Consider the following 72,089-nt stretch of genomic DNA (forward strand, 5'->3'; position numbering starts at 1 on the left):
TAATTTATAATGGAAGATCAACATAAACTAACTTATCATCATTTATTGAAAGAAAACTACACCAACAAACATATCTCTTAGAATTGGACCCACATAAATAACAAAACAAACCATACTTCCCACTAGTTAAACTACAAAATACCAACTACAAACATGAACCATCTATCTAAGTCAAACCTAAACTTTGACTTGCTCTAACTTCTTCATACGAGCTCAGATTCAAGTGTCGTTTACACCATTGGAATCATAATGACGAGCTCTTCGATCTGAAGCCAAGTTTATCAAGATTTTGACACTTTGAGTTTTGAGCCTAATTTTGAGAACATGATGAGGGATTGATCATAACCATTACATTTTTCTTCTTGATATGTCCTTTTAATTTTAATGTCTGGGGCTGTGATATACCTGTCATAATCAATAATGATACTTGCAGAATGCTCTCGTCATCTAGTTCTGGAGAGAATTCTAGGGAATATTCGACTTCTTCTATGTCTGATTCATCACTGTCTGAATCATTAGATGCTTCGCATTTATACAAGTTTTTGGTCTCTTTTCCTTTAGTACACCTATGTTTAGGGTCCTATTTTTTGCCACAACATTTGCATTTTCCCTCTTTCATCCTTTGCATTTTCGCGTTCATTTTTCTCCTTCACGAAGATGTGGTGGAACATATTTTGTGTTATCCATGTTCGTCGACTAGGGAAATCTTCGTCTCGAATATACTCTTCCAGCCTTTGACCCCAACATCTTTTCAAATTTCTTTTCAACAACTTTTACTTTTTGTCTTATTACTTCTATCGACGTAATGCCATGAAGCTCAAGTTCTGCTTGTAGATGGGGTTTAAGTCCCGAGGTGTATGATTGAATGAGACGAGTTTCCGATAATCCTGGTACTCTTGTTGCTAAAGTCTCCCATTCTCAAATGTATTCCTCCACATCTCCTTTTTGTTGCAATCTGGTGAGTGTTGAGAAGAACTCTTCTTCCTTGATACCTTGGAACCTTTTAAAGAACAGGTCCTTAAATTTCTTCCAAGTGATAGCAAGTGTCACCTTCTTCCACAACATATACCAATTATATGCTTTGCCTTTCATTTTCATGGAAGCATGCATGATCTTTTCGTCATCATTGTCAATATAGTAAATCTCGAAATATTCTTCTGCTTTATTGAGCCAAGCAACGCTGCATTTTTCGTTACAGTCAAATTTGGATAGCTCGATTTTTTCTCTTCGTTGATATGTTGCTATCGATAGAGCGAAGAAGGGGTATTGAATTGAAAACGACATATTGGTGTATGCATTCTAGAGTTGCCTATTTTCAAAATTCATGTTACTATTTCCTTGATTAGGTGTGGAAGATGTCTTTGGGGACTAGGGTTTATCACGTGTGTCTAATGATTTTGACGAATCTGGAGAATGGGTATGTTGAGTAGCTTCATTATTCTAGAGTATTTGATCAAGTGTAATCTTCAGGCTAGTACAAATACAACCCAATATCACCATAGCTTGATCCATCTTAATTGAAAGGTTTGCCTTATCTTTTTTGAATTCATTCTTGTTCTCCTCGAGCTGACTTTTTATTCCCTTTGTTGTGTTCTGGAGCTCTTCGATTTTATCGCCTTGCCCGGTCACCTTAGTCTCAAGGTCTACTACTGTTTTATTGAAATTGACCATCGACATTGATGAATGCATTTTTTTTAAAATAATGTATATATATATATATATATATATATAGAGAGAGAGAGAGAGAGAGAGAGAGAGAGATGATAATAATAACAACAACAAGAATAATAATAATAATAATAATTATTATTATTATTATTATTTTAGCTAATTAAATATATATATTTTAATTAATTAATTAATTAATTTTAATTATAAGGTTTTTATACTATATAGTTATAACCTTTTATGATAAACTTAAAAGGCACGAGGGGAAAGACTATGGAAAAAATTATGGTCGAGGGAAACGAAGGGTGTGGTGTGGTGTCGTGTTGACAATAGATAAAATGGTGTTGATACAACGAGCTAACGACGATGTGGACACAGCGGGCCAACAACGACGTTGATCGGATAGGACAGAGAACAGAGTTGGTTATATGGTGGGGAAGGTAGCGATTTCACAGTGGGAATGGATAGCGTGAGGTGTACGGACAATGGATGGAAAGGAATTAGGCTGACGCACGAAGACAAGGATTCTGACAGTGTGAAAGAACGACATCATAATCTAAAGATGGTAGAGGATGAGGTCTGGACACAATTTCTTGCAACAGATGATAGCCAAGGATCGACTGCTCTAATACCAAATGGAGCATGAAAAATCAGCTTAAATAGAAATCCATATTTATATATATATTTAATTAATCACTGAATGATGAACTACAGAGTGAGAAGCCCTAGCTTAAATACAACCTTGGGTGTCTCTTGGTGAATGGGCATGATCTTTGATCATGTCCTTTTCCTATTAATCTAATAATTACAACTAACTAACTTCTATATAACAATCGTGGCCAACGCCCCTTCTTAATTACGTTGGGAGTTGGTGGGGTGGAAAGTGCCCCTCGTGACCTCCTTTTCCAAGTGTCTATGCACCTCGGTCAAAGAATATGATGATGTAAACATTACACATGTTTAACATGTAATTTTTTTAAAGGAAAACATAAATCTTCATTATGGAGCATGATAATTCTTGTTTATAATATTACAGAATACATAGGTATTTAAGCATAGAGGTACGATGAATCATGGATATGTCATACTATGGGCACTAGAACACCAACATCACTCTACAATTGGAATCAACATATCACACTAACAATATAACTCATCCAACACATGGGATTTAAAAAAGAAAAAAGAAAATTAGTTTGAAATTGTAACAAGATATATCCTCAAATCTTCATTTTGAGTGATATGGTTTAAATTGAACTTTTACGCTTGGATTTTTTATTTTTTATTTTTTTCAATTTTCATAGTGGAAAAACTTGTCATAATTAAGTTGTCAAACCAATAGTGGGGACAACCATCATTGACTGTTATCCATTGATGTAGGCTAAGTCATCAACATTATTCAAGGAAAACCATGCCACTTGGAATTACCAGTTGGTGGTTTATAAGGGGGTATGCTTTCCCTCTTGCTAGATGCCTTTGGGTCTTGGGCCATTAACCTGTTTCCTTACGTCTAAGGATGACGACCTCTTAGCCAAGTAGAAATAGTTATAGGGCATACCCTAAGCCTAATTTTATGCTTAGATTTATCTTGTGAAACAATTTATTAAATTATGTTTTCTCACATTATTTAAGTTGTTATAAATTTTATGTTTGTCTTTTTATTTTTGCCCCACCTACCTCATTTTAAGGTGGTAAAACTATTATATCTCACTTGTTAATTTATAATGGAAGATCAACATAAACTAACTTATCATCATTTATTGAAAGAAAACTACACCAACAAACATATCTCTTAGAATTGGACCCACATAAATAACAAAACAAACCATACTTCCCACTAGTTAAACTACAAAATACCAACTACAAACATGAACCATCTATCTAAGTCAAACCTGAACTTTGACTTGCTCTAACTTCTTCATACAAGCTCAGATTCAAGTGTCGTTTACACCATTGGAATCATAATGACGAGCTCTTCGATCTGAAGCTAAGTTTATCAAGATTTTGACACTTTGAGTTTTGAGCCTAATTTTGAGAACGTGATGAGGGATTGATCATAACCATTACATTTTTCTTCTTGATATGTCCTTTTAATTTTAATGTCTGGGGCTGTGATATACCTGTCATAATCGATAATGATACTTGCAGAATGCTCTCGTCATCTAGTTCTGGAGAGAATTCTAGGGAATATTCGACTTCTTCTACGTCTGATTCATCACTGTCTGAATCATTAGATTCTTCGCATTTATACAAGTTTTTGGTCTCTTTTCCTTTAGTACACCTATGTTTAGGGTCCTATTTTTTGCCACAACATTTGCATTTTCCCTCTTTCATCCTTTGCATTTTCGCGTTCATTTTTCTCCTTCACGAAGATGTGGTGGAACATATTTTGTGTTATCCATGTTCGTCGACTAGGGAAATCTTCGTCTCGAATATACTCTTTCAGCCTTTGACCCCAACATCTTTTCAAATTTCTTTTCAACAACTTTTGCTTTTTGTCTTATTACTTCTATCGACGTAATGCCATGAAGCTCAAGTTCTGCTTGTAGATGGGGTTTAAGTCCCGAGGTGTATGATTGAATGAGACGAGTTTCCGATAATCCTGGTACTCTTGTTGCTAAAGTCTCCCATTCTCAAATGTATTCCTCCACATCTCCTTTTTGTTGCAATCTGGTGAGTGTTGAGAAGAACTCTTCTTCCTTGATACCTTGGAACCTTTTAAAGAACACGTCCTTAAATTTCTTCCAAGTGATAGCAAGTGTCACCTTCTTCCACGACATATACCAATTATATGCTTTGCCTTTCATTTTCATGGAAGCATGCATGATCTTTTCGTCATCATTGTCAATATAGTAAATCTCGAAATATTCTTCTGCTTTATTGAGCCAAGCAACGCTGCATTTTTCGTTACAGTCAAATTTGGATAGCTCGATTTTTTCTCTTCGTTGATATGTTGTTATCAATAGAGCGAAGAAGGGGTATTGAATTGAAAACGACATATTGGTGTATGGATTCTAGAGTTGCCTATTTTCAAAATTCATGTTACTATTTCCTTGATTAGGTGTGGAAGATGTCTTTGGGGACTAGGGTTTATCATGTGTGTCTAATGATTTTGACGAATCTGGAGAATTGGTATGTTGAGTAGCTTCATTATTCTAGAATTTTTGATCAAGTGTAATCTTCAGGCTAGTACAAATACAACCCAATATCACCATAGCTTGATCCATCTTAATTGAAAGGTTTGCCTTATCTTTTTTGAATTCATTCTTGTTCTCCTCGAGCTGACTTTTTATTCCCTTTGTTGTGTTCTGGAGCTCTTCGATTTTATCGCCTTGCCTGGTCACCTTAGTCTCAAGGTCTACTACTGTTTTATTGAAATTGACCATCGACATTGATGAATGCATTTTTTTTAAAATAATGTGTATATATATATATAGAGAGAGAGAGAGAGAGAGAGATGATAATAATAACAACAACAAGAATAACAATAATAATAATAATTATTATTATTATTATTATTATAGCTAATTAAATATATATATTTTAATTAATTAATTAATTTATTTTAATTATAAGGTTTTTATACTATATAGTATAACTATATAGTTATAACCTTTTATGATAAACTTAAAAGGCACGAGGGGAAAGACTATGGAAAAAATTATGGTCTAGGGAAACGAAGGGTGTGGTGTGGTGTCGTGTTGACAATAGATAAAATGGTGTTGATACAACGAGCTAACGACGATGTGGACACAGCGGGCCAACAACGACGTTGATCGGATAGGGCAGAGAACAGAGTTGGTTATATGGTGGGGAAGGTAGCGATTTCACAGTGGGAATGGATAGCGTGAGGTGTACGGACAATGGATGGAAAGGAATTAGGCTGACGCACGAAGACAAGGATTCCGACAGTGTGAAAGAACGACATCATAATCTAAAGATGGTAGAGGATGAGGTCTGGACACAATTTCTTGCAGCAGATGATAGCCAAGGATCGACTGCTCTGATACCAAATGGAGCATGAAAAATCAGCTTAAATAGAAATCCATATTTATATATATATTTAATTAATCACTGAATGATGAACTACAGAGTGAGAAGCCCTAGCTTAAATACAACCTTGGGTGTCTCTTGGTGAATGGGCATGATCTTTGATCATGTCCTTTTCCTATTAATCTAATAATTACAACTAACTAACTTCTATATAACAATCGTGGCCAACGCCCCTTCTTAATTACGTTGGGAGTTGGTGGGGTGGAAAGTGCCCCTCGTGACCTCCTTTTCCAAGTGTCTATGCACCTCGATCAAAGAATATGATGATGTAAACATTACACATGTTTAACATGTAATTTTTTTAAAGGAAAACATAAATCTTCATTATGGAGCATGATAATTCTTGTTTATAATATTACAGAATACATAGGTATTTAAGCATAGAGGTACGATGAATCATGGATATGTCATACTATGCGCACTAGAACACCAACATCACTCTACAATTGGAATCAACATATCACACTAACAATATAACTCATCCAACACATGGGATTTAAAAAAGAAAAAAGAAAAATAGTTTGAAATTGTAACAAGATATATCCTCAAATCTTCATTTTGAGTGATATAGTTTAAATTGAACTTTTACGCTTGGATTTTTTATTTTTTATTTTTTTCAATTTTCATAGTGGAAAAACATGTCATAATTAAGTTGTCAAACCAATAGTGGGGACAACCATCATTGACTGCTATCCACTAATGTAGGCTAAGTCATCAACATTATTCAAGGAAAAGCATGCCACTTAGAATTACCAGTTGGTGGTTTATAAGGGGGTATGCTTTCACTCTTGCTAGATGCCTTTGGGTCTTGGGCCATTACCCTGTTTCCTTACGTCTAAGGATGGCGACCTCTTAGCCAATTAGAAATAGTTATAGGGCATACCCTAAGCCCAATTTTATGCTTAGATTTATCTTGTGAAACAATTTATTAAATTATGTTTTCTCACATTATTTAAGTTGTTATAAATTTTATGTTTGTCTTTTTATTTTTTCCCCACCTACCTCATTTTAGGGTGGTAAAACTATTATATCTCACTTGTTAATTTATAATGGAAGATCAACATAAACTAACTTATCATCATTTATTGAAAGAAAACTACACCAACAAACATATCTCTTAGAATTGAACCCACATAAATAACAAAACAAACCATACTTCCCACTAGTTAAACTACAAAATACCAACTACAAACCTGAACCATCTATCTAAGTCAAACCTGAACTTTGACTTGCTCTAACTTCTTCATACGAGCTCAGATTCAAGTGTCGTTTACACCATTGGAATCATAATGACGAGCTCTTCGATCTGAAGCTAAGTTTATCAAGATTTTGACACTTTGAGTTTTGAGCCTAATTTTGAGCACCTGATTAGGGATCGATCATAACCATTACATTGTTCTTCTTGATATGTCCTTTTAATTTTAATGTCTGGGGTTGTGATATACCTGTCATAATCGATAATGATACTTGCGGAATGCTCTCGTCATCTAGTTCTGGAGAGAATTCTTGGGAATATTCGACTTCTTCTACGTCTGATTCATCACTATCTGAATCATTAGATGCTTCGCATTTATACAAGTTTTTGGTCTCTTTTCCTTTAGTACACCTATGTTTAGGGTCCTATTTTTTGCCACAACATTTGCATTTTCCCTCTTTCATCCTTTGCATTTTCACGTTCTTTTCTCATTCACGAAGATGTGGTGGAACATATTTTGTGTTATCCGTGTTTGTCGACTGGGGAAATCTTCCTCTCGAATATACTCTTTCAGCCTTTGACCCCAACATCTTTTCAAATTTCTTTTCAAAAACTTTTGCTTTTTGTCTTATTACTTCTATCGACGTAGTGCCATGAAGCTCAAGTTCTGCTTGTAGATGGGGTTTAAGTCCCGAGGTGTACAATTGAATGAGATGAGTTTCTGATAATCCTGGTACTCTTGTTGCTAAAGTCTCCCATTCTCAAATGTATTCCTCCACATCTCCTTTTTGTTGCGATCTGGTGAGTGTTGAGAAGAACTCTTCTTCCTTGATACCTTGGAACCTTTTAAAGAACACGTCCTTAAATTTCTTCCAACTGATAGCAAGTGTCACCTTCTTCCACGACATATACTAATTATATGCTTTGCCTTCCATTTTCATGGAAGCATGCATGATCTTTTCGTCATCATTGTCAATATAGTAAATCTCGAAATATTCTTCTGCTTTATTGAGCCAAGCAACGCTGCATTTTTCGTTGCCGTCAAATTTGGATAGCTCGATTTTTTCTCTTCGTTGATATGTTGCTATCGATAGAGCGAAGAAGGGGTATTGAATTGAAACGACATATTGGTGTATGGATTCTAGAGTTGCCTATTTTCAAAATTCATGTTACCATTTCCTTGATTAGGTGTGGAAGATGTCTTTGGGGACTAGGGTTTATCATGCGTGTCTGATGATTTTGACGAATCTGGAGAATCGGTATGTTGAGTAGCTTCATTATTCTAGAGTATTTGATCAAGTGTAATCTTCAGGCTAGTACAAATACAACCCAACATCACCATAGCTTGATCCATCTTAACTGAAAGGTTTGCCTTATCCTTTTTGAATTCATTCTTGTTCTCCTCGAGCTGACTTTTTATTCCCTTTGTTGTGTTCTGGAGCTCTTCGATTTTATCGCCTTGCCCAGTCACCTTAGTCTCAAGGTCTACTACTGTTTTATTGAAATTGACCATCGACATTGATGAATGCATTTTTTTTTAAATAATATATATATATATATATATATATATATAGAGAGAGAGAGAGAGAGAGAGAGAGAGAGAGAGAGAGAGAGATGATAATGACAACAACAATAATAATAATAATAATTATTATTATTATTATTTTAGCTAATTAAATATATATATTTTAATTAATTAATTTTAATTATAAGGTTTTTATACTATATAGTATAACTATATAGCTATAACCTTTTATGATAAACTTAAAAGGCACGAGGGGAAAGACTATGGAAAAAATTATGGTCGAGGGAAACGAAGGGTGTGGTGTGGTGTCGTGTTGACAATAGATAAAATGGTGTTGATACAACGAGCTAACAATGATGTGGACATAGCGGGCCAACAACGACGTTGATCGGATAGGGCAGAGAACAGAGTTGGTTATATTGTGGGGAAGGTAGCGATTTCACAGTTGGAATGGATAGCGTGAGGTGTATAGAGAATGGATGGAAAGGAATTAGGCTGACGCACGAAGACAAGGATTCCGACAATGTGAAAGAACGACATCATAATCTAAAGATGGTAGAGGATGAGGTCTGAACACGATTTCTTGCAGCAGATGACAGCCAAGGATCGACTGCTTTGATACCAAATGGAGCATGAAAAATCAGCTTAAATAGAAATCCATATTTATATATATACTTAATTAATCACTGAATGATGAACTACAAATTGAGAAGCCCTAGCTTAAATACAACCTTGGGTGTCTCTTGGTGAATGGGCATGATCTTTGATCATGTCCTTTTCCTATTAAGCTAATAATTACAACTAACTTACTTTTATATAACAATCGTGGCCAACGCCCCTTCTTAATTACCTTGGGAGTTGGTGGGGTGGAAAGTGCCCCTCGTGACCTCCTTTTCCAAGTGTCTATGCACCTCGGTCAAAGAATATGATGATGTAAACATTACACATGTTTAACATGTAATTTTTTTAAAGGAAAACATAAATCTTCATTATGGAGCATGATAATTCTTGTTTATAATATTACAGAATACATAGGTATTTAAGCATAGAGGTACGATGAATCATGGATATGTCATACTATGTGCACTAGAATACCAACATCACTCTACAATTGGAATCAACATATCACACTAACAATATAACTCATCCAACACATGGGATTTAAAAAAGAAAAAAGAAAATTAGTTTGAAATTGTAACAAGATATATCCTCAAATCTTCATTTTGAGTGAGATGGTTTAAATTGAACTTTTACGCTTGGATTTTTTATTTTTTATTTTTTTTCAATTTTCACATTGGAAAAACTTGTCATAATTAAGTTGTGAAACCAATAGTAGGGACAACCATCATTGACTGTTGTCCACTAATGTAGGCTAAGTCATCAACATTATTCAAGGAAAACCATGCCACCTGGAATTACCAGTTGGTGGTTTATAAGGGGGTATGCTTTCACTCTTGCTAGATGCCTTTGGGTCTTGGGCCATTAACCTGTTTCCTTACGTCTAAGGATGGCAACCTCTTAGCCAAGTAGAAATAGTTATAGGGAATACCCTAAGCCCAATTTTATGCTTAGATTTATCTTGTGAAACAATTTATTAAATTATGTTTTCTCACATTATTTAAGTTGTTATAAATTTTATGTTTGTCTTTTTATTTTTTCCCCACCTACCTCATTTTAAGGTGGTAAAACTATTATATCTCACTTGTTAATTTATAATGGAAGATCAACATAAACTAACTTATCATCATTTATTGAAAGACAACTACACCAACAAACATATCTCTTAGAATTGAACCCACATAAATAACAAAACAAACCATACTTCCCACTAGTTAAACTACAAAATACCAACTACAAACCTGAACCATCTATCTAAGTCAAACAAGAACTTTGACTTACTCTAACTTCTTCATACGAGCTGAGATTCAAGTGTCGTTTACACCATTGGAATCATAATGATGATCTCTTCGATCTGAAGCTAAGTTTATCAAGATTTTGACACTTTGAGTTTTGAGCCTAATTTTGAGCACCTGATCAGGGATCGATCATAACCATTATATTGTTCTTCTTGATATGTCCTTTTAATTTTAATGTCTGGGGCTGTGATATACCTGTCATAATTGATAATGATATTTGCGGAATGCTCTCGTCATCTAGTTCTGGAGAGAATTTTGGGGAATATTCAACTTCTTCTACGTCTGATTCATCACTGTCTGAATCATTAGATGCTTCGCATTTATACAAGTTTTTGGTCTCTTTTCCTTTAGTACACCTATGTTTAGGGTCCTATTTTTTGCCACAACATTTGCATTTTCCCTCTTTCATCCTTTGCATTTTCACGTTCATTTTTCTCCTTCACGAAGATGTGGTGGAACATATTTTGTGTTATCCGTGTTCGTCGATTGGGGAAATCTTCGTCTCGAATATACTCTTTCAGCCTTTTTTTTTCTAAGCAACACTACCTACTTTGTATTAATATTTACAGCTGAAACTTTACATTCGAGATTTCTTGCTGCCCATGTCCGTGAGTGGCTCCATGGGCAGCTGTGACATAGTCCCAAAACCCATTACATCTCTGTAAAACCCACCAACAAAAAGAGCCTAAACATCTCTGTAAAAACCACCAACAGAAAGTCTCTAAACATCTCTGTGAAACCCACGCAGGGGCAGAGTTTGCCAAATGGATACCGGGCATGTGGTTATGGCCCAAACCAAAAAAACTACTATCCGTAACGGAGGAGAAAACAAGTGACAGCGGTAGACACATAAAACCCGGAAACATCATTGAACAGAAAACACTAGATAGACACAAGACAACAGGAGAGATAACAGAACCGACCACGATCCCACACGCGTCCAGGCAGAATGCGGGAGAGCCACCTGGGCCTAGTCCTCGGTCGCGTCTTCCTCCGGCTCGTCCTCTGGCTCAGCCTCACGAATCCAAGCCCAACCATGTCCTTCTGGTAAGCCGTCCATGAAGGCTGGCAATTCAGGTTCGCGCGAATGGCTGGATGGGTGGTCGTGCTCCCGTGGTGCAGCACCCCTTGAGCTTGAAGCCTCACCCATTGGCCTCTTACCTTTGTCAACAACCCGACAATCTTCCGCCAGAGCTTGAGGCAATCTTCCTTCTTGCTCCAGGGGAATTCCCCCTTCGTTATCCAAGGGATTTTCCATTGCAGGTGGCCGAGGCAAGCCATCCTCATTCTCCTCCGGGATCCTGGTGAATAACACAGATATGTGGGCATTGATACCCACATTTTCTCTGGAATTGCCCAGTGAGAAGATGACAGAGCCAAACGCAGGTAGCCTTGGCTCGCCATTGTTGGACCCTCCAGCTTCCACAAATTGGCTAGCCTGCACCTGAGGAGCGCCCACACGTCGATGGCAGTAAACACAGCAGCAGTGGTGATGTAAGTCAGCTGCAGGCCCGCGAGAGGATCTGGCTCGCCCTGAGCCTCGGCCTCTACGACATGGCATTCTCTCCCGCACCATTCTTCCAGTAACCTCTTCCTCAGGCGGAGTTCCTTCCCAATTCGGCTCAGGGTAGCAAACAAATGAATGCAGGCATGAACCAGGGAGGACCAGCAGTCGGCCAGCCTCCCCCAATTCCACAATAACCCCGGAATTCTCAGAATGCAGAGCATGAACACCATAGCTTTGGGTATCGACTGCCCCCAAATCGCATATCTTATCGTCCCCTTCATTCCTTCGAATTGCTCCCGCATTGAATGCGGCCATCAACCTCAGCTATGGTCCCTGCGCCTTCATAAAGGCTGGTGTGCTGCATTGCTTGGCGATGGGAGGTGGCGGCGAGGAGCCTTAAAGAACTCCATCCGTCGCGTGTCCTATCGGCCGTGGCAAGTGGCCCTTCCTGGCTATGCGAGGTGGCACCCGCATCCGGGGTACTCTTTCAGCCTTTGACCCCAACATCTTTTCAAATTTCTTTTCAACAACTTTTGCTTTTTGTCTTATTACTTCTATCGACGTAATGCCATGAAGCTCAAGTTCTGCTTGTAGATGGGGTTTAAGTCCCGAGGTGTACAATTGAATGAGACGAGTTTCTGATAATCCTGGTACTCTTGTTGCTAAAGTCTCCCATTCTCAAATGTATTCCTCCACATCTCCTTTTTGTTGCAATCTGGTGAGTGTTGAGAAAAACTCTTCTTCCTTGATACCTTGGAACCTTTTAAAGAACACGTCCTTAAATTTCTTCCAACTAATAGCAAGTGTCACCTTCTTCCACGACATATACCAATTATATGCTTTACCTTCCATTTTCATGGAAGCATGCATGATCTTTTCGTCATCATTGTCAATATCGTAAATCTCGAAATATTCTTCTGCTTTATTGAGCCAAGCAACGCTGCATTTTTCGTTACCGTCAAATTTGGATAGCTCGATTTTTTCTCTTTGTTGATATGTTGCTATCGATAGAGCGAAGAAGGGGTATTGAATTGAAAACGACATATTGGTGTATGGATTCTAGAGTTGCCTATTTTCAAAATTCATGTTACTATTTCCTTGATTAGGTGTGGAAGATGTCTTTGGGGACTAGGGTTTATCATGTGTGTCTTGAGTAGCTTCATTATTCTAGAGTATTTGATCAAGTGTAATCTTCAGGCTAGTACAAATACAACCCAACATCACCATAGCTTGATCCATCTTAACTGAAAGGTTTGCCTTATCTTCTTTGAATTCATTCTTGTTCTCCTCGAGCTGACTTTTTATTCCCTTTGTTGTGTTCTGGAGCTCTTCGATTTTATCGCCTTGCCCGGTCACCTTAGTCTCAAGGTCTACTACTGTTTTATTGAAATTGACCATCGACATTGATGAATGCATATTTTTAAAAATAATATATATATATAGATATAGATATATATATATATATAGATATAGAGAGAGAGAGAGAGAGAGAGAGAGAGAGAGAGAGAGAGAGAGAGAGAGAGAGAGAGAGAGAGGTTTTTATACTATATAGTAGAACTATATAGTTATAACCTTTTATGATAAACTTAAAAGGCACGAGGGGAAAGACTATGGAAAAAATTATGGTCTAGGGAAATGAAGGGTGTGGTGTGGTGTCGTGTTGACAATAGATAAAATGGTGTTAATACAACGAGCTAACGACGATGTGGACACAACGGGCCAACAACGACGTTGATCGGATAGGGCAGAGAACAGAGTTGGTTATATGGTGGGGAAGGTAGCGATTTCACAGTGGGAATGGATAGCGTGAGGTGTACAGACAATGGATGGAAAGGAATTAGGCTGACGCACGAAGACAAGGATTCCGACAGTGTGAAAGAACGACATCATAATCTAAAGATGGTAGAGGATGAGGTCTGGACACGATTTCTTGCAGCAGATGATAGCCAAGGATCGACTGCTCTGATACCAAATGGAGCATGAAAAATCAGCTTAAATAGAGATCCATATTTATATATATATTTATTAATCAGTGAATGATGAACTACATAGTGAGAAGCCCTAGCTTAAATACAACCTTGGGTGTCTCTTGGTGAATGGGCATGATCTTTGATCATGTCCTTTTCCTATTAAGCTAATAATTACAATTAATTAACTTTTATATAACAATCGTGGCCAACGCCCCTTCTTAGTTACCTTGGGAGTTTGTGGGGTGGAAAGTGCCCCTCGTGACCTCCTTTTCCAAGTGTCTATGCACCTCGGTCAAAGAATATGATGATGTAAACATTACACATGTTTAACATGTAATTTTTTTAAAGGAAAACATAAATCTTCATTATCGAGCATGATAATTCTTGTTTATAATATTACAGAATACATAGGTATTAAGCATAGAGGTACGATGAATCATGGATATGTCATACTATGGGCACTAGAACACCAACATCACTCTACAATTGGAATCAACATATCACACTAACAATATAACTCATCCAACACATGGGATTTAAAAAAGAAAAAAGAAAATTAGTTGGAAATTGTAACAAGATATATCCTCAAATCTTCATTTTGAGTGATATGGTTTAAATTGAACTTTTAGGCTTGGATTTTTTATTTTTTATTTTTTTTCAATTTTCACAGTGGAAAAACTTGTCATAATTGAGTTGTCAAACCAATAGTGGGGACAACCACCATTGACTGTTATCCACTAATGTAGGCTAACTCATCACCATTATTCAAGGAAAACCATGCCACCTGGAATTACGAGTTGGTGGTTTATAAGGGGGTATGCTTTCACTCTTGCTAGATGCCTTTGGGTCTTGGGCCATTAACCTATTTCCTTACGTGATGGCGACCTCTTAGCCAAGTAGAAATAGTTTTAGGGCATACCCTAAGCCCAATTTTATGCTTAGATTTATCTTGTGAAACAATTTATTAAATTATGTTTTTCTCACATTATTTAAGTTGTTATATATTTAATGTTTGTCTTTTTATTTTTTCCCCACCTACCTCCTTTTAAGGTAGTAAAACTATTATATCTCACTTATTAATTTATAATAGAAAATCAACATAAACTGACTTATCATCATTTATGGAAAGAAAACTACACCAACAAATATATATCTCTTAGAATTTAACCCACAATTAAAAAACAAACCATACTTCCCACTAATTAAACTACAAAATACCAACTACAAAGCATCAACTTCCCACACAAAAATCAACCTCCTTTATAATTATTACCAAAACTACCTCCACTCTAAATTAGTACTCTTTACTAACATTCAACCTTTCAATCTTAATTTGTTATATGAATTACAATTTAACCTTCTACCCAAAAAAAAAAAAAAAAACTCACAACTCAACTTCAACATAAAACACGATTAAATTATAAAATCTTTCACTAATAAACTTCACAATCCCCTCTTCACATAGCACCATCAACAATGAAACCAGACCACGCCACCTTCTCAAAATTTCAACTCTAAATAATTTCCACAGGTTTTTACACGTCGAACATGCAGATGCCTTCATATGGAATCCAATCTTCCCCAAACACAAATGCCAATTGGCACAAATCTATTCTGTTTTGTGTTTCATTTGGTTGGCGATCTTTTCTTTGCGTGCTCACTCTGTTTTCTGTTTTGTTTTGGGTTTTACCAAGAGCCTACGCAGACGAGAAGGGCGGGTATCGTCCGCCTACCGAAAAAAGAAGTTATAGAAAAGGGCTTCAGTAGGTGCTATTTAACTGGTTTGAAGGCTTTTCCATTTCATGACTTGCTTGGCTATTTCTGTTATTTGACGTTCAATCTTGGCTTTCCTTCTAAAGTGTTAATGGAGATATTTGGGCGAATTTAGATGGGGAATTGGAATATGTTCGTGGGTGTTGAACGGTTGGTTGCGGGCTGCTCTCTTTTGTCTCTCTGATTGATAAATAATTTCGTCTCTGTAGCCGCATTTTATTAGGGTTTGGTTTTGTCAGGTGGAGTTAGATTGAAATAGCGATTTTCAAGAGCGGTCCGAAGGCTTCCGTTCCGTGTTAAAAAAGGGTTGTAGAGAATAGCGAGGAGGCTTGAGGAGGGGCTATTTAATTGGGTTGAAGGATTTTCCATTTCATGGCTTGCTTGGCTTTTGCTGTTCTTTGAGGGTTCAATCTTGTGTTTCTTTTTAAAGTGTTAATGGAGATTTTTGCGCGAATTTAGATGGGGAATGGGAATATGGTCGTGGGTGTTGAACGGTTGGTTGTGGGCTGCTCTCTTTTGTTTCTTCTCTGATTGAGAAATTATTTTGTTTCTGCAGCCGGATTTTATTAGGGTTTGGTTTTGTCAGGCCGAGTGATTTCTTAAGAATATTCGATTGAAATGGCGATTTTCAAGAGCGTTTCGAAGGCTTCCAGGAATAGCAGCCAGTCTCAGACACAGTCGAGTTCATCCACTAATGATGAGCTTCGGAACCGTCCATATCAAGAGGATTCTGGGGTAGAATCTGACACTACAGATGACTCAGATGTTGCAGAAGTTGGGGCTGAATTATGTATGGTAGGAGATCAGACATGTTCAGTTCCCTATGAACTCTTTGACTTGCCAGACTTGATGCAGATTTTGTCTTTGGACACATGGAATTCTTGTTTGACAGAGGAAGATAGGTACAATCTTACAGCATACCTTCCTGACATGGACCAGCAATCATTTAACCTGATTCTCAAGCAACTTCTTGGAGGAGAAACGTTGAATTTTATCAGTCCCATGGCCGAACTCTTCGATAGACTGAAAGGTGGGTTATGCCCCCCCAAAGTGTCTCGTTATATGGAAGGATTGCTGTATTTGCAGAGGAAGGTGCATTATCACTCATTGAGGAGTTATCACAATAATATGGTGAATACCTTCATGGAGATGCAGAAGATGTGGAAGAATATGTTACAAGCTGAACATCAGGATGTCCTTCCATATTCAAAGCATGGATTGGAACCCTCAAGAAAGAGTATGTCTCGGAGACTGCTCTCACAACCAAGCAAAAAGGCTACACCCATTAAATATCAAGGTATGACTGATATCGCATACCTTCCTTATCAGGAAAATAATCTAGCTACTTCAAAATCTGATGTCAAAGGTGTTCTGAAACTAAAGGCACCTACTAAGGGTCCTTCTCCCTCTGAAATCGGCAGTGGAAAGCTGGAATCCAAGGAAATCCTGAAAATAGAAAAGCGAACTCCCAGAGGAGTTTTGAAACAGTTCCCAAAGGGTCTTGTAAGGCATGAACAACCGCAAATGAAGCAAGAAAATATTCCTTCGAGGGAAATTCAAGGCTATGAAACAAAATCTAGGACGTCAGTTTACCCTCAAGTTATGGGTGGACGGGAAGGGGACAGTTTTGTTGGAGAAGCTTCAGTTGCCCAACCTAGGAGCAAAGATAGGAGGACAAAAAACATTTCTGAAACACCAGACAGTGCTGTACTGCAACAAGGATTTGAATACTCTTACAATAATGCCCCAGGGAAAATCATTTCAGGATATGACAAGAAGATGAAAAAAGCAAAGGGCCAACAGATGCTTAACAACATGGGTGTGCACATGGATCCACGGTTTGGGCAAGATGGTCGAAATTTCGAGGAGGATGACAATCTTATAGGAGAAAAGAGATATCTAAAAGATTTGCCTGGTAATCGGAGATATGCACAACACAGAGGCATGTTTTCTGAAGATGCTTCATACACAGAGAAAAAATGGAGGCACTTTGATAAACAAAGCAGAGAATATCAGAGGAGCTCGAACGAGCGTTATGCTGATGGAGGAGATTGGCAGATTCAAAATTTTCATCAACCTTTGTCGTATGATCGACAAATAAATCACAACAGAGAGCTGGATTTGGAAGGGTCAGGAAAAGTTCCTGTAGAGCAAAATAATTTTCCGAAAAGTTTTCAACGATCTAAAAAGAAGCGCATGGAGGTGAATCAATCATCAGATGATCCATACAGACTCCGCAATGCGCAAAATATCGTAACTGAAGAGTATGGGGAAAAGCAGGACTTCCTAGAAGAGCGGTTAAATTTCACAGGGAGCAGAAGACGTCCACTAGAGGCTACTAGGTTCTTGGATGATACTAAGTGGTCTGATCAAGGAAAACTTTTGAATGAACAAAAACGAAGGAAGCAGAATCAAATTGTTGATGCCGCTCCTGATATAGAAAGAAGTTTTCAAGAAGAACCAATGGCTTTCAAAGGTCCCCAAAACACAAAAAGGAATAAAAAGAAGAAGGACCATGCAAAATTTGAAGCAGTGGAGTTTGTCCCACCCCAGCCAATAAGATCTGAATATGATGCGAAAGTGCTTGATGGATCTGATAAGCAGAAGACAATGAAGATCAAGATTAAGAAATTGTCTGCTAAGATTCCGGATGGGCTGACAGACTCAAATGGGCCCCAAGATTATACCCAGTCTAGTTAACATGGCAGATGACAGGTTCGTTTGAAAGAAGAGTTTAAAAAGTGCAGAATGCAAAAAAATAAGTGTTGTCTGCCCAGACACCTCTTACAAATGCTGCCCTGTCAAATTGCAGCTTGATAGGTCTTAGCAGGGTGCTGGTGGAAACGAAGATTCTGGGTACTTAGTTGAGCAGATATCCTTATAACAGGTGCACTAAGCAACAAAATTATGGCTGATAACTCAGTTGTCTACAGAATGCATTTAATTTTAATTTTGTGCAGAAAACTAGAACCGATATGATAGACTTCTGGAATCTTTACGTCTACTTCTCACGCCTAATGTTCAGCTAATTTTCTCTCCTCTGCTGGCAATATTGGTCTTAATATTCTTCACTCTAGCTCTGTTGCAATCGAACTCTTGTATTTCATGGCTATTTGGAAACCTGTTAGGAACAGTACGCTTTGCTGATATTTATATTGGTTGGGGCTCATATAGTTTCTGAGTCTTTTCGTTTCTTTTCATATTGGACATTATTGACCCGAGGACACATTATTATCACAGAATCATATTTTGTACTGTTTTTGTGTTGGTTGTAGTAATGAAATTTGCATTTTTTTATTGGAGATACTAGAATAATGAGATAAAGGTTCCTTAAGATAACCCTGGATCTGGTTATAGATGAGTATAATATTTGTAAAACCGTTTATGGCTTTTATTTTGTTGAACCACTACTCTTTTTAATCACTTGTCCAGGAAAGCTAGAAACATTTGCGTGAATCCCTGGAAATTGGAATTGATACCATGCGCTTGTACTCCTTGTTTCCAGCTATTTTCCTTTGCAGCAAATCAACATATTTCCCTAAATATTCGTTTACTGGGTTCTCTTGCAATCAAATTCTTGTTTTTTATACTACTATGCATGTTGAGAGTTGCTCCAAAATATTGGAATCCAATATCCTGTAAGTCGCACAAGGAAAACAATAAAGTTCAATTACAATACCATATTCACATGTTTTCGTTCTTTGCATGCATATGGCTTTGATAGTTTTATCATTCAATTGATATTGACAGCTGGGCTTGAATTTTTATTTTAAGGGTGGTTCACGGACAGTGGGTGGCTACATCCACGGGAAAATCTAGGCAGATCAGCTCGAAGGGATCTACTTGTTAGCCAAACAAGCAGGGCCTAACCCCAAGGGCATCGAGGAGATTTGATCCCATGACCTCCCAAATTGGTGAGATACTTAGCAATGGGAACTCGACCAACTGAGCTAACCCCTGGGGCTTAGTTGGGTTTGAATATATATATATATATAACTTGAAGTTCTTCTAAAAACATGCCATTTGGGTGGGCCAGACCACAACAAGAAGGGATCCTTGGTGGATAGCTCAATTTTCCGCCAGTCTTACCAATTAACCAAGGCCCTGCTGGTCTTTGTCTTTTTTTTTTTGTCTATAAAAAAACTTTCATTAATTCATCAAGGATATATAACTTACATTCCAAAGGCCTATTGCTCTCCTGGGTTCACTCCAACCAGATTTGTTAGCAAGGAGAGCAAAACAAAAACAAAGAAGATGTTCCAGTTCTTACATTAATCCCAAAAGAGGCACAACCATATAACCCAAAATACAAGCAAAACCAAGAGACAACCAATACATTTCATATCCAGGAGGAGGGTTCGGGGTGTGAGTGCCACTTGGGGCCACAAGAGGGCCATGCCCTTCGTGAACATGATAGTCAATATGTGCTAGTAGTGCCTCAATCTTGTCCAGCTGCTCGCTATTGCGGTGCTGGCTATGTCTCATTGAAGCAAGGTGCCCCATAATTTCTCCTTGGCTATATTGAACGTCATTGATATAAGAAACAATCTCATTCTGGTCATCATACCTTTGTTGATAGATGACATCTAGGTTTGCCATGATATCTCGCAACTGATCAGCTATCGAAGCTAGTGCCGGACGCTGCTTCGCTTAGCTCGGAGGCGGAATTCGGGCATGAGCCATCTGACCTTCCACGTTTGCCCATTCCTCCACTTCTGCATTTAGCACTTTTGCCCGGTTGGCCTGCTCCCCTAGCTGGCCACGAGGGCCAACACCTCGTCTAGCCCGCCCGCGTTGACGTATCATGTCCCACCATCGACAATAGATAAACCGGACACCAAATATTCCAAGTGAGGAAAGTACACCACCTGTTCTGCCAAGCCCAATTATTTTCGCCCTGGTGGAATAACATCGCCATCCGACCTATGCAGAGACATCAAACTGTTTCAACACACCACCAGTGGACCCAACTGACTCAAAATCTTAAAGGCATATCCTTTATAGAGCCTGCAAAGAAAGAATGACACCCAAAGTTGCCTCCCTAGAGCCCCAGAACAAGGATGATCTTCAAAACAACACTCTCTGTAGAGAGGAAATAAGCCTAGAAAATTGTATACTGACGAAATTCACAGAAAACATTACAAATGAACCAGAATGGAGGTCTCCCACTCACCAAGTTACCTTCACATTGGACAACAAACCTTCCAATTCGAGCATGCACTGAAAACCTTGTAAAAGGTAGGAAAAGCATAATTACCTTAAAAACGACTTTACCCTTATCTCTTATAGCCACAACGTCACTAAGCTTGGACCTCGAGGTGAGCCTATTGCTATTTAAGTCGAATCCACGAGCCAGACTACCTAGATGACCCAACACCCAGACTTGAGCCGACCAGGGTCACATACTTTAGATTGAGTTATTGTTGCATGCAAAGCGACTTCATATTGCCAGACTACCTTTGCAACCACTCTCCACCAGTTGAGACCTCAACTTGGCTCACTAGAGAAGCCCCCCCCATATGCACCAAGTAGGTAATGCTGTTCAAAATCCCAATTCTCATTTCTTGGTTGTAGCAGCTACACACAAGAGCCATCACCAATATGATAATAACTTGGTGTGCTTAGAGAACATTCCCCTACAGGCCACCAGGCCCTTTGTACCCACTACCCACCACGTACCTCCTTCATTATTGCTATGTGGGAGGGCAATTAATGCCCTGCGCCGTCGAGCTTGCCAATTCTGTCACTGCCAGCAGGGAAGAGTTATCATTATCCACCATTCTTTATAGTGTTTCCAGGTCCTATGGAGTCGAGTTTGGAGGCTAGCGCGAGGTGAAATCATGATTGGTTTCTATAAGTTCCCAGTTGGCCAACCAGTTTGCCATTGAGTTCCCTTTTTGCTTGGTTTGAGAAGTTATTGCATATGGAAATGAGATCATGAGCTCTCTTATTCGATTTGGCTAGGTCTCTAGGCGCCAACTTTTGATTAATTTGGAAGAGGGGGTGCCATTCAACATTTTTTGGGCTGCCTGAACCACCGTTAAAGAATCCCCTGTGATTTGGACCTTTTAGACTCCCAGTTTATGAGCTTTTAGGGTTGTGAATTTGGCGTTGTTGAGCTGCAATAATCTGCGTAGAGACCTAGAGGCTTGCCTGTCAAATCCCTAATTATCCCTCCATAGCCTGTAGGACTCAGATTGCCTTTTGAGGCTCTGTCAAAATTGATTTTCACAAAGCCTTTTGGAGGGGCAACAAAAGTGGAGGGGGAGTCGACATGAGCTCTTGGGCCAGAATGCATCGGAGGCCCCGACATCGATGGAGCAAGGCATAGGTGAACAATAATCTCAACTTCCTCCTTGTTTGCCTTCTAGTCGTCTTCTGTCTAGTTCTCTGCCAGTATTGATTCCGTTATGTTGTCTTTCATAGTGCTCCAAATTACCTATGATAGAATTCTTCGATCCTTGAAGATAATCTTATTATGACCTTTCCAACTGTTCCAAAGGAGAAAGCCGAGGACCAACACCCAGGCACGATTGACAATGGTATTTTTAAAAAGGGCCACTCTCCACTGCTCGATTGTTTCAATCAGGCTGTTCCTCAATCTGTTTAGGTACCTGAAGGTACTTTCTACACACCTCCACAGAGCTTCTGCGTTCGAGCAAGAGTTCAACAAGTGTTCCAAAGACTCCTCTTGTATCTGACATACTGGGCATTTGGAAGGACTGATATATCTTTTTTGCAGAAGGTGATCCCAAGTTAGAATACATCTTGGCCCCACGAGCCAAAGAAATTGAACTACCTTTTGCCATAAGTTAGAAGTCCATATTTTGCGCCATAGGGGATATTGAGGAAGATTTCAATAGCTTGCAACTAAGGTATATGCTTCTTTGGTCAAAAACATACCTTTAGACTTGTATCCCCATCTTAAGTTGTTTGCCCCTCCCAAGATTGGGATTCTGTCGCTTGCCAATCTGCCTTTGACTTCCAGCTTCTTCACTCCTTTTGTGGATTTGGATTTTTCCAATACTCTGTCATCGTCCGGGCATTTTGAGTTCACAAATAGGCTTTGATTTTATTTAGTTCAGCTTTCCCTTCTAATTTCGGGAGTTGTTGCCTTGGCTTTTCCCAAAACCACGCTGTAGTCCCATTGCGAATCTCACAGTAGAAGTGATCTTTGATAAGGTTGCCATTTCTCTTTGCTAGGTTTCATAGGGCTGACCCTAAGGGGAAGTCCTTGGATCTGATCTTTTCCACTTGTGTTCGATCTTGGCCATATTTCTTGTCCCAAATTCTTTTCCAAAGTTTTGAGCCACCTTGGGCAAGAGCCACTACAATTTGGCTCCCATCACATTATTGAGGATTTCTAGGTTGTGTAGCCCAAGTCCTCCACAAAGTTTGGGTAAGCAGAGCTTATCCCACGATACTATAGTCCATTTCTTATTGGGACCCATTCCTTGCAAAGGAATTTTTGTAATGTTGCCACAATTTCAGAGTATATTCTTTTTGGAGTTGGGAGAACTGACAATTGATAAATTGGGATTTTGCTTGAAGGACTGCTTTTAGCAAAGTTGCCCGTCCAGCCAGATTTAAGGTCTGGAAAGTCCAATTGGAGAGTCTCTTTGTGATCTTGTTACATACTTCCAACACGAGATCCTTAGGGGGTTGGCCATGAGTGGGACCCCTAGGTACTTGGTTGGTAAGGAATCAATTTGGAAGTCCATCAAACAGGCCAAATGCTTTTGGATCAATACCAGAGTGTTAAAAAAATATAAATGAGACTTTTCTTTATTGACCAACATACTTGATGGCCGATGCCTCTTGAAAATCTTCCAGGATTGAGATAATAGCTTTGGATTCTCGCACAAATGGCTCACTGAAGAGCAGATTGTCATCTACAAACTGTTCATGCGTTGTTTATAAATCTGAGTTAGGAACCTTCAGGCCTCTGATCTGCCCTGATTGAGCCGCTGCTTGTATAGATTTCCCCAAACCTTCTGTCGCTCTAATGAACAAGAAGGGTGATAATGGATCGCCTTGATGCAAGCCCCTAGAGGCTCTAAAAGTGTTCTTTGGAGGCCCATTGAGAAGGATAGAAAAGAATGGAGTGGAAATCAACGATTTAATCCATTTGATCCAAGTTTTAGAGAACCCGAACGCCGTTAGTGTTCGGGTCAGGAAGTCCCAATTTAATTTGTCATAGGCTTTGGATAGATCCAACTTCACCAGCATACCCGACATTTTCTTGCTCTTCAAAGAGTGGATGATCTCATGTGCTGCAAGGGTTTTAACCTGCAAACTATGATTATAGAAATAATCTTATAGATCACGTTGCATAGCGCGATAGGTTTGTATCCACTAGGATCGCTCGCGATGTTCGACTTCGGGATCAATGCGGTGAAGGTGGCGTTAAGCTCGGACCATATCCGCTGCATCGTCCGTGATTCCTCTACTAGCGCTACAATATCCCTGCCAAGGAAATGCCAACAAGCCTTAAATAATTCAAAAGTAAATTTTTTCGCCTCAGGAGATTTGTTATTTGGCATTTCTTTGACCACTGTTTTGACTTCTTCATAGGAGATCTCCCTTAGCAAGGCCTCATTTTGCTCTGCTGAGATCAAATGCGGGATCTGCTCTGTCACCCAGTCGATGGTGTCAGACCGATCTTGATCCCTTTTTGATAAAAGACCCTAGAAGAAAGAGATCAACTCATCCTCCATTTCCTTAGGATTCACCAACCAGTCTCCATTCTGAGAAGTGAGGGAGAAGATTCAATTGTGTTGTTTGTGATTAATCATGGATCTACGAAAGAAGCGGGAGTTCCTTTCCCCCTCTCTCAACCATTGAATGCAAGACTTTTGTCTCTAGAGGACTTCCTCTTGTTTGTGCCTCTCCTCTAGCTCCTGGATGAGCTTTCCTTTCTCTTGCATAAGTGCTTCCAATCTCCCTTCCAATATAATTTGGCCTTGAATCGCTTCCATTTTTTTCTTCCAGTCTTCTTTTTTCCTTAAGAATATCTTCGAATTCCTGCTTATTCCAGGTTTTAATTTTGAGCTTCAGTTCCTTCAATTTTCTTTGGAAAATCTGCATTCGGCTATCGCTGGATGCTGTTATCTCCTACGACCAATGTTCTAGCTTCTCGATAAAATTTGGGTGTCGGAGCCAGAAGCTCTCGAAGCGAAAGGGTCTATTCCTGGGAGTTGATTTCATATCTATTTCCAAATGAAGAGGCCAATGGTCAGACCCTTAAGCTTGGAAGAATCTTGGCCTCAATAAAAGCATCCTTGACCAAAACCTCCTTTGAGATGAGAAATTGATCCAACTCACATGTAATTTGGTGTCAGACCCACCTTCGGTTGTTCCATGTGTGGTTACCATTTCGGGTTTCTATATCAGCAAGCCAACTCTTGGATAGTGTCATTGAATAAGGCCGACAAAGGATCCAATCTTCTCAGCCCCCCTCGCTTCTCCTCTAGATTGCATATCATATTAAAATCCCCCTCTATTATCCAACATGCATCTTGTAGGGATTCCTTTGTCTTTCTCAGATCTTTTAGGAATTTATCTTTTTGGCTTTGGGTGGGGGAGCCGTAATTGCTATCAAGCTCATCCACTCCTCAGATTCCAAACAATGAAATCTACCTGTCAAACTATGGGCTATCGCCACCTAGTCTTGGAAGAGCACCAAATTTGGGTCCAAGAGAATTGCAAGTCCACTCGCTGTACCGCGAGTGTTAATTGCCATTGCCTCACTTTCCCTCCAACATTTTCGGAATATGCCTTCTAGCTTATCACCAGGCACTTTTGTCTCTTGTAATAGAATGATCTCTAGTTTTTCCTTGTTAATCTATGACTTTAGATAGCACAACTTACCTTGACTGTTTAAGCCCCGTATATTCCATGAGACGGTTTTTATTTAGTAAGCTGTAGGGTTTGGGGATAATACTTCGTGAGCTAGCTCATTTGAGCAGAGTTCAACAAAAAATCCCCTGCTTCCTTTAGCGCTTCCTTGTACGTTTTTTGCCCCTTCTTTCCTTTGTCGGCTAGTGGAGGATCCACTTGGGAGAGGCTCAACTAACCACCCTCTTCACTTTGGTTTGATGCTCCTTCATTCCCTGTTTGACTTAGCCAACATTGCACACCATTGACCTAACAAGTTGCGGAAGTGCACAAGCTGATTTGAGGGAATGTCCTTGACGTCAACTTTGACCTAGACATGGAAGAATTTCAACATGGTTTTCTCATCAACACTCAATCTATTCTGTTTCTCCTCTACTTCAAGTATTTTGCTGGTGTGGAGTAAGATCTCCTTGAGCTTTCGATCTTCCTCTAGATCCTTAGGTGATTTTCTTTTGGGATTTACTCGCTCCACACCCTTGCTTCTCTGTTGGTTCACCTACATTTTTTGGATTTCCATTTGTTTTGCTTTGCTCTCATTCTCTCCAAGTTTATCCATTTGCTCTAGAACTGTGAAGGGGTTATTATCCATTACCTTCTATGGCTTTGATTGAACCGCATTTTGCTTGGTTGGAGCCGTCATCGCTGGGGCCAATTGAGTACCTTGTTGAGCCTCTTGATTTCCTGCAGTGTTGCCACTTCATGGGCCTGCCGGTTGGAAACCCCCCTCATCCTTTGTCTCCCGAAGCTTTTGCTCCTCAACTATAGTGAGTGTGGACAGTCCTAGAATAAATGGCTGTATTCATGGTATCGACAACATTTGAACGACACATGCTCACAGTCTAGCGGCTAGGTCCAAATTGTGCCGTGGTATTCCAAATCAATTGACTCTGGCAGAGGCTAGGAGATGTTCATGTGGACACAAATCCGGGGATAAGCTGCATGTTGCCTCCTCTTGGTGATTTCCGAGATCTTTACAAATTCACTTATGGAGTTACCAATACCCTCTAGGATATCAGGTTCCTAGAAGTCATCCAGTAAGGAGAAGAGCCGCACCCACATCGGAGCCGCCAGGAATTGCTCCTTCTCCGAGTTATAACATTCTTCCCAAAAATGTATGAATAACTTTGCATTATTCATGAAATACGACCCATTCTCGAAAACCCTTTTGCGATTTGTTAGATCTGCAAAATAACTGTAAAAAAACCTTTAGCTCACAACCTCGAGCTCAACTAGCCCTTTAGGGTTCCATTTCCCCTGGATCCATTGGACAATTTCTTGTTCCTTTGGCTAGACCTTGAACTTGCAAATTAGGGCATGATCCTTCATGTATTGACAAGTCTTCTCCAAGCTATTATTAGGAATCACGAATTCGGGGTTTTGAGTAGCTTTCGGAAGGCAACGCCCATGTGATTTGGCCTGCCATTGAGCCCCCATCATGGGCGATTCCTCAGCCTCCTTTTCACCGGCTGCCATGCTGGAGCTTCCTTCCGCGACCCTATGAGATCGTTGACTGCACTTCAATAGGAGCCCCCCCTCATGGGGCCGCTCATGGGTTGACCAGAATGAGTACCGACAGCTCTTGTCATGGCTCAATGGCCTGGATCTGACAAAAACGCTGCCACTGCCTACAAACTTCTGAAGCACTCACAAAACTCTAGCAGAAGAGGGCGCTCCTATGATTTTAGACTTAACAATATATCTATTTTCCTGGTCTTTGTCTTTTATTTGTGTGTAAATATTCATTATTTTCTCTCTTTGGAGCTTTTGGGGCCTCGTTTAAACTGTTATGCTATCAGCTGAGCTGAAAAAATATATTTGAATAAATATTAATCTTCTTTTCTTCCTTTCAGAGCTTTTTGGGGCTGGTTTTATATTTTTATGTGATCAGATTACTTGGAAAAAGATTTATGGATTAAACCATGATTAAAATTACTACTTGATGTGAATTCTTATTTTCTTTCACTGTATGATAATTGTACAATGTGTATGATTTTCGTTTTATTGTTTTGTTCGATATATTATTCCAGATGAGGTTATAAATTTTAACAGTGCTTTAAATTCAAATTTTCTTCCTTTTTCTTGTAATTGAATAAAATTTCAATTTTTGGTCTGTTTAGAGGTTTTGGGCATTTCGTATTTTCTTTCACTGTATGATAATTGTATATCTATTTTCTTTCTGCCATTCTGAATTTCTAGAACTTGGTTTATTCTTTTGTTCAAGATATATATTCCCCATGAGGTTATAAAATTTAAACGGTGTTTTAGATCGAGAATGTTCTTCCTTTTCCTTATAATTGGTTTTTTTTGTTTACTGCTTTTGGTGCCTGTTAACTTTTTATGATATTAGGTTATTTGCAAAAATAGATTCTTGGGTTAATTTTTGATTGAAAATGCATATTTGATGTGGATTGTTCTTTTCTTCCAGTTTATGATAATTATATAACTTTTTTCCTTCCAGTCAGAGTTTTCGGGACTAGTTTATGTTCACTTCTTCTAAACATGGGTGTAAAATTTAAGCACTGTCTTTAGAACCAGATTTTTTTCCCATTTTTTTTATTTGGATAAGTTTTGATCTTCTTTTCTTCCTTCAGAGTTTTTGGGGCTTGCTTTTTAAATTGTAATGTTACAAGGATACTTGCCAAAAAGGATGTGCAGGCTAAAATTTGTTTCAAAATGTATATTTGATATAGATTCTTATTCACTTCCACAGTATGATAATCATAAATATTTTTTCTTTTGGGTCAGTCATTCATAGTTTTTGGGCTTGTTCTGTTCAAAGCACATTCTACCAGATGTAGGTTTAAAATTTAAACAACGATTATTGTCAATAAGATCAACTGTTTTATCAGATCTTAACAGTGCATGCTATTATTTTTATAGCTGGGATCTTGACAATAGAGAATGCTTTTGCATTAGCAACATGGTTAATCTCTTTGCCTGCAAGGTGAATGATCAATTTGTTTTTAAAACTATAAGATAAAGATTAACTTCTTTATTGTGTAGAGTTTCTATAAGAGTAAATATTCTGGAATTTTGAAACCTTAGATGTAGTAAATATTTATGCCTGTGCCCTCTCTCCCCTCCCGGTTGCCATGACAAGGTGACCATAGCTTGCAAGTTTAAAGAGTTTTCTTGGTGATTATTCTGTAGGTTGTATAGCTTCCAACCATGATGTTTCATTGATATGAGGGTTGTAAATTTTAGAATACAACGAAATACTAGAGAATCTTTGAATAATTTAGGATTTTTTAATCAATGTGATACATTTCCACGTATTTTCAAGATCAACGATCAATTTGTCCTTAACATTACAAGATAAAGTCTTTATTGTGTAGATTTTCCTATAAGAGCAAATATTCTATGGAATTTTGAAACACTATAAGATATAGTAAATATTTTTGTGCCATTTTACCCACCCTCTTCTCCAGGCTGGCATGATACAGTGACCATAGTTTGTATGTGTCAGAGAGTTTTCTTGGTGATTATTCTGTGGTTTGAACTTTGTATAGCTTTCAACCATGAAACTGCAATGATTTGAAGAGTTACAAATTTAGAAGATAACAAAATAGTAGAGAATCTTTAATTCATTTAGTTCTAATCAATGAGATAAGTTTATATGTATTTTAAATTCAAATTGTTCACAGTTCAGTGGAGTTTTTTGTTACAACCTTTGTAAATGATCATCCTTTTTTCTCTTTTCTTTTTATTCATCGTGCCATGGTTTTATGATTAATTTGATAATTTCTATGGTTGAAAACATTTTAACAGTTGTTTAGTTGTGTTATCATTCACCACAAAGAAGAGACCCACTTTTGTGTTGAAATTCGAGTGCAAACTAGAATTTCTGAACTTGATAATTACTTGTGACTGATTTATAAGTTTCCTTTGAGCATTTACTTCATTTAATTATGCCATCAAACAATTATACATTCAATTATGCAAGAAAGTGGAGATCATGGTACATGAGACACAAGAAATTAGGCTAGCGGCCAGGGCAAAACTGTTGGAGAATGTGACTAGTTTTGGTCTTCATAATTTGTACCGTTAAGTATTTTATGTAAAAAAACAAAAGAAAAGAAAAAGAAAAACTATTGTTATTGTTTTAGACAAGCATGTTCTTCATTCTTCTAGCATTTTGAGTCAAAGCCTTATTTGGACCTAATGTAAAAGAAAAAGAAAAAGAACTATTAAATATGTAATTTTGGGTCAGAAACCCCTCTAGGTGCCAAATCGGCCTACATGGCAAGTTGGCCCTGCCCCAATGGATGTGTTTATCCGCACCCCCTCTGAACTGTATAAATAGGGGGAAGATGGAGCTCATTTGGACACACACACTTGATGATTTGTGGTCTGAAATATCACAGAAAGGACATAGAAGAAGTGGAGCGCCGAAGTCTCAATGAAAGAAGTTCTTCTTGAGCTAGGGTTTGTGGAAGATCTGCATTTGTACATCTCTTGTTGTTGGTCTTTTGCTGATGGATCTGCTGGAAATAAAGAAGGCTTGACTTAGCATCTAGAGTTGGAAGTTTTTCTGTGGTTATGGGTCTTGGATATCTCATTTGATATGATTCTATATGAAGAGAATTTTCTGGGTTTTTTTCCCTTGGAGGGGTTTTGCTTTGGCTTGGAGCCTATATCTTGTGTTCTTTTGTTTTTGTGGTCTTCATGTTCATGTTATGGTATTTGTTTGATGAAAAAACCGTCATAAAGATTAATTAAAGAAGCTAATGGATTTCACAAGCAATTACTATGAAAGAAAAATCTAAATTAAATTACAGGCCTCCTGTTAAACAAACACATGGAGAAGACAACAGGTAAGATAAACGTTCATTGCATTTATTATTCACAATAATGTACATTGATACATTTTCTTGTGACCCTTGGTCTTCACATACCAAGTGGTCTCTTGGACTCCCTTTCAGTGTTTACATTCTACACCAACCCTTAGCGGATTAGGTGTCCAACATCCCCCCCCTTAATTTGAAGGGGTATATACGAGTCCAAGAAGAGAGCTCTAATACAAAAATACAACAATGCATGACAACAATAAACTGAATGTGCTCTCTGAGATGATGGCATAAGGTGGGAGAACTCGAGGTCTCAACTGACGATGGTTTAAGGATTACCACCAACACTGGAACGCTTAGTGCAGTTCCCGGAACTCTTCCAAATCTGGCAAGAAGCTGAAGTCTTCTGCTAGAGGAAGTGCTCCTTAATGCTTTGAAGAGGGAGACCTTCAACCTGAAAAAGGGAGGTCTTCAACTTGCAGTGGTTTAAGGTGTTAGTGTCAGTCTTGTTTGCTTGTCACTTGGATCAAATGTGCTTTTACTAAGCTTGGCTTTCAAAATCAAATTTTGTCATATCACTAGGTTTACACAGTTAAATTTGATCACTGTTTGGTCGGTCTAGGAGTAGGTTCAGTCTTTTGAGAATTCACTCATGCTGGTCACCTATCACATTTCTATGAAGGTGTCATAATAAAGGCAAGACAGTCATCATCATCATTCCATTTAGTTTCAGGTCCTCCATTAGGTCATTAGGGTTTCCAAGGTCCACCATTACCATGTATAAATCCAGCAGTGAATAGAGCATGACAAGCTGCTCTTTGACATTGATTTGTTGAGTTATCACACATTCATCATGTTCTCAGTTTGAAAATCTCCAGAAGAAGAAATTCCAGTGCTCAGGAAAGTGAAAAGACAGCTCAGGTTTCAACATTAAAGGTGACTCTGTTTTCAAAAGTGAAAAATCAGTTTTTCAAAGGTTTGTGGGTCCCATTTCTTTTTAAAAGGAGAAATAAATTTGCCTATATAAATTCAAAAGCCCCAAACTTGTCTTGTTTACCTCTCCTTCACTCTTGTTTATCGAGCTCTCCTACCCAAAAGAGAGAAAAACTCGTTTCCATAGGAAAAACTGGCAAAAATCTCAAGGTGCTACGCTCAGAAACACTGTGCTGCGCTCAGGGACACTGCGCTGCGCTTGGGCCAGAGTGTCCAGAAAACGCCCAAATCTCTCCCAAAATTGATTTTTAAGCTTGTTAACCTGATTTCATTGCTTCCTAAGCCAAGCAACAAGTAAGTACATCATTGCACTTCCTTCTTTGTTTTTCAAAATCATCTCATGCCAATGATTTTTCCAATTAGGGTTTTGTAGTGAATTTTTCATGAAAAATGATAGGTTGATGATGGCCATTTTCATTTCTTGGTTTTTAAACATGTAAAATGTTGCCCTACACCTATATACATGTTTGATAAGCTATTTAAACCACTCAATCAACCTCAAAACAGAAATTTACCTCTCTAAAAGTGAAACCCTAGTTCATTCCTAGGGGTTTTGGGTACTTTCACTAAAAACTCTGTTTTTTCCTTCTCACAAGCATATCATTCCTCCATTGCTTTTCCACTCATTTTCATCAACTCTCCATAGTTCATTTCCACCTCTTTCAAACCTCCTTTACCATTTTATCAAATTCCACCTTCCCATCATTCCATTTTCCACTCGTACCTCACAGTTTTTCTAAATTTCCTGCTGCTAGGGTTTTTGTCATCATGGAAGCAGAATCTTCACCAGAGAGGAAGAGACATCACAAGGGAGGGAAAATCCTCAGATATGAGCCATCAAATTGCAGTGAAATCAACTCATATCCCTTTATCAAACAGTGCTTTGAAGATGTACATTGCTTGGATTTCTGCAAAAGGGTGAGTGAGGTGGGTTTCAATGAGCAGTTGACAGATTGGGTAGCAACTCAGTTGAAGGGTGAAAGCGCTGTTATTGCTGCTGTTGAATTCACTTTTTTTAGTAGCCTCCATTTCACTTGCTACAGGGCTACTAGACAATGGTGAATATTGGTTCAAGGGAATGAGCTTAGATCTTGAGCATTATAGGCCCTTCTTGAATACACCATACAGGGAAAAACATGCTCATGTTGTGCCTTTCAAGTACTTATGGAGAAGTATGCCACCTTGATGAAGATTGTCATGAAGTTCTTTACATGTGAAGGAAGATTCTTCAGGTTGTATGCTTATCGTATTCGCCTCTTAATGCACTTTACCTCTCAGAAGCCACTCAATATGTGTAACTACCTATGCAGGAGCATTGCCAAAATGTTAGAGAGGATTCAGATGAAGAACAAGGAGCACTACCCTGGCCTTTTTCATCATAGTTTGATCAAGACTATAGTCCTTCATCAACTTGCAGAGAAAGGTATGACTTGGGAAACTTTTTTGGAAACAACTCTCAAATGGCATGAAACTAATGTGGCAACTCAACCATCTAGCCTACCAACACAACAAATGGAAGTGGGGTCCTCTAGCAAATCAGTTGAGAAAACCAAAGCACCTAAGCCTGAGGTGACCAGGATGTACAAGAGAGGAAAGAGGCTTGTGTTTGCTTCTCATGGTGAGAAAGGGGCCAAGCCTTCTACATCAACAAAACAGGGATCGGCAGCACGGGATAAAGACATGGTTGAACATGAATTTGAGCTGGTTGATTTAGAGGCAGAGGATCAGACTTCAAGCATGCAGTAGATGATCAGAGATAAAGACTATTAGATCAAAGAGCTCACAGTAAACATGGAGAGAGCAAGGTACATCATTTCATTCCTTGAACAGGAGAATAGTCAGCTCAAAGCAAAGCAATTGATCATGGAAAAAGAGCAAACCAAATTATTGTAGCAGGTTGGCAAGGGCAAAGCAGTCATTGAGTCAAGTGAGCCTGAAGGAAAACAAGGGAAGGGTAAGAGGAAAAGGCCAAGAACAAAGGGCCTAAAGAAGGCATTGCAAGAGGAAGAAGAACATATTTTGCTGAATGAAGAGCTAGACCTAGAGGACATAATTGCTCTAGAGGTCAATCAAGACAAGGAATATTGGCTCAATGGGGTGAATGATCATTTGGAGAAGCTTCTAGAGAAGGCAAACAGAGACAATCAGCTGCTTAGGCATATGGCGCACCACTACCAGGCTCAAAACATGATTTGCAATGTCAAGGTCAAGTAGCTTGAAAACAAGCTCAAAGAAGCCAAAAAGGATAAAAAAGATGAAGGAAACTTGGAGATGCTTGCTGAAGCATCTATGAGGGTTTAACATACATAATTTTATAGCTCTTGGCCAATTTTGAGCAAATTCTGAGAAATTTTGGTTTTTTGTGAATTTTGAAGCCAAATTCAGAAATTTAGCAATTCCAGGAGCGCAGTGCCTTGGCGCTGCGCTTCTTCCTTAGGCATCCATTTCAAGAAAAGTCTACATTTTTGGAAAGCTCTTGCCATCCTCTAAAAACCCATTTGCTCAGATTTTCCAGAGGTGGCTTAGTTTTTGAGAAAAATGGAAAAAAGTGGCAAAAAACTAGCTTTTTGGACCCTTTTTTGACAGGCGCTGTGCTCTTGGAGTGACCTTGGGAGAATGGATTTTTGAAGGCCTTCCCATGGGTCATTTTAAAAAATTCAAACTGTTATGGAAACTAGACTTGAAGGGCTAGTTGACCGTTCTCTCAGATCTGCATTTGGACCTCAGGAAGGCACCTGAAAATCAGCTCAAAGTCGGCGCTGCGCTTCTGCATTTTTCGTTGTTTTAAATTGTAAATTTCACTGTGTAAAATTTCTAGTTTCCAGTTTGAATTAGTCAAAGTCAAGACTCTTTATGTAATGGCATTTGTTTCGAGGCTAGGTGATGTGGGCATGAATAAATGTACATGATAGGTTGTTAGAGAGATTTTTTTCGGCAAAAATCACAAGGAATATCATTTGTTGACGCGTTTCGAACCAACTAGTGTGGTTCATCGTCAGGACAAGTTGGTTCGAAACGCGTCGACAAATGATATTCCTTGTGATTTTTGCCGAAAAAAAATCTCTCTAACTTGATATGGATCACAGAAGCCTGAAGTCTATTAATGATAGGTTGTTTTTGATGTATATTAGGCCTCATAAAGGAAGCAAACTCCTAAACAAACTCTCCAATAAGTGTTTGAGTTTCACCTTCTTACTGTCACCTGTTGGGTGAGAGAATCTTGGAGTCAGTTCTTCCACCAAGGAATTCGACTCCTGAAGGTGGGCAAGTGGTCTAAGAGAGTCTATATGTATCATTTCTCTTTCAGAGAGAAGGGTTTTATTTTTTGTGGAAGAAGCTTGCATGTAATCATCTTTTCAGCTAATATATAGACAGTTGCAGCTATTTTTAAGGAACTCTAGCCCAGTGAGTTCATGGTGTTTGTTCTTCATTTTATTTGTTTTCTAATGGTTAAAACATCTTTATCTACATGATATCTCTTCTTTCTATGGATGCCTTACAGTGAAATATACAAAATTCTTGTTCTCAAGCTCTGTTTATCTGGTTTTCATAGTTATGTTTATGTCTTCCTAAGCTAATGAAATCATGTTTATTTATGCTCATTAGTTTCTTCTTCACTCTCTCTTCTATACTACATTAACAATATTCTAAATACACCATGGTCTTCTAACATCTAGCTCCTTTCCATATTTGCTTCTGCACTCCTACAACCTAGACCTATTTGTGGCTCCAAACCCTAGTCCAGCAAACCCTAAAATCTAAATTTTCACCAACACACAAACAATTATACATATCTAGCCTAAAACTTATTTGCTTTAAAGTCATTTCACTGATAAGAGACTTTGAGAGATCCCTCTCATGCTCAGTAGGGCTAGCTACTGAGTTGAAGTGGTTTGAGGTTACCCTTCTCGATCTCCTTTCAGCCTAGGAAATTGTAAGGGACTCTAACATAAGGAGGGCCACCAACCAAAGGAATGCTTAGTGCGATTCTCAAAACTCTTCAAAATCTGGCAAGAAGTTGAAGTCTTCTGCTAGAGGAAGTGTTTCTTAATGCTTTGGAGAGGGAGACCTTCAACCTCAAAAAAGAGAGGTCTACAACCTATGGTGGTTTAAGGAAGGCTACCAACCAATGGCATCTGGGTATGGTTGTCTCTCGTTGAAGGCTTAGGCAACAAGTTCAGGTTGTGGCTTAGGCTCGATTGATGTGGCTTTGAAGCTTGTATATGACCATCAATTCCCTCCCTGTCAGATACAAGGGGAGAAGATGAAGAAAACTCATTTGCAAGACTTTTCAGTATTTGAGAACAAGTGTTATTGTATGATTTAAATATCTTCTTGGCTGTTGAAGCCCATTGCCAAGAAGCAATCCATCCAAAGTGAATCTTTGTTCTTGCAGGAGGCTTGTTTCTGAACCATATGTTTGGAGAATGAGTATGTTGACCACAATGCTTGCACGGGTGAAGATCAAAACAATGATCTTTCACATGGCCAACTCGGTGACAATGTTGGCATTTCACAATCCGTTGTTGTCGAGGAGGAGTAGGGACAGGTGAAGATGAATTGTCATAAAGAAACTCAACACTTTGAAATTTGATGGGCGTTGAGTAGTCTGGAGTATGAAAGGATGCCTCCTTATGATATCCAAGATTTGTTTTGTGCTTGTTGCTGACAAGCTCTTCCCAAGGTTTGATGATGGGCGTGGGAAGTGTAGGTTGAATTTCTGCATGCAAATCGGCTCTTGAATCAACCTCAACTTTACTGACTTGATTACTTGATGGTTGCTGATGGGTGACTGTTTCAACCTCAAATAGAGGATTGTTCTAAACAAAAACAAGTTCAGAATGATGACTACGTTGTTGTAGCTCATCTTGCTGTAGCTGTGACTCAAGTTGTAAGAAATCAATCTTCTCTTGCGCATTTTGTAGACAGATTTGAATATAAAAAAGGGTGCCCTTGTTGATTTTCACCGTACTTTCAATGGTAGACATGATTAGAGTTCTCAATAACTCTAATAAAGTGTCAATTTTAGCCATTTTATCAACAACTCAAGTTCAACAAAGGAAAGGTGTTGACAATATTCCCAAACTTGATTAATTACATGTCTTATTCCACTGGCCGACTTGTCGAGTAGTTGCACAAATATATAACTTAGAGGTTGGAAATTGAGAATGCACAAACACTTTATAATTCGACTTTGCTCGTGGGGAAACTAGGAAACCAATTAAAAAATTCAATGCACATGCCATGAATAACTCACTGCTTAACTTATACATAAACAACCAACAATACATTCACAACACACATAATACATCGCACTGCTCCTTATGGACTTCAACGCACTAGTCAACCTGAGAACGTTTTACTTTTGAACTAGTTGTAAGCTGTCTCGGCTACAGGGCTTCTTGTATTTTGAGGCCATGCTAGTGATTCAACATCATAACTGTCAAGTTCATGATAAATTTCCATACCTTTTCTTACACCCCCTTTAACAGATTCCATAAATTGTTGTACAGTTAGCAGCTAGGAGGGAACGTAAATAACTTAAACTATGATTGCTATTGCTGCCAACTTTCTGACAAATAGCTTATCAATGCTCACAACATTCATGCTTGAAATTCCTGTAAATCCAACTATTCAACATGTGATCCTGTGCATTGCCTGCAGATTGGAGGGTAGTAGTTGCTCAACTAATGTTACTCGCTTCTTTGACCAAACGCTGCAACAATGGATGATCCGTTTCTTAAGATAAAAGCAAAAGGTTTCACCAAAATTTTATGAATTGATTTCTAGAGCAACTGCATGATTTGATTTTGACGTGTGGAGCAATGGCATCTAGAATGAGTGGCTCTTAATGAAACGTCCCTCTCGTTGATGGTTCACGACATATATAAATTGAACAACCCTAGGAAAGTGGATTAACGGATATCCTTTAGTTATTTGGCAATTCATTGACCTCTGTTGTCCAAATTTATGAACTCCCTTTCGTGTTCCATGGATTTTCCAGCTATTTGCATAGTTCTCCCCTGGATGTAGTTATATCTGTTTGTTTGTTCAAAACTTGTAATTGCTACAACATCAACTCTCTTTGTACATTTTCCAGTGCTAACAAAACAATGTCACTTCCAATTGGGCAAAGAGAGATGAACAACAACTATGAGTTTCAATTAGGCAAAGACCCCACACTTTTTATTGAACCTTTGGAAGGAAACTCAGGCCAAAGAGTTGCTCAGTAAAATCAGAAGATACATTTCTGATTACAAGAAGCTGCAACTGATGGATAAAGCTATCGACCAAGAATTTGGTGGCCTTGACAATGACGCTATACATTAGCAAGCGTGGTGAGATTCCAATTGGTTTACCACTTAATCTCAGCAGTGGAGATTGTAAAGGTTGCACCGAGAAATCAATTACGGAGGACAATGCATCTATTAGGGAAAAGAAACACATCTTACACCATGGAAGAAGAAAAGGTTTCCTGGGGAGCAAGGGCACTGAAATGCACGAAGAAATGGCGCAACCAGGGCAAAAATAACAAGTAATACTGACACGACCAAAGGAAGAAGGTCAAAATTGGTTTTTAATAGACTTCAACCAAGGTTTGAACGCAAAGATTCATCACACAACTTCAATGCAGAGTTTGAATAGTAGGTAGCTTTAATCAACATAATGACTAACACACCAAGGATTTTGACCAACGTTCAATAAAAAAGAAGCAATCCAAATTACACACAAATTCAAAAGCACATATATTCACACCATTCAACATACAAGGATTCACACTGAGATGAACACACCATTTAACCCACATAACTCACGCTCCAGTATTTGCAGAGGTGGAGTTGGCAATATTCCTCTCTGCAGTCGCAGAAACGGGTGAAAACAGAGGAATGGAAGAGCTGAGAGAGGTAATGATCTTTGTTTTGAAAAAACATTCAGAAAGGCACAAAACTGACAAGAGGGAGAGTGCCGGTCTACAAAGGCCACAAAGACCAGTGGCACAAAATTGAGTAGGGCAGGAGATCGCTTGCTTTGATACCATGTTAAACAAACACATGGAGAAGACAACATGTAATATAAACGTTCATTGCATTTATTATTCACAATAATGTACATTTATACATTTCCTTGTGACCCTTGGTCTTCACATACCAAGTGGTCTCTTGGACTCCCTTTGACTGTTTACCTTCTACATCAACCCTTAGTGGATTAGGTGTCCAACACCTCCAGATTTTCCAACATGGTATCAAAGCTTTGGTTTGAAAGGAGGCTGAAGATCACTAGCCCGCACGACTGAGATTTGCATTCCTAAAAGGATTCGATCCTTTGGCAAAAGTCTCTGTAGCTTATTTCAGTGGCTCACTTGCCTTTTTCTGTGGTTCTGTGATGATTGTGTGGCAACTCACTTCGTCTCTATAGTTCTCGTTCTCAATTCTGTGATAGTTCTGTGGCATTGGTTTGCAATATTTTGAAATTCACAAAGGCCCGTTCTATGCACCAAGCTCACTTCATATCAGTAGTTCTTGCTCTCGATTCTGTGATAGTTCTGTGGCATTGGTTTGCAATATTTTGAAATTCGCAAAGGCTCGTTCTATGCACCAAAGGCTACAGTAGCCCACACATCTTACAACGATCTGTTTTTCGTTACTCGCATATGATTCTCACTTCTATACTCTGTGCTCGCTCGTTAAGTTTTTGTGGAAAGATATATCAGTATGGCATTGTATCACTGTGTGTTTTGATGTTTTTCTATGGATTGTTTTCAAAAGCTCGCACGCGTCATCTTAGTGGCTTCGGAATTATTGAGACTTGCATACACTAATGTGTGGTTCAGATCTATGTATGGCCCACGTCTCATTGGTTCGTATTTGATTTAATCTCTACGCATGATTTACAGTGGCTTGATTACCTTGTAATAACCCACATAAGCGTATTATACACAAGTGGCATCGCGTTTTTGTAAAAGGGCTTGTTGTATGAGGATTGGAACCTGACCACATATAAGCAGAGGTTGAGAATCGGTGACAAAGGCATCGGTTTGATTCCATTATACAATGATTAATAACACAGTGCGAGATCGATGGCAAACTCTTGGCAAAATATAACGCTTATTTGATTGAAGAACCTTTGATGGAGGCTATGCTATAATATAATGCAGGCCGAAACAGTTGTGGTGGTAAGACGACAAGTTCCAGATTAGCATGCATGACAAACTTAAAACGTAAATTATATGGCCACAATGTGTATAAAAGTTTGGTTGACGATTGGACATGTTGACTGGTGCTTTGCTTTTTGGTCAAGACATGTTCTGGTATGGCATTTGATTGGCATACAAACTAAATTGTTCACATTGATGGCATAGTGCTACACTTGTTTGACAGGCTCCGTATAATTACATGGCATCGCACTATATTATAATGGATGGTCTGTGGTGTCGATAATATATGCGTGGCAAGGAGCAAAGGTCATATGGCAGGTAGTTGAGGTGTACTCTATTTTGTTTGCTAAAGTCAATAGCACCGTTTGATGAAGTTTGGACACGATGGCATGTTGTATTGTTTTGATTAATTAACTCAATGCAAGTGATACTTCGACAGGTTGATGGAACCATTGATGGTCAATGATATGATTTTTCTTAAATTATGATTATGAACAGTGTGCAAACTTGTGTTGGCATCGAAGGCTTTGGCCAATGATAAGCCACCTCTATGAGCAAGGTTCTGCGAGAAAAAGCTCCTCATTGCAGAGACGCAAACACGATACCAATGCCATCATCTTTGTGGCAAAAATATTGCATTGAGAGGCTGAATTGTATCATAGAGCTGACCTAAAAGAATTATGGAGAAGTTGAGGCAACTATGTTGAAATATATACACTTGTTGTAAAATGATTGGTCCTAACAAAGGAAGTATAGTAAGCTTGCCAAAGTATGTGCTATGTTTTATGTGCATTCTATGGGTCAAGACTTTCTAGGGTTTTACTATTGTTCCTTTGCATCTAGGGTTTGTAAAATTTGTAAAGTCTTGAAGACTCCTTTTTTGGGACTGGATCAACTCTAAGAGCAAAAACCCCAACCCTTATTGGTAGTTCCCTCTAAGGAAACCCTAACTATTGACATGTAGGGTTTGTAGATTCATTTTTGAAAGGATAATCTAGGGTATGTAGTAAAACCCTATCAAGGGTTGAATTGGATAAACCCAAGGGATTGAAAGTTGAAACCCTAGTGCTAATGTTTCCGCTGAAAGTAAAAACCCTATCAAGGGTTAGGTCAAGAAATATAGGGTTTGTAACTAGAACCCTAGAAGTATACCCCTTTTCAGAAACTACGAAAACCCTAGATTGACATAATTGATATCATGCTCTTGTCTTTGTATATTTTGTTTGCTTGTACTTGTCAATGAAATTTGCAGGTACATAATAAAGGAAGCAAGATGTGAAGGATGAGCAAAGCAACTCTCATGCTTGTTGAGGATTCCTTGAAAACGATGAGCATGATGGAAGGGGGGAATTGTAAGGACCCTATAGGAAATGATGTTTAAGCTTCCAGCTATTGAGTTCATTTCAAGAACACATTGATGATTGAAAGATGAAGCAAATCCTTGTTGAAGATAAAGCATGCAGAGGGATGTTGACCTCAGAGGGAGCAAGTAACAAAATTTACCATGGCACTCTAACTAGAGGATATAATTTGGCAAATCTAATATTAATAATCTGCTTGGAATATGACTTGGTTCCCTCGTAGGATATATTGCTAAAAGCATGTAAAGAGGCTGGAAGGAGAATTCATTTCATGATATTGATCAACATTTGATATTGTCTCTTGAAGAAAGAGAAAGAGTTGCTAATGACAACTCCAAGGAAGAAGATATTGTAGCTTGCCTATTGGTTCGTTCCATGGGAACTTTGATTAAAAGTGAATGCATGGAGAAGGATTCCTGTAGAATATGGAGAGAAGACCATGCGAAAGAATGTTGATCTCAAGGGAAGTCTGTAAGAAGAATCTAATATTTTGACAAGAGGCCATCATGTTGAGGTAATTATGATATTAATGTTTTGGTATTGGTTATCTGGTTGGTATATGGTTTTGCTACTTGGAAGAATGTTGCATAAATACATAATGGCAGTTGAGGCAAGTGTATCTACAATTGTTTGTTTTGAACTCAATTCAATGAATACATGGATTGAGTGGATGACTTTGGTAATCCTTGGAAGATTATGTGGTCAAGATGTCTATATCATCTTGGGGTGGAAAGGTAGCAGTACAAAAAGATAACCTAATGTTCATATGATGATGAAGATCACTTTCATGATGAGAAGAAGCTATGCCCAACTCTACTTGAATTGTCTCAATATAATGCCTTTGTTGACAAAGGAAAGTGATATGAAAGGTTGATGGCCCAAATCTCGTCACAGTTTGGTTCCAGGAAAATGAAAGCTCCATTTTATGAGATGTGAAGAAAAGGAGGAACCATGCAACTACCTAGAGATCTCAATGAAGAACTAGTAGCTGATGTACTGACGAAGACACGCTAAAAGAACTTGTGGTCATGACTTCCTGATTAAAAGGAAGTAAGGAATCTCCTTTATGCTTAAGAGGGAGTTAAAAGTCTCCTTAAATGTTTGAAAGGGAGCAAGGATCTATTCCTTGATCAAGAGGGAATGAGGATCTCCTCTCTGGTTGAGAGTGAGATGGACATTATATTCTCTTCTTCATGTGTCATGCATTAGGCCAGGACTAACAACCGTATGTCTAGTGAAGGCCATGGGGGGAGAGTGGGGTTTGGAGGATTGGATAAGCATCTAATATTGATACTCTTCGAGGATAAAGAATCCAAGATAGGATGTAGACCAACACTCTCTGAGCATTGGACATGTATCCAAGATAAGAGTGGTCGAAGAGGACTAAAATTCTTTGAGGATGGGTAATCCAAGAGAAGAATAGTCCTTAAAGGACATACCTAGTGAACATCTGGATGGGGCATGTGCCTTAAGAGGTAGTGTGGTGTCCCACGTAAAGCCTCCCAACATTATAAGCTCTGATCCAAATAGAGCTTGTCAGTTAAAAGCCTTACTATGTTCACAATGCTGGTTATGATGTTGATGCTTAAAGATGGCTTATCAATCTAACTCTCCCTTAGAGTATTTCAGTTTGAGAATATGCTTGTACTAGGTGTACAATTATGAATACCTCCCTAGTTAAGAGGGAATGTTGGAGAATGTAACTAGTTTCGTTCTTCACAATTTCTACCATTATGTATTTTATGTAAAAAAGCAAAAGAAAAGAAAAAGAAAAAAATATTATTGTTTTTCTAGAAAAGCATGTTCATCATGCTTCTATGTTTCTTAGTCAAAGTCCTATTTGGACCTATTGTAAAAGAAAAAGACAAAGAATTATTAAATATGTAATTTTGGGTTAGAAACCCCTCTAGTTGCTAAATCAGCCTACATGTCAAGTCGTCCCTGCCCCAATGGACGTGTCTATTCGCACCACCTCTGAAGAATATAAATAGGGTGAAGATGGAGCTCATTTGGACACACACTTGATGATTTGTGGTTTGAAATATCGTAGAAAGGACAAAGAAGAAGTGGAGGGCTGAAGTTTGAAAGAAAGTTCTTCTTGAGCTAGGCTTTGTGGAAGATCTGCCTTGGTACATCTCTTGTTGTTGGTTTCTTGCTGATGGATGTGCTGGAAAGATAGAAGGCTTGACTTGGAATCTAGAGGTAGAAGTTTTTCTATGGTTATGGGTCTTGGATATCTCATTTGATTTGATTCTATAAGAGGAGAATTTTCTGGGTTTTTCTCTGGGCCTATATCTTGTATTCTTTTGTTTCTGTGATCTTCATATTCATGTTATAGTAATTTGATGAAATAATCATGATAAAGATTAATTAAAGAAGCTAACAGATTTCGCAAGAACTTACCATGAAAGGGAAATCTAAATTAAATTACAAGCCTTCCAATTTTCCAACAAAAACCCACAAGGGGAAAACCCAACAATCTTCTTTCCTTAGAGAATCATTCCAACAAGAGATATCAAAGTCAAGTTATGGACAAATTAACCAACTTCAACAAGTGTCCAAGTCAGCCTTGTTACCCACCACCAGTGGGTGACCCCATAGGAGAATTTTTTCTCCTAGATTTGTCTTTAGCCGACAGCCAACAACCCCTGACAGCCACCAGTGTAGCCAATATATTTTGCTAGTTGATCTCCTTTCCCTGAGCTAGTCATATGTCCCCTTGCCCATCTGTTGAGAGTGTATGTTTGAAGGTGGTCCATCCAATCCTAAAGATATGCCTTTCATTTTGTAATTGGGTGCTTATGCTTGTTTTTCCTTGGGCACTTTGGGTATGGTTTATTGGGTGACTTGGAAAAAGGGAGGGTTTCGACTATAGTCTTGTTCCCTCACCTTAAATGGGGGTTGATCCTCAACCCTAGTCCTGTGGGATCTCCCCTCTTGGCTTATAGCTTTAGGATGGGCATTACTTGGGAAACCTTGATTTTGGTAGTACGGTCTCGTTTTTCCGTCTCATATTTTTCACTCCCCTTTGCACGTTACATGCCCTATTTCATCATATTCCCTCTCTTAGTCCAGATGACCATTGGGTCCACAAGGCTTTGGTACTTCCTCTCCCTTTGTCGACATGTCTGGGTTGAGCTTGGAACGTTGCCTTGGAGGTTGATGTAGTTAGAAAAAAAAGATTAAAATCGTATATGGCCACATACAAAAGAAAATAATATCACAAAATGCAAAAGATGGTCGGGACATTATATTAGCATGTGGGAAAAAGCCAAACATGAGCTCTACCCCTTCATTATGGCCATCATCCTGGTTCTTAGGGCCCCATTAGTGCCCCCACATCATTAAGGAACCCATGCACGTCCCAACTCCTGGTGGGTGATGAACTGCCATACCTTAAGGGGGTAATCACTGTTTACATCATACACAACCTGCTGATCTCTTGGAGGCCTGAGCAATTATAATAAAGAAAACATCAAGAAAAGGCAAAAGGCAAATGAAGAAGGGTGGAAAAACAAAGGCCAAGGTAACTCATGTACCATGATTGCTCCCTCCTACATCTATACACCCTAATATGTGGTCATCCCTCATCATTACCACCCTTGAAACCATGGCATCTGGCCTCAAGACCCCTGTGTCCCAATCCACCTCATCATTATCCACATGACCCCTATCACTTGAAGGATGTACCTTGGACATGTCTTTCCCTTTAGGGGCTAGGAACACCTAATAAGGTTGTTTATTAGCCACTCCTACCTAGGGAGGTAACATTATTATATGCTCAAAGCCCCAAATTTGGAAGGGAAGCCCATTATGAAGTCTCATTTGTGCCCTTGATTTACAAGCTTGATTCACCTAGAAGCACTAATGAATTATTGTACCTAATGGTGAGGAAAGACATTGGATCTTATACGTAATTGGCAGGGGGTTTCGTCATGGGCTGGGCAACTTAACTAGGGCCCAAGCCCACTAGAGGATCATGTTGAGAACCATGGGACTTCGTCATGTGATAAAGCATTATCTTATCCCATGGGCACACTTAGCACTTTCAACAGGTTGTTCATTGCCCCACATTATTTGCGAGATGATGCACTTGGACCAACATTGCCCCCAACTGGCTTAGCAGTGTACACATGGTTTGGCTGTTGATCCAAGTCCCAAAGGAGGTTTGTCTCACCCTTGAGACATGGGAGGGCAAGCATCATCATCAGTGCCCTCATTTGGAGCAGTTTACAGGTTTATCTTTCACTAGGAGACCCATGAGACTAGTATTTGTGCTAGGGCATCATTCTTTACCCTCCTTGAAGACGATTTTGGCAAAATCTTAAATCATCATAGACTCCATAGCCCAAGGATTAGGCACTGGTCCAAGAAAAAATGGTGATCAACTTTTCCTTCCCTCTTTTCTTCTCTCCAAAAATACTGGCCAGGGCACCAAACGAAATCCATTAGAGAAGGAGTTTTGAGATTTCCCTCGGATAGAACTCTTCCTTAGTGTTTTCTCTTGTGAACTTCAAATTTTGGTGGGATTCTCAGAGTGAATTCTCCATAAATTTTTTGGTCCTAGGTGTGCCTTGGAAGGGGAACCTAGTTAGTTTTCCTTGGATAAGGTGGCCTTCTTGAGGGTCATATGGGTTTAGTATTCGGTGGAATAAATCCTAAGAGACCCTCTGATGGCATTGTTGTCATTGATGGAAAAGGAGCAACAACAAACATGTATGCTTGTGATCAAGGCCAAGAAACAACAAAAGAGCAAGGAAGATGTGATGGCAAAGGAGCAACAAAAAATGTGATGGAAAAGGAGCAACAAAAGAGCAGTAAAGGCAAAGGTGCAGCAAGGTATGTTGTAGTGATGTTTGACATCAAGAGGTTATGTTGCATGTTGTTGATGCGTGATGAGAATGTAATACAAACATGTGATGCAAGGGGTGATGGCGAAGGAACAACAACAGGAGCAGCAAGGCAAACAGGTGATGGCTTGGAACAATTGGAGCAACAAGGCAAACATGTGATGGCTTGGAACAAAGGAGCAACAAATATCATGGCACAGTTGGTGCATGCACAATTGTGTAAAGAGGTGCATTGAGTTATGCTTATTATAGTTTGAATATATTTTGTGATGATGTTGATGCTTGCATATGTTTTGTGTAAGGCTGATTTGAAGACTGGTTTGTTTGAGGAGATTGTTGTGATGCTAGGCAAAGGCAGAGGCATGAGCACTCTTGTGATGCAAGGCAAAGGCATGAACTATATTGTGATGCAAGACTATGGCAAAGGCAAATGTTGCAGAATTCTTGCATATGTTTTATGTATAAAGTCCATTAAAAGCTAATCAGGACTTTGGTTGTTGTAATATTCAAGGGTGGACTATATTAATGGATGAGATTTGAATATGTTGAAATTTATTCTATTGGCATGAAGAATGTCAATGCATGTCATTTAGATGTGGTGAAATTCATTTTTGTATTCTAATATTCAACAGTTGAAACAATTTTGGAATTGAAGAGACACCCTTGGAATGCAAAGAGACAAGTTTTGTCATTTTAGATTTGTGTGTGTGGAATACTAGTAGCCATCACAGCCCATTTATAAAATGGTGTGAGGTTAGAAGGATTAATGGTTAGAGAATTAGAGAATGTGAGAGCTGATTGAGGTGCTCTTCATTAATCACATGGCAACATATATAGAGCTGATGTGAAGTAGATTTGAGAAAAATAAGAAGCGGGAACGGAGTTAGAGGTATGCAGATTTATAGACCAGGTAACCAACACATTGTTGTTTCTTGTTTGTATTTGGGGATTGTAGTTTCCTTTCAAGTTGTAGCTTGATAAATAACAGGTTGGAGCCTCTTGTGGGTTGTAGCCTGCTTAAAACTTATGGGAGTTGGAGCTTCCTTGCATGTAATAGCTTGTAGAAAAAGTTAGGTAGTAGCCTCCTGTAGGTTAGAGCCTACAAAAAATAAGATGTAATAAGGGAGTAGGAGCTTGCCTTTGCATCACAATAATAACAAAGTCGTGGTTTTCTCCCTTTATGGGTTTCCACTTATATTTGATGTTCATATGTGATGATTTTGTGTGTTGATTCTATGTTACCATGAAAGCTGTTATGTTATGGTTCACATATTACATATTGTTCATATATTAAATCTGCATTTTGTATGGTGTTAAACTGCACTAAATAGTTTAGATAAACATTAAGAAGAAAAGAAAAAGTTGTCCATGAATGTACTAAACCGATTCACCCCCCCTCTCAATTTAGTCAAGTTTCTATCAATTGGTAAAAGTCGTCCATGAATGTACTAAATTGATTCACCCTCTCATCCCTCTTACCTTGACCTAGAGAAAACCTTGGAGGAATTTCTTCCCACGTTTATCCATAAAACCCTAGTTCTAATGTAAACCCTTACTAGGTCTCTCAAGGAAAGCGGAAGGCTTATTTAAGGTGTCACATCATCTTGCAAAACTTCTTGAGAGGTCCTATTTCTCCTTTGGAGCCTTGACTCTAGGCATACTTATCATCATTGCAAATTTCAAGCCCTAGGTCTTGGTCTCCATCCTAGGTCTTTCTTGGAGAGCCTTTAGCTTCCTTGAAGCATTGTGCCTTATATTGTGTCTCTCCCTGAATGGTCCTTGGGAATTACTTCATACCTAGTTATTGACACTACCATTACAAGTGATTTCCTTTATACTGGGACTCCTCCCATCTGTGAAAATCCGTAAAGAGCAGGGGACATTGATTGATGTGACAGTAGGTCTTTGTCCCATTGTTGTCACTAGGTCCTGTAGTTGTCCCATAGGGTCCCCTCCTAGGGCCTTGCTAGATTGTGTGGCAACAAGCCCTCTTCAAATAGATTGTAAGCACAAAGATTACATAGAAGACTTAACTCTCTTCTCCACATAGATGTAACTTAGAAATTTTGGCCTTCTGTCACAAGTGCAGACCACAAAGTTTGAACCTCTGTTACAGATGCAAATTTCAGTCTTCGGCCTCCTTGCTCGGGTCACATAACTCAAAATTTGGATCTCTAACACAGATATGAGTTCGGACCTCTATCACAGATATCACCTTCAGTCTTTGGCCTTCTTGCTCATGTTACATGCCACAACATTCAGACCTTTATTACAAGTATGAGCCACAAACTTTGGACTTCACCTCAGGGTACGAATCACATTTTTTTTTGTCTTTCTTTTAACATAGATGAATCACAGAGATAAGTTCTTCTTCCAAGCTTTGGTCTGCTCCTTAGCTTCCTTTGTATGCCCATAAAGTATCTTGGTTATGTGCTTAGACGAGTGTTTGTTGAGGAGGATGGAGAAACCTATATTTATAGCCATCGTAAGGTCGAATGGGTGCCAACTCCAGCTAAGCCGAATTGTAGGAGAGAGAGGGACGACTTGAACACTTGGGAGTCGAAAACCAATATTCAAAAAATTAAATTTTGTTCTTTTGATAAATGCAAGTACATCAATATGAAGACCAACCATAGCTACGAATCCAACATGTTGTCAGCTGCCATCAAGGGGGGACTTCTTTGTTTGAATCCAATCTCTCAGATACATCACATCTTTTTATGCCCCACCGATTCCTCTTTTGGTGGGTGTTTTCACTTTTTGCTGCTCTACAACGATAATCTCTACTAATTCAGTACCCTTCTGGCGTTGAACGACTGTTCCTGATTGGTCCCCTGCTCCTCTATTTGCTTGACCGCTAGGGTGTGTCTGTGCATCTGAATTTGGGTTATGTTCCATGGGCTCTTCTTCATCTTTAGAAGTGTAAGGAAACTTCCAACCCTTTGGCTTAGAAGCTTGCCTCCTTTTTGTTGGGTCCTTTTTCGCTAGTGGACGGGTGTTCTACAGGTGTCTTGTTTGAAAACAGGATCGACATATGAATGCCATGTTCTCATAATCTGAAACTTGTGTCCATTGAAGGTTTTCATGTTTCAAAAGAATACGATTAGGTAGACCTTTGCTAAGGTTTATCTCAACACATATTCTGGTAAATGTGAAGATACATTTTGTTGTTCTGTTTAATGTCCATTTTTTTGAATTACCTTGTGTATTTCCGATATCCTCTAGGGCCTGAATATGCCAAAATGGAAGAGGGAGTTTTGGTAACCTCACCTATATCGGCATAATTGTTAACACCATACTTGTAGCATCAAATTCTGGGAACCATGGGGTAATGAAAAGTCCAACTTGACCCCAAAACCATGGCCCATCATTTAGAACTTTTTCCATATCTTGCTGTGTGACAAATTGTACTATGAAGAACCCTTTAGAGCATAGGTAGAGATCACAATTTGGTGTCCAGGAAGAAAACACCAACTGATATGGTTCTTCAGGTCTCGGCCAAAAACCTTTAAACCTACATATTAATGCATTAGTTTGGAGATTAGCAAAACACAATTTTACCTCTAGGGTTTTTACATCCATAGCAGGTACCTTGTCCATTTGCTCGGCTATGTATGGTCTTGGCAGATTTTGGTTTTGATCAGATGGAACGGTAGTCTTCCCTTTCATGACATCTGTAAAAGGCACTGGACCATTAGGGTTTCCAAAATTTGTATTGGGGTTTCTGAAGCCTGTAGCTCCATCCTGGAGTCATAGATTTAATGTTATGGTAGAATCCCTTGCCACACCTTAAATTTTCAGCTATAGGGAATCCTCGAGCACTTTTCCTTCACATACCAAAGCTTGGAACGTTGCTGGTATATGCCCATATTGTTATGAATAGTCTGCTTCAAATTTTCCGCTAGATCCAAACCCCAGATCTAGCAGATGAAAGTCTTCCCATTGAATTTTTTTATGAAGATCTGAATTTTTTCCAACAAAACTCTAAGCTATTTGCAAATCGTAATCAAATAAAAAAAGCTTTGTTAACAACAATGACATACAACGATGTCATGTCAATGAAACTAAAACTGATAGCAAATTGTAACCCACACTAGATGGCTTTATCTTCTGCAGGAACTTATTGCTGAGAGCATTGAATCCTCAGATCTGGATTGCTCAAAATTTTGTGATATATTTTTTAAGGTTAGAATTTGTTCTTCTTGGTGGTTATGTCTATATATTTTGGGCTATGGCTGGCTGTTCCTGTCTTTCAGGTTATATTTTATTTTTTAATTGGACATCCTTAGCTTCTGGGCTATATGGTTAGTTGCTTCAATTCTTCCTTCATAGAAATCAAAATTTTGTTTGTAATGGCTGTGTAAAACATTTAACTGTGTATGAGCCATAAATGTAACTCCTTATGATGTATTATACATGGATATATACTAAACAAGTTGCAGAGCCTTTGTTTATAACAAAAGAAAGTCCTATATTGCTTTTGAAACTGGTGATTTTACATTGACGTTCCCTGAATGGCTTTTTCGGTAATTGGATTGTAACCTGACTTATCAATTTGATGCCTACCTTTAATGTTCCTATCAATTATAAACAAAATACCAGCCGAGGATATTACTATCAAAGATTCTTTAGACTGAATCTGCCACTGTCCATTCTAGCTCAGGGAGGATCTTGGCTCTAATACTCCTGAATATGAGCTGCCATATTCTAGGTTTTCTAAACTAGATTGTAATCATAACATATTCCGATACTAAACACTGCAAAAGACAAGAACAGAGGTCACTAGCAGAAAATGAACCCTAGTACAGAGGGTATGTAATGGCATAACAAATTCCTTTTCCCATGGTGCTTCCTTGTCCTGTTCGTTTTAGCGCAGAGAGGATGTTGGCTCTAATGCTCCTGAATATAAGTTGCCATTGTTTGACAGGGTCAGGATGTGACATTTCATAGGATATGGTGGTCCCCCTTGTACACCTTTCATCTCTTGTGATTCTGGTATATTGGGAGCACTGTAGATTCAAGATTGCTGACTTGTTTCTGCAGCCAATCTGTGTGTTCTTGCAGCAGATAGTTTTGGTATCAGGAGATATCATCTCAATGGATGGGGGGATGAGTTAAAGTTTCAGAGCCATATTGATTCGGCATTTTGAAGGATCCTTCATTTTCTTTTCCTTAGAGTACAAATCACCCCACTCTCAAGCCTGTAAGTGAGAATGAGATTGCTAGTACCTTGCTTGCCCCAAACAACAATTGGGTTGCAGAGAGCCTCAATCAACAGCTTGCTCATGAAAACTGCACATGTTACAAGCGTGAATTGAACTTGGGTGGGGACAATAACATTTCTCCTCCAAACCATCCTAAGCTAGACCAAATTGACAGGGATCTTCCAGTTTTGACAGGGATACTTCCAGTATGCTATGGCTTTGTTTGTCTTGTTATCTGCCATAACATTGTGTTTCCTGTAAACATGCAGAATTTTCTTTTCCATGAATGAATTTAAGAGATGAATACTTTGTTCGATAATCATATTATGATGAAGAGGTTTGATGCTATGATCCCCATTCAGAGCTGCAATTATAACCTAAGAGTCTATAACCTTCGTTATGTTGTCCTCTGTCAACTCAGATAAGATTTCAAATGTTCAACCCTTAAAGCATTGTTAGAGCTTCTGCCATGTTAGTAGAGTTCTCTATGTTGCAGGAGTATTTTCAACTTATGTGTCCTCCAGAATGAATAATATACCTCCTGCTCCTGCAGGATCTGGATTTTCTTTGGTGGTGCCATATGATTGCAGAATGTACTTGTTCTGATATTTTCTCCAGGAATCAATATTTTCTTCAGGGCAATCTAAATGGAAAAATATTGAGCTCGAGAATGAATAGAGGCTGGGATGAAGAACCCTCCAGCAGATTGCAACTTTACAACGTGCTTTTCTGTGTCATTCAGATTGAAGGCTTCCTTTGCTGGAGTTTTTTATTCAAGCAATATTGATGTCTGTACCGTTAAATATTAAATCATTTATTTTCAACCAGATCTTCCTTGAAATGAATCCTAGCACTGAAAACCACAGATCACTGGCTTTCCCTTGAGAGATACAGGGTGAGAGCTATACCAGTCTACAAAGGACGGGTCCAATAATATACACAAAAGGAGATAGGCAAACAGATATAAACACTAAAGATCACACAGAAATGAGAAAGTGACAATGGCATGCAAATTGTTTTAAGATAGAAGGCTTGCAGTCTTGTTTCTAAGAGTAGCTTCTTGAAAGATGGCAGCCCCGTGAAGGAAAGTTGGGAATTTCTCTAACAGGGGAGCAAAAGCTTTCAAAACACTTGCCGATAGTTTCTAGAGATCCAAGAAATGATAGAGGAGACTGGGAGGAATCTACCATCCATGCCACTGAAATGGGTTTCCGTTCATAATACATAATGACAAGTGAACTAGAATTCTGAAACAACTACAAGAAAAGCTAGTGCTTGATTGGGGCAAAGGTTTCAAGAGATAGCCGAGGGGGATTTCCCATAATTGAATCCAATGTTACAATACGGATGTGGTCCTTATGAAAAAGGAATGCTGGAGGTAAAATTCTGCACTGTTGAGATGGGGAAAGAAGCTCGAACATTTTTTTCTATGCCCCCTTCCTAGGGAGTCATCGCTCAAATATGCACTAGAAAGCATCAACTTTCCATGTTCCCTCGTAGGGTGTCATCCCTCAAATCTACACTAGAAAACATCAACCTTCAATACCATTTAGGGAAAACTTGATGCAATGCCAGAGGTAATGTCCATTGTCACCAAAACATTCAACTTTAGTGTTGAGCTAAGCTTGCGAAAATGCACTAGAAAGCATCAACCTTTCATGCTCCCTTCCTAGGGTGTCATCTCTCAAATCTGCACTAGAAAACATCAACCTTCAATACCATTTAGGGAAAACTTGATGCAATGCCAGAGGTACTGCCCATTGTTGCCAAAAACATTCAACTTTAGTGTTGAGCCAAGCTTGCCCTTAATAATAATAAGGGGTGACAACAATTGGTGTTGTTGGGAACAAGCCCAGTTCTTGGAGATCAGTGATCCAAACCACTGTTGATTATCAATATCATATAACCGGTGGATTGCTCTTATACATTAAGCGAGAGCCTAGGTGGGATTGGTACCTGAGTTTAAAGCTTGCAAGGTCATCAACTTCTATTGTGTGTTTCTCAAGAAGACCAGTTTTGTGAAAGGAGTTAGGAGAATGATTGGACAAATAAACCTTGCAGCTTACTTGAAATGTAAAAGAAAATAAACAAAGCATTGTTAATGTATTGTGTATTTATGTATTTTAAATGTTGTCAAAATGACAGTATAAAAACAAATTAAACAGATCAAGCATGCTGTAAATTTAAGTTTACAGTGATGGAAAGAGCAAAACAAATAGAGATTAACTATGTAAATTGCTGTGGATACTCCAATAAAACAATTCATCACAACATTTATCATAATATTTTGTAAGTTTAGGTTATGCAATTTATTTTCTTAGATCCCAGATTAATTATAACTAGCTTATTACTTATATTTATTAAAATAATTGAAATACAAAAATGAAAGAACAAGTAATGTGCACTTCATTCACACAAATGAACACAAGATGTGTTATGGGATTCCCAATAGCTAAAAGGTAAGGCTTATGCTCTACCCGTTTTTATCTTCAATTATGATATGCAAATACTTGAGGCTTGTGCTCTGCTCTTTTTTTCTTCAATAATGATATGCAAATACTTGAAGATAGTGATCGCTGTGGATAGAGGCCTCACCTTATCTGAGGTTGTTGATAAGTGCGGATGATGGTTTCCTTGCCCGTCATAGGGTGCTTCCACTTCTTAACAATGTGAATTAGGGCATAGAGTTCCTTATCATAGGTAAGGTAGTTTAAGACTCCTCATGCAACATTTCAAAATGATAGCGTATTGACTTGCCTCCTTGCATCAAAATTGCTCCCATTGCATGTCCAACTACATCTATCTCCACTTCAAAAGGCTTTTGCAAGTTGCATAATGTGAGCATTGGTGCTTGATTGATCTTTCATTTCAACTTGTGAAAGCTTTCGACTAATTCCTTCTCCACTAGAAACTCTTTATCATTGGATGTCATGGTGTGGAGTGGCGCAACAACCATCGAAAATGTTCGCATGATTTTTTTATAGGTATTGTGTTGTCTAAACACAATTCCTAATGTAGTGACATTAGTAGGAACTATCCACTTTATGATGGCATCCATCTTTGTGTGATCTATCATGAGTTCCCTTACATTGATCATGTGCCCCAAATACACCAATGACCATTAAGTAAACTCACATTTTTTGAGGTTTTCCAACAATTGATACTCTTTTAGAATCTCTAACATCTGCATGAAATGTGAGATGTGCTCCTCCTAGGTAAAACTATAAATCATTATGTCATGCAAATACATTATGGCAAATGAATTTAAATAGGGATGCAATACATCATTTTTCAATCACATAAATGTAGATAGTGCATTACATAAACCAAAGGGCATGACCAACCATTCATATAGACCTTGCATTGTCATGAAGGTTGTCTTCCAAGTGTCTTATTTTTAATGCATCTTAGTGGTATTTTGATTCAAATCCAACTTGGTGAAGTACTTGACATGTTCCAACTGATCTAATAGATCATCAATATTGGACAAGAGGTATCAATCCTTTGAGTGTGATCTTGTTCAAAGCTTTGTAGTTGATACACATTCACCAAGTTCCATCATTCTTGAGTAGTATGATGGTAGGTGACCTACAAGTTGAAGTGCATGGTTGAACTACTTGCTTTAGCAGTTACTACAATTGTCTTCACTTTGTCAACTTCTAAAATAGATTGTTTATACAACCCAATATTTGGTAATAGGGAGTTGGGAAACAATTGTCATGTGCTCCACTTCCTTCTTAGGAGGTAACCCTTTAGGCTCTTGGAACACTCCTTTGTATGCTTGCAAAAGCTCTAATTGTTGTTTTTTTTCTCTGGTTACCTTCAGAGATGCCCTTACCCTTATTGATTCATCATCAAGTTGATTCTCTCTTAAAAAAAACAATACACATTGGAATTGATCAATTTGTTGGCTTGGTTAGCACTTACCATAAAGATCTTACGCGGTACTAGTTTTCCATCATTACCATAAAGATCTTAGGTAGTGCTAGTTTTCCATCATGTTGGAAGTTAAAATGGGAGGTAGAGTGTTAGTATTTAATATATATCACGGGTAGTTATGGTTTGATTCAAATCCAAAGAATAATACTAAAAACACTGTGCATTTGATTGCCAACTTATTCTTAACAAGAATGGGTGCCATCCTTTGTATAGGCCGAGCTTCGAGCATCATCAAGGTATTCTTGACCTCATCAAAGAGCCCTGTCATGGGAAAAGGACTTTGCTCATTAACTTCAAGAGGGAAATATGCAAATGTGTGGATGAAAGGGGAGGAGGTATGCATAGAGGCCTTCACAAAATCACCTTTAACCATCACCTTGCATGTAATTCAAGGAAAAATAAATAGATGCAAATTACAAAGTTTGTAAGGGCACTACAACTGTTAGGGTTGAACATAAAAGTTAAAAGGCCAATATGGATCATTGAGTCAAGACAATTACAAAATTCAAGATGACAATCATATTAGATGGTATTCCTTAAAAGAAACATGGATCTCGAGTATAAAATTGAAACTACCTATAGGCTTAAAACAAATTATAGTCTTAAAATGCTAATTGAATGTTCATGCCACCACTTGGAAGAATTCAAAAGGTTGTGAATGCCGTTCAAATTTGCTTTCACTTCCATTTCCATTCTAGTCCCAACTCCTTGGATGAATGGTTTTTACTTGAGAAGGCTAAATATTTTTGGTCATTGAGTTTGAAAGTTTCAAACATAGAAGGATAGATACTTAGAAATGACATATTTGACAATCATTGTAATGCATGGAGAGAACAAGAGTTTCCAAAATCTTTATGTGAACTTGGGATCTCTATCATATATGATCATGGTAGATATTCCATGCAATTTGAAATTCCTTCATAAAAAATTATGCAATATTCACTGATTTGAAAGTGGACTTTATAGGGATAAAGGGAGCAACCTTGCTCAAATTATTAATTACAACCATGATGGTATCATGTTTTACTGTCTTCGACAAGCTTGTGATAATGTCCATGGTGATTATCTCCTATTTCCATTTAGGGACTGGTAGAGGTTGCAACAAACCCACTGGGTGTTTTTGTTCCACTTTTACCTATTGGCATTCTTTACATCTTTCAATATAGTCCACAATTTCCTTTTTCATTTTACTTTTTGTAGTGATCATTTTCTAGTAACTTGGGTGTCATGAATAAGGTTTCTTGTGCATTTCATTCATGATGAGTTTCTTTAATTCAATTGAACAAGGGATGTACAATCTATCCTTATAGATTATCAATCCTTCTTGAGTCATCAGATAAACATCATATTTTTGTTTTAATGGCTTTCATTGTAAACCTTTCTTTATTTATATAAAGTATTCATCCTTACACAAAGCTTCTTTTATTCCGGGCTTTAAATCAGATTTGAAAATTGTTGATCGCTGCTAAGTGTATTATTTGCATGGTTGTGCTAAGTGCATTTGCTACCTTGTTCTCTTCGTCCTCTTTGTATAATTTCAAAATTATATTCACTGATGAATGCTAACCATATTACGTGTCTAGCATTCATGTGAGGTTGATCAAACAAGTGTCTTAGTCCAGTATGGTCAGCCATCAAATGAATTTTCTACACATCAAATAGTAACACCACATCTTTAATGCATGTACCATGTCTGCAAGTTCCAAATCATGGGTAACATAATTCTTCATTTTCAATTTTGTAGATTCCTAGCTTATCACATGATCATCCCACATAAGAACTCCACCCAATCCTTCCTTGCATATGTACATACTATGAAATATTTGATATATGGAACATATCTTAGCATCTTTAAAAATTACTTGCGTAGTCATTGATGGTTGTTTGACACATTTTCATTTCATGAAATTCCTTAATTTTTCCATCATAATACCTCCTTGAGAGATTGTTATGAGCCATGCACATTGAAAATGATAAGAAGTCAATGAATATAATCCACCTCAAGGGTGGAATCTCCTTTTACAATGAATACAATATAAGACAAGATATTATGATCCCAAGACTTTCTTTTTAGCATGCATATATATATATATATGAGTTAGAGGGTACAATTATAATAAAAGGGTATAATGGAAGTTGTTAGCTTAACAATATAAATGTAATAATTCAATATTCGAGGCTTAATAAGAGGTTTTAGGATTAACATGGGACTTGTCTAGGGTTTAACATACATCTTCCCTTTAAACAAGTGTTGTCCTCAACACTTGACTAATTGTGAGTGTTTCTGTATGAATAACTCATCTTCCCATGCTTCCTATTCCATTAGTAGGTTCTTCCATTTGATGAGGTCCTCACTAATTGAGCGATTTTTTGGAAGTTTAATCCTTGTTTCAAGCATTGTTTCTGGTTCTAGTATGATTTTCCTTCTTCATTAATATATGGTAAAATAGTATGCACTGGGATCTTATCATTGATTACCTTCATTAAGCAAGAAACATGGACATAGATGTACACATGAAGATGGAGGCAACTCTAATTTGTAGGCCATACTTCCAATCCTCTACAACACCTTATAGGGGCCATAATATCTTGGTGGTATTTTATCTATACACATACACCATGAACCATATTTTTTTGTAACCATCATCATTGTTAGAGAGAACTTTGGGTAGGTTGAATGTTGCCAAGCTCTTAACATTTCTTGAATTAGATGTTCAATCTCACTCTTTTGTGCATATGGATAGGTATAAGGCCTAATGTTCAGTAGTACAATTCTGGGTCGCGAATGTATAACTTAGTCATGATCTAGAGCAGGTGGAAGACCCCTAGGCATCTCTCCAAACACCTTGGAATGATTGTTGATAACTTTTGAAAGATCCACTGAAGCGGAAGATATAGATGTTTTAACATCTAATGAGCACAATTGTGCAATTACACCATGATGTCCCTTTTTGAGTATTTTTGTCATGCTATTAGCTTGCTTATCACTTTAGAGAGTTTCCCTTGGATGCCTCTAAGCTCAATTTTCTTGTCTTCTAAGGAAAATCTCATGAAAAGATCTTGAAAATCAAGGGCCATTGTTCCTAATGACTATAACCATTGGACCCATAATACAACATTAGCACCACCCATTTGAATTTCAATCATGGGACTACCCAATAAGTACTCCCCCATATTCAGCATAAAACTATGACATTTCTCTAAACAATTTCTGGTACCTCCATCTACAATCATTACTTGAAATTCTAGTGCTGGAAGGACAAACCAATTGAGTTTTTTTTTGAATTTGTAATTGATGAAGTCATGGGTACTACCAAAATCAATCAATCTATCTTGAGGGTTTGTGAAGTATTGATGTCGGTCAATGCATGACAAGGTATTGTTGGGGTAGCCACTTTTAACTCTAGATCTTTTGATGGTTCGAATTCTCGATCTTCTTCCTCTTCATGATATAGGTAAAATAATTTCTACTCGCTGCATTTGTTGTCATAATTGAAACATAGTCATTTCCCTCTTCTTTCAACCATTTGCTGATGTGTCAATCTTGTCAGTTGAGTGAGGATAGAAGAGGGAACATGATATTCTTTATAATTGTCAATGACCACCCTTCTAATGGCTATATTTTTACTTTCAACTTCCTTTTCCAGACTAAAAGCATGCTCTAAGGATTTAGGTTCAAAGAGTGCACTTCATGTTGGATGCTTTCCATTGAAGTTCCTGTAAAGATGCCTACCAAATTATCCTTTGAAATGTTCTTTACCCTGAAACTCAACTTTTAAAATTGTTGAATGTGCTATCAATTCAACAATGTTATCGATTCCAAGTTTGTAAAAATGGATCAAGATACAATATAATCCGTTTTCTTTTGTAAAGCCATTGATACCATACAAATTGATCTTGTTCTAAACAAATGGATTCCATATTTACCTTTTGTAAGAGTGTAACTCAATGTAGATCAAAATATTGTTGCATTTGGAATATCCACATTATCATTAAACTTCCTTATATTGATCTTTGGAATGTAGTTCCTTGGTGCTGACTCAAAGCCTAATGATGTGGATCTTGGATTGAAAAATAATGATTATGGTTTTGTGATTTATTATTTGTGCTCCCTAATTGTGGTATAATACTTCCCATATGTGATTGGTTTTCAACCCAATTGTTCTCCTTGTTTTCATGTTTCTCAAAATCTTCATATTTTTTAGGAAGCCTCTCTAAGAGAAACTTTCCCATATATTTCACCGATCCTTGCACTTTTGATAACTTACTTTGCAACTTGGATACATGGTATTAGACATATTTTATTTATTCATGAGTGGTAGATGAATGTTCAAGAGGTTTAAGTGGTGAAGTAACTTTTAAAGCAACCTTAGGAGCCATGTGTGTAAATAATATTGCTCTTCTTTTTCTCTGTGTGGAAAATTTTGAATCACAAAAAATAGATCTTCCAATCAAAAGTTATGCCAATTGTAAGTTACATACATTTCAAAATTATAATTTGTAGACTATCTGGATCACTAATTTTTATCCCGATATATCTTTGGAATTTGAACCCTTTTGAATATGAAATTCATGTTGTAGTACCTTGATATGTCTTCTTTGCAATTGCACAGAGTTGACCAAAATTTGATGTGCTAAGTGAAAGTTATGTTACTAAATGTTATGAACCATACACCTTAAAAATGATATGAAGTCAACAAATACAATCCACTTCGTGGGTGGAATCTCTTTTTACAATAAACAATACAAGACAAGGTACATGATCCTATGACTATGTCTCCTTGATATATATATATATAACATACAAAGTGTACAATTATAATGAAAGGTTCTAGCTTACTTAACAATATAACTATATAAATATAATAAATTAATATTTAGGGCTTAATAAGGGGTTTCAAGATTAACCTAAGACTTGTCTAGGGATTAAAAAAGACATTTATAACAAAAATAGTTTTTAACATGTTCAAATTGATTTTCCTTTGATTGATCTTCTTGACCTTTTTGAGATATTCCTGCCAAATAGATGCTTTTCCGTTCAAATTGTAAATAATCACTCTAGCTTTCATGTTTCTAGATTAACCATGCACTTGAAGACACTTGTCCATTCTAAAAAAGATAAGGCAGAGCTTCCATACCAGATTTCACCTCACCATTAAACATAGGTGGTTTGATATTCTAAAACTCCCCTCTGTAAGTAATTTTTGGATACTTAATTTTCTTATGCTTGGAAGAAAGTTGGATCCATGTCTAATGTATTCATCATAAGTAGTTGTGTTTTTCCTTGAAGCATTTGATGCTGTATAAGCAACATTGTTGGAGACGTGCCTTTAAAACTATTAGACTTCTTCCTTTAAGGACTTTTACCAATGTTAATTGATATTCTCCCTTCATGCATTTTTTTTTTAATTTTATTCAAGCTTTGAAGCAAAGTGACATTCAATTCATCCCATTTCTTTAGAGTTATGATAATATTTTCATTATTGACTTTGTAACTCTAAAGTTCCATCCTCAGGCTTCTCATAGTCTCTACCATGTCTAGAGGAGACTATACATCTTTCTTTCGTGCGTTTTAGATTCATGGTTATGTGGTGAGTCTTCCATGATGTCACTAAATTTTTCTGTCGTGAAAACAAGATGCATTAGGGCATTAGATTTCAAAATCATAACAATAACCTCATTATCATTTATACTATAAGTCCATATAGTCCCGAGCGTTGTAACCAAGCTTTGAAAACAATTATAACAAGACTCAAAATTTTAAGACATTTAATTACAAAAATAAATAAGTCCATAAGCAAATATTGATTTTTTTCTTCAATTGGTAAGTTTAAAATGGTTTGAAACTTCCTACCATGAAAATGCATTTCGAAGACCACTATAAATGTAGCCACAAACTCATGAAACTAATCCTTTATTATAAAACTAATGTGAAAATCGTCTTCATCTAAGCTACAAATAAATGATCAAAGCAACATGGGAAGATCATATCTATGCAATTAAAAGGGAAGGAAAGGAATGGACAAGCAAGAGGATGTTCATCATGCACAAAAATAAAAAATTATTACATGACCCTCATATAATTGTTATCGCCATTGCTACAATCATAGTTTTATCAGACATAAAATCTAGTTACCTTGCAGGGCATCCACAAAAATGGCTTTTCTTGCCTTCTTATTTCTTCTAACACCATAAGAACTAGCTACAATGAATCAAATTATTTCATAAAGGTGCATCTAAACCATATAAGGTATGAATGTGACTATATAGGCCCTAAGACTTGTTACCACAAAATTTTAGTAGCCTAGTGCAAAGCCTCATTAGGAACTCTAGGTCAAGGGAAACAATAAGATCAACCACCATTGTCACCTTAGTGGTTTTTTCCTTGCTATTTTGTGGATGTATGTTATCCCCACAAGGGAGGTTCCCAAACAAATTTTATAGATTAACTGGAGGATTCTTAGGCTAGATACCCTCTAAGGAACTTGTTAATTGAGACACCCTAGAAATATGTTCAATAAGGTAGGGCTCAAGGTGAAAATGAGGTAGCGAGTTTAAAGAACCTATGGTTAAATATAGAGGGCTAAGATAAGTCTTGGAGATACTCAAATATATTTCAAGCACATGCTACCATTAATTAAATAATCATCGTTATACATTAAGGTTTGAGAAAGTCAAATTACATGATGCGAAATTTATGATAGTATTAACAAAATTAGCATATAAGTGATGCCGATAAACAATAAAATAACATATAAGTGATGTCGATAAACAATAATATGTCAAATATTGTTAAATGGGTAAATAAGAACAAGGTTAAAACAAATTTTCCAATAACTAAAATGTGCAAAACAATTAGGAAACTCTAGACGCCAACCCTAGAATTATGGCTTAAAAGTGCATAAAAATAATATATATATATATATATATATATATATATATATTTCAATTAAATAGATGCAAACCCAAACACTAGGTATATGACATTTAAGGCGTTTTATGTTATTTAATGTAGATTTTCCAAACCCTAACCCTATTTTACCATAAAAATTAAGAAAAAGATACAACTTAGAAAATTGACACACAATGACTAGTCCCTTTAATAAATTGGGTATATGGAGTCAAAATGGTGAGGTCATATGTGGAAGGCCTTGATTGGATGGAGAAAGAGAGGAAAACCTCTCATTCTATCCCTAGTGACTTTTAAAAACATGAGATTTAATTTTAAAGAATGCTATTCTAAGTTTCCTTGATGGATACTTGGTGGCAAATCTTGCATATGGATATTTTAGAATCATAATAGATATAACATATCACGAATAATTCATAATTCTAATTATACAACATTAGAAAAATGGAAGAAAATAATCAAAACAACTTAACACCATTCACCATAGTATCATTTCATCAATACAAATAAAGTCCCTCCATGTAATCTTATCCTCCCAAAGGCAATTTTCTAGCCTAGTGATCCATTTTGTCCAAGATAGAAAAAATGCTAGTGCTCACTATTTTACAAGAGAGAAATGAGTGTGCGTGGCAATGATCCTCTACAAATTGGCTCCCCACTATTTATTTGAGGGTAGCTAAATCAATTTGGGATAAATTTAGATTAAAATCCCTAAATTAATATTTGAAGTGTTTGTAAGTTAAGTAGGCTGAAATCCGACCTAAAAAATAACTCTTGTAATGATAAAACATAAGAATTAGCCTCTTTTACCTCACTTGTGTGAGTAAAAAGGCCTCCAAGAGTGATGTCATCATTCAAATGTGAAGATCTCCATCAACAAGGTGTAAAGGATGAGTCACATGAATGCACCTCACTAATAACCATCTCCTCAGTAACAAGGTGTCCAATGGTCAAGCAAACTTGCCTTGTCAAAATATCTCCACCAATCAAGCCCACATCATCATTATAGGCCTCATTATAATGACATGATAAGGATAACACATAACATCATCATCAAGAAAGGCGCACCACCTCTTCCAAAGGGGTATGAAGTCATCATTGTCCACAAATTGGTCTATGAATAGGGAATGTCCATCAAGAAGGTTTAATGCCAGTTTAAATTCCATTTTTAAATCCTCACATTTTTGTAATATGAAAGTAAGACATATAATGTTGGAATAACTAGCCTGGATATTTCCAGATTTTTAGTTGATGTAATATTCATCTTTCTTTAATCTATTAAAGTTGAACAAGAGGACATCCTACACGGATCCTGATGCTTAGGAGAGAGACTCCACTTAGGGAAATCTATGAGGGGGATTGGAGAAACTTCCTATATAATTGAATTAATTGACTAAACCCTTGATGTGGTAAATGAACTACTTAAACTACCAATAATTATGAGGGAATGGGGAAATTGGTACCAAACCACCCTACAATATGGTCTACATACAACCTATTCTAGAGACTTATGGTGCCCAAGTAATCCCATCAAGGGAGAAAACCAAGGAAGAAGGAAGGGAGCATAGAAGCACTAATGTGTATGAGAGAGCAATGCAAAGAGTGAAAGAGGAGAGGGGGAAGAGCAGTGATTTTTGAAGGAAAGGGAGGAGAGAGTTCATGTGGTGGAGCAGAGAACTCAAAGTGCAAAACACTGAATAGAGAAGCAACATATACTTAGAGAAGAAGAGAGAGGAGGGTGAGATAAGAGAAAAACCTAAAATCATGTATGTGAAGGAGATTTGCCCTTACATCCTTTAAAGTAAACTATATAGAACCATGTGTGAATTTTACCCTAAGTCATTATATTTTCCTTGGGGATGGCTAGCTGCAAGAAACCTATAATGTAGCTATTCTTATGGTTGGGCGGAGACTGACACTCCATTCTTTAGTTTTCAGTCTATATAAGTGATTCAATAAGCACGATTTATTCCTTGTTAATGAAATGAATTGATGTTTTTTGTAATGTTGGACTACTATAAACGTGACAATAATAAGCAAGATGTTTTTGTGATGTTTTATTGAATATGCAAGGATAATGAGCTAAGTGAGTTTGTACAATGCTTAAAGATTAATTGATGCTTCTTTCAGATATGGATGTTGCATGACAAGGTAACATTCCACATATGTTAAATAGGTGTTGGTTGTTAAAGCAATGGAATGGTAGATTTGGCTGTAATGATTGTATTAGCTCAGAGTTTCCTGAAAGTGTCTTGATTGGATTATTGTGCATATTTATAAGGATATAGCTAGGAATTGATTATGATGGTCCCTTGAATAAGTATAAATAATAGGTTGAATGATGTATGTGAATCATTGAGAATGGTGGGATGATTAGTTGACTCAAAGTGTAATTATGCGTAGTCATTAACCACTGTCTCTTATAAGTATAAATCATGTATACAATGATACTCTTTAATGTTGTCCCTTATAGTAGCTTTAAAGTATTGCATGGTGAGAAGTGTTGAAGGTTCCTCTCTTTTTAGAACCTTCTTTCCTCTATAGATAATCTAGGATAATGGATTCTCTATGTGCAAGTGTTAGAATTACCAGTGTGGAGTAGTGGTAGTCCTAAAGAAGTGAGAAGAAAATTTTCAACTGGAAGAAATCGTGGGACCACCGATTGGCTATATTTTGCCTTTCTTGATTTAGGGCAATGCTCTGGATGCCCTCAGAGGTTGTTGAATACTTGTAAGCCTTTAAAGGTTTTATGGGAAAGTTTCCATGTTGTCAAAGTTGATTTTAAACCTTTATAATAGGCTTGGAATCCCTATTAGATGTTGAAGAAATTCAGGGGATAAACCCTTTTTGATTTTGGGTTTGTACAACCAAAATTTAAAATTTTGAGGTTGGAATTCTTTTATCTTGGCCCTCGGTCTCATGGCCATTAGGAGCTATGATCAAGAGCTAGTAGAACAAGGGTTATTAGGTCATTAGGCCCTCATGTATCATAGTATTGATTTATTGAGCCTAGGGTTTTTTGGAGCTCATTGGACCAACCCTACCACAAGCTCCCCGATACCAACATATCCCAACATGTGAGTGGAATGTTGGATATAGTTTTGTTACTTGCCATATATCATCAACTAGTTTGAAAATTCGGAAAAATAGCACAAGGTTATGGAATTTGGGGTTCAAGGTCTTTGGCCCTAACCCTTAATCATATGGCACATCATAGGGATGTGACCTAGGGCCTAAACAAAAAGGCCATTAGGCCTTTGGAAAGTGGATATCAGCTTTTCGACCAACTCGCTATTAGGAAAATGTGTTGGCAATAAATAGGAAAATCACTAGATACAAACATAACCTAGACTTTCGTTGGTTAATGGGAAGTTTAACAACTGTCAAGAAACAGTTCAAGTAATTAGGAGATCAAAATTTGACGATCGGGAAAATGTGAATGCATGATGTTACACAACCTCAACACTAATAGAATCCACATTTCCCCTTACATAATGGAGACGGATGGTCAAAGTATCAAGTGACCGATATCAAGTTGTGGGGCGTTCGGGCGTTGGTCTAGGATGAACTCTGTGAACTCCCAGTATTAATAGGCATGGATAGGTTCATCAATCGATGTAAATATTCTCATTAATAGGAGTTTTTCGGTTGAAAGTTAGGTGTTAGGTTACTGGGAGACTAGGATTTTCTTTATCAGGTTGAGCCTCAAATACTAATATAACTCGAAACGCAATCCATTGCTGGAGAGGCACTTTGTCGTTACCTGTTGGAGATATAGAAAAGGCTGTCAGAAGTTTTGTGTGTCGAGAGAATGAGGAAATTCTTTTGGGGATTCCTAATCCATGGCGCTAACATGGATATGATGTGGCATTGATTTGGTGATGACATGATACTGATGTGACGTTGACATGGAGATGGCATGGCATTGATGTGGTGCTACCATGGCATGCCTACATGGCTATATGATGTGACATGATGATAACAATTAGAGTGCCTAGCAACGTTGAGGTGGTGTGCAGGTGGCATTATTGTTGTAGTCATGTGAATTTTAGGGTATCGACATGTTAGGCTATCGATATGTTAGGATATCAATGTATCAAGTATTGGCTATCGACATGTTGGGATGTCGGTATATCAAGTGTTGGTTATTGGTTGATTCAGGAATTATAACAAGGTGTGTCTTAATGGACAAGGGGCCTGGGAAGCTAATAGATGGACAACAATTGACTATAATTAGAAACTGTAAGATGACAACCCATTATTGGATTGGGGTAAGTAGAGGATTAGTTCGATTGTGTAACTTGGATACCCTAAGGGTTGGTAGTAACAAAAGTAAATAATTCCATCGGGTGACCAAAGCTGAAACAAAGGTCAGGTTCCATTAGTTGATGACCCAATCTCAGGTTGGGCATAATTGGGACATACTTGTTTAAACAATAGGAACCTTTCTTAGGTGTTGAAGTTCGATATACCTGCCAACAGGTTAGTTTGGTAGATGTAGACTAGTGAGGTAAGGGCATGTGGTAGTACAGATTGAAGAGGTGGCCCTTAAGAGGGAGAACCTAAAATAAGCATAACTTTACACTCTTAGCTTAGAATGAGGTAAAATTTATATCATTGGAAAACTTTCCATGATATAAAGCAAAAGATGATGGTGATATTAGAAATAAGGTCCAAGGTGGTTAAAGAAAGAGGAAATTTGATAACTACATTTTCATAATTAACTTTGAAGGTTTTCTAGATAAACCCCATAGTCCTAATCAAGAATTAGGGGGATCATCACTTTATAGGTGGTATCAAAGCCAAGGTTCAACACTTGGGAAAGATAAAGTTGGTAGAGTTGTGGTTAAAACACTAGGCCTAAAGGGCCACATAAATGAAGTTGAGCAAGACATAGAACTTGCTAGTTTTGTTTTGGTAGCAGTAGTACTACTTGGATTTGACCTTGAAAGAAGGATTTTGTTGCTTAATTTGGAGCAATGATATGAAATAAGTTCGCTCTTAAAATATATTCATGCCTTGGAAATGGTTCCTTGAGGAAGGCTATTTGGAGTGTGGATTCATGTAATTGATGTTGATATTAAAATCAATGAAGTATAATTGAAGGTTAAAAACTGCAATGGGTACAATTACATGTGTGTGGGTGTGAATAGGTTGGACATCTATCTTAGATGGCAAGATAATGTACCTTGAAGTGAATACTTGTGGTAATTACAAAAAGTATATATAATGTTGATTGTTGTGATAAATTGTTGGTTCCAAAAATGTATTTTACTATTTGAAATACTAATTGAGATCTGAGTGTGACTTACAGTGGAAGCAAAGCTTCAACTTCAGGCCATTATAGTCTAATGCATATGTGGTCAAGTTAATACTTGTGGTATTTACAAAAAAGTAATATAATGTTGATTGTTGTGATAAATTGTTGGGTTCTAAAAATTTATTTTACTATTTGAAATACTAATTAAGATTTAAATGTGACTGGCAAAAGAAGCAAAGCTTCAATTTAAAGCCATTATAGTCCAATGCATATGTGGATAGAGTAATTAAATGTGCAAAAAAGAAAAAACTCTTTTCTTTCTTAAACTAAGTTGTTTTTAGCACATAAGAAAGACACAACAATGAAGAAAAAAATTATCAGTAGAATGGTAGAACCCCATATGGAAGGAATCTCCCATATTAGAAGTTATGAATTAGATGAGAGGAGAATTATAGAAACCCCCAAGGATTGACAGAAATAGTGAGAAGCTTAAGGGTTGAACTTCAAAACTAGAAGGATGGCAATGAGAAACTCCTTAGAGAACAACAAAAGTAGGTCGAGCTAAATGTTGTGCTGCTATAAATCTTGTCATACATGCAAAGGTTATTGCAACATCGACCAAATACTAGATATGTTGAGAGATACTACGATGGAAATATTAGGGAGTTCCATGAACTTAAATTGGGATAGATCTCCCTGGATGACTATGCTAACCAATTCATAGAGCTATTGAGATATTTTCCCTTTATTAAATATGAGAAAATGAGGATACAATTTTTTCTCAATGTTTTGCTAGAATCCTTTCAGGGTCAGCTTGATGTTAAAGAACCCAGGAGACTTAACGACACCATAAAAAAATCCAAGTATTTCTATGAGAATTCAAAGGCTAAGGTGAAGCACCGGAAGGCCAAGAAGAAGGAAAAAGTTGGGATCAAGAGAGAAAGGTTGAAAGTATCACAATATGAACCATTGGAAAAGAGTGCTAAACTCAGTGTTTCAACAAAAAACACACATCAACGAAGGGATTTCACTCAAGGGAGAATGATACCATTGGAACAAAAAAAGGAAGTACAAAGAAATAAAAGACAAAGCCCTTGAAAATGTTGGGGTGTAGATAACAACACCCACTTCATGTTTTCCCTTATAAGCATAAAAATGGCAAGAAAATCTTCAATGTACAAGAGACTACCATGATGGATGAAAAGAACAAAAGTGTGTCTAAGGTTTATGCAAGTGATGCAGGAGCATTAAACCCAAGAGAAAATCATTGTATTTAGTAGACATAGGGGGTCAAGTGTTTTAAGGAAGTTAGATTCATAAGTGATGAATTAATGTAACATTTAGGCTTTTGAGTGAGTAGGATAAGCATAAATCAGAACATGACTACCATGATGGATGAAAAGAAAAAAGTGTGTCTAAGGCTTATGCAAGTGATGCAGGAGCATTCAACCCAAGAGAAAATCATTGTATTTAGTAGACATAGGGGGTCAAGTGTTTTAAGGAAGTTAGATTCCTAAGTGATGAATTAATGTAACATTAGGCTTTTGAGTGATGTTGTTTGTAAATGCTCTCGAATAAATGAGAACATGAGTGGTTAATAAAGACAAAAGAGTTAAAAGTCAAATATAACTCTTAAAGTAGTTCATGATTCGAGGAACTAGAGAGAGTTATTAGGAATTAAATGAAGTTAGAAGTGGACATAGCGGATTTAGGAGTCAGTTCAATAGATTTAGGAATTGAACCAAAATTAGTTCAACGGAACTCTCTGGTATAAATGTAAGCCTACGGGCAGAGGAGAAAGAGGCCACTGATATCAAAAAACAAGCCTGTGAGAGATAGAGAAGTCTCGTTTGTAATCAGTTGTTCATATTTATATATACAGAGGTTCATTCAGGAACTGTGTAATGTGTGAAATAAGTATGTAATGATTGATTTATGCGTGAATTCGTAGGTTCTGTAATAGAAGGTTGCAGGCAGAGTTCTGTGGATACACAGAGGAGGGTATGATTCAGAGGAATCATAAGGGATCTTTGAATCTAGCTGAAGGAACAGAGTAAGCTCTGTAGAGGTAGCGAAGTAAGAATTCGCAGAGTTAAGCTTAGAGGAAGTGGAAGAGCGAAAAGAATGAAACCCTGAAGAAATAACCAAACCCACAGAGAAACACTAAAGAGATAGCGTAAAACAAAGGAAAAGGGCCGAGTGGAGAAGTAAAGAGGTGATACACAGGAACCGTTAGATCTTATAGATCAACGGTCCAGATCAACCCGCGGAGAATCGGCGAAGAGCAGTTCTCAAAGGCAAAGAAGCGGATTTCAGGCGGAATGAAAGCCGTAAGCGGAGGACACGTAGCAGCGGAGAAGTGAGGGGAAACTGCTTTATCGGGCGGTTAAACCCCGTGCCTGTTGTCTATCCGGATTCATGGTAGACCGTTGGATGTACTAAGTGTAGATCAACAACGGAGGACTGTCGAGCAACTTTGCACCAGGAAAGGATATTGATCGTTGGATTGAGAACCGATCAATGGTCGTGATCTAATCGCAATCACATTAGACAAAGTTCAAAGGTTGGTGGATTGTGAAATGCCGATGCGCCGATAACGATAAAGTGCTGATCGACGATCGGAGGTAGTCGAAGATTGGCAGAGCGTTGAAGGGAAGGTCTGGAAGAGCGAACCCGATGTAGTGATAGCGACGAGTGTATAATATTTGAGATCCACTATATGTGTTCGGATCGGGTTTCCTATGTCTTACATGTATTTGCGTTAAAGTGTTGTGCCGAGTCTTTTAAGGCTAAAACATATATTATCGTTCCGATAGTCGCATATCGAAGGGAAAGGTGTGATGATATATATATATATATATATATATATATATATATATATATATATATAGATATATATGTGGTGTGCTGCGGAGGAGCAATACTCAATTGCAATAAAGGTAAACTCGGGATCTGTGCAGAAGCCGTACCGAGCTGGAAAAAGGTGTGTTTTGTGTATAATTCCTTTGTAAATGGGTTATAAAGGAAAATAGCACCGATGAAAGGTTTTACGTGTAAATATATACGTAACCAATGTTAAGAGGGGAAGGTTATATATATATGATTATAAAGGGTTAGCGAAAGCATAAAACTAAGGTTTTTAAGGGTTTTAAAGTCCCGATGGGAAGGATTAATGAAAGGCTTTAATAAAGTCTTATATGAAGGCTCGAGGGTTGATTAAAGTCCCGATAGAAGGTTTAAGCGAGGTGATTGAGTTCCAATATAAAGGAACTAATGAATAGGGCCTTAACCATGGATGGTTGAATATTTGACTCCTTTGAGAGTTAAATACTTGGGACAAATGTGTGGATGCATTTTATATGCATACTATGGGTGTAAGCGGGGGTAACCCTGCATCATTTGGTATCAAAGCAGAATTGTAATTGAAACAATTGGTGTTAAAACAGAACAAAGAAATTCTATGTGAAAGAATTGAGAACAAGTTATGTGTTAAGATGTTTATGCAAGCAAGGAAGGATCAGATTCTAATCTAACAGAAAGAAGGCACACAGAGGTGATGTGTAGCAGAACTTGTAGATGCAAGAAACAGAGGACAATCCATTCAAGGTACAGGTGGAATGGTGAAACAAGATCATGTTGAGATCTTGAAGGTGAGGTGATATGTTCTATTTTGATTTGAGAATGTGTGTTTATACATTGATATGCAGGTGACAACATAAGAAGGTGTGAAGGTTGCAACAATCTAGAGCAAGGAGTGCTCAATTGGTTCCAAAGGAAAGAACCAGAGAGATGCTAAAATACTGAGCTCAAAGGAGAGAAGCTTAGTGAGGCATATGTAGCAAGAAGGAGACTTGTTACTATAGAGGTATTGTTGTAGATCACAAAGGTAATTCCACAAAGGATGTGGGTAGAATTTCCAAGGTAATGAAGGAAGCTAGTAACACTTTCTAAGTGAAAGAAGAGGTGGTCAAAATCAAGTATTTCATGTTGATTGAAATACAAGAGGATAGTTGTGTTCTTGAGAAGTGCAGATGAGTTGAAGCCTAGAAGGAGTAGAGAGAAGTGCTCAAAAGAGGTTCCAGAGATAGAGAACCAAGGATTTGCCAAAAGACCAAGTACAGAGGAAAGCTTGGTGAGATAAGAGGCAACAAGGAGGACTTGTTGTTGTAGAGGCTTTAATGCAGCTCATAGTGAGTGAGTGAGGAGCTCATGAAGATAGAGAAGAAGAAGATGGCTACTGATAGTCATAACAGAGGTTTCTGAGGAAGAGCACAACAGAAGAAAGATGAAGAAAGAGGATGCCAAGGCAAATGGCAAGAGAATGAGTCAAGAGGAAATTGACAAAGAGATTGTAGAGTTAAAAGAACAACTTGATGCATTAAGGAGAATACTTGAGGAAAGCCAAAGACTAGGTTGGGTCTTGAAGAAGAAGCCAATGAAGTGGCATAAGTTGCAGAGAAGGCTACAACAAAAGCAAGTAAGGTGGCTGATGGAAAAACTCAAGGAAGCTGAGTTGGAAATGGAAATGGAAGAGTCCATTTGTGAACCAGAACAGGGAGAAATTCTGGGAGAGAGTGAAGATGAAGACTTGAAGACTGAAACTTCAAGTGAGGCCAAAGGGTCACATGGTTTTAAATCTGACAATTTGTGTATGTTTGCAGGTGAAACATGTAAAGAAAGACAATTTGCTGATATTGTCATAAAGGAGAAAGAAGACAAGCAGAATCTAAATTCTGTTCTAGAAGAAGATGAGATAGATAGGTCTCATATACAGTTGGGGAAAGATATCAAGCAACCAAGTGAAGGGCTTGAAGAGATTGAAGAGGAGATCATCGAAGAATTTCTGAGTCATAAAGAGAACTTGGAACAACAAGGAGACATGATGACTGAAGCATCAAGTGAGATCACAAGGTCTTATGTTTTTAAAAATGATGGTTTGTGTATGATGACATATATTGCAAGAGAAAAGAAACTGTTTTAAGATATCTTCAGAGGAGACAAAGATCTAGAAGTAAAAGGTGACAAAGAAAACTTTTCAGAAGAAGAAGAATTTGACTGCATACCGAAGAAAAAGTCTATGGATGAGTCTAAAGAAGCTGTCATAGAAATGAAGAATCAAGATCTTA

At 37.8% G+C, this 72,089-nt stretch overlaps 1 protein-coding gene across 1 annotated transcript; it reads left to right on the plus strand.

The window, feature by feature from the left end:
* The first annotated feature begins 40,329 nt into the window (after positions 1-40,329).
* Positions 40,330-46,626, plus strand: LOC149173748 (uncharacterized). The gene is made up of 2 exons (XM_089427994.1): positions 40,330-45,877; positions 45,983-46,626. The coding sequence occupies exons 1-2, from the start codon at positions 45,431-45,433 to the stop codon at positions 46,130-46,132; spliced, it is 597 nt and encodes a 198-aa protein (XP_089284120.1). The 5' UTR covers positions 40,330-45,430; the 3' UTR covers positions 46,133-46,626.
* Positions 46,627-72,089: the final 25,463 nt, after the last annotated feature.

Source organism: Pinus tabuliformis, chromosome 4_2 (genome assembly GCF_031772625.1).
Source record: "Pinus tabuliformis cultivar Carrire ecotype Pingquan chromosome 4_2, CPIR1, whole genome shotgun sequence".
Lineage (NCBI taxonomy): Eukaryota > Viridiplantae > Streptophyta > Pinopsida > Pinales > Pinaceae > Pinus > Pinus tabuliformis.

Excerpts from the sequence above, each read along its gene's own strand:
- LOC149173748 (XM_089427994.1), top strand. The coding sequence starts at position 45,431 with ATGGGTTTAGTATTCGGTGGAATAAATCCTAAGAGACCCTCTGATGGC. Across the intron at positions 45,878-45,982 it reads ATGCACAATTGTGTAAAGAG|ATTGTTGTGATGCTAGGCAA; the intron begins GTGCATTGAGTT and ends TTGTTTGAGGAG.